The 71338-nt window shown below is 34.4% G+C and overlaps 6 protein-coding genes across 15 annotated transcripts in view; 2 read left to right on the forward strand and 4 right to left on the reverse strand.

The window, feature by feature from the left end:
• Positions 1 to 8076: 8076 nt before the first annotated feature.
• On the reverse strand, positions 8077 to 16856 carry LOC125870490 (uncharacterized). The gene is made up of 3 exons (XM_049550930.1): positions 15864 to 16856; positions 11621 to 11928; positions 8077 to 8748 (listed from the first exon to the last, which is right to left on the reverse strand). The coding sequence occupies exons 1-3, from the start codon at positions 16739 to 16741 to the stop codon at positions 8393 to 8395; spliced, it is 1542 nt and encodes a 513-aa protein (XP_049406887.1). The 5' UTR covers positions 16742 to 16856; the 3' UTR covers positions 8077 to 8392.
• Positions 16857 to 21316: 4460 nt separating this feature from the next.
• LOC125870808 (photosystem II D1 precursor processing protein PSB27-H2, chloroplastic) lies at positions 21317 to 24452 on the forward strand. Of its 2 annotated transcripts, none has more exons than XM_049551332.1 (4): positions 21317 to 21490; positions 21774 to 21890; positions 22986 to 23392; positions 24272 to 24452. In XM_049551332.1, the coding sequence occupies exons 2-4, from the start codon at positions 21812 to 21814 to the stop codon at positions 24407 to 24409; spliced, it is 624 nt and encodes a 207-aa protein (XP_049407289.1). In that variant the 5' UTR covers positions 21317 to 21490; positions 21774 to 21811; the 3' UTR covers positions 24410 to 24452. The 2 variants fall into 2 exon arrangements, with proteins under 2 accessions (XP_049407289.1, XP_049407290.1); XM_049551333.1 differs by having other exon boundaries at positions 21377 to 21444.
• Positions 24453 to 25157: 705 nt separating this feature from the next.
• Positions 25158 to 31569, reverse strand: LOC125870807 (imidazoleglycerol-phosphate dehydratase 1, chloroplastic-like). 2 transcript variants are annotated; one of them, XM_049551331.1, is made up of 9 exons: positions 31285 to 31569; positions 30856 to 30977; positions 29586 to 29690; positions 29244 to 29336; positions 28266 to 28340; positions 26556 to 26618; positions 26294 to 26403; positions 25789 to 25857; positions 25158 to 25676 (listed from the first exon to the last, which is right to left on the reverse strand). In XM_049551331.1, the coding sequence occupies exons 1-8, from the start codon at positions 31553 to 31555 to the stop codon at positions 25830 to 25832; spliced, it is 867 nt and encodes a 288-aa protein (XP_049407288.1). In that variant the 5' UTR covers positions 31556 to 31569; the 3' UTR covers positions 25158 to 25676; positions 25789 to 25829. The 2 variants fall into 2 exon arrangements, with proteins under 2 accessions (XP_049407288.1, XP_049407287.1); XM_049551330.1 differs by having other exon boundaries at positions 25158 to 25679.
• Positions 31570 to 33189: 1620 nt separating this feature from the next.
• Positions 33190 to 46453, reverse strand: LOC125870244 (increased DNA methylation 1-like). Of its 2 annotated transcripts, none has more exons than XM_049550627.1 (9): positions 46308 to 46453; positions 43939 to 46192; positions 42225 to 42354; positions 42055 to 42143; positions 38842 to 39080; positions 36721 to 36807; positions 36148 to 36247; positions 35134 to 35326; positions 33190 to 35017 (listed from the first exon to the last, which is right to left on the reverse strand). In XM_049550627.1, exons 2-9 carry the CDS (start codon positions 46081 to 46083, stop codon positions 33906 to 33908), a joined length of 4095 nt encoding a protein of 1364 aa, XP_049406584.1. In that variant the 5' UTR covers positions 46084 to 46192; positions 46308 to 46453; the 3' UTR covers positions 33190 to 33905. The 2 variants fall into 2 exon arrangements, with proteins under 2 accessions (XP_049406584.1, XP_049406585.1); XM_049550628.1 differs by having other exon boundaries at positions 46349 to 46445.
• A 5675-nt stretch (positions 46454 to 52128) lies between these two features.
• On the reverse strand, positions 52129 to 55935 carry LOC125870367 (probable serine/threonine-protein kinase WNK9). 2 transcript variants are annotated; one of them, XM_049550780.1, is made up of 7 exons: positions 55701 to 55935; positions 55530 to 55567; positions 55152 to 55379; positions 54490 to 54710; positions 54094 to 54251; positions 53568 to 54003; positions 52129 to 53481 (listed from the first exon to the last, which is right to left on the reverse strand). In XM_049550780.1, exons 1-7 carry the CDS (start codon positions 55773 to 55775, stop codon positions 52442 to 52444), a joined length of 2196 nt encoding a protein of 731 aa, XP_049406737.1. In that variant the 5' UTR covers positions 55776 to 55935; the 3' UTR covers positions 52129 to 52441. The 2 variants fall into 2 exon arrangements, with proteins under 2 accessions (XP_049406737.1, XP_049406738.1); XM_049550781.1 differs by lacking the exon at positions 55530 to 55567 and having other exon boundaries at positions 55701 to 55933.
• A 10818-nt stretch (positions 55936 to 66753) lies between these two features.
• The window catches only part of LOC125871428 (uncharacterized), a 7974-nt gene continuing 3389 nt past the window's right edge, over positions 66754 to 71338 (forward strand). For 5 of the 6 annotated variants that reach the window (XM_049552013.1, XM_049552011.1, XM_049552012.1 and 2 more), the window contains exons 1-7: positions 66754 to 66946; positions 67666 to 67760; positions 68393 to 68457; positions 68832 to 68875; positions 70134 to 70211; positions 70313 to 70466; positions 71140 to 71319. In XM_049552013.1, the coding sequence (XP_049407970.1) occupies positions 66804 to 66946; positions 67666 to 67760; positions 68393 to 68457; positions 68832 to 68875; positions 70134 to 70211; positions 70313 to 70466; positions 71140 to 71319 (759 nt within the window). In that variant the 5' untranslated portion in view covers positions 66754 to 66803. Of the gene's footprint in view, positions 66947 to 67665; positions 67761 to 68392; positions 68458 to 68831; positions 68876 to 70133; positions 70212 to 70312; positions 70467 to 71139 lie in introns of all 6 variants that reach the window. The other variant, XM_049552015.1, reaches the window with a different exon arrangement.

Below are 71338 nucleotides of genomic sequence, written 5' to 3' on the forward strand. Positions count from 1 at the left end.
ACCATCACTTCGTACCCTTACTTCCTCGTCACATTACTCAACCATGGTCACATAGTACACTACCTCAAACTTCCTTACCTGTAAGCCCAAACTTTTTTCCCAAGGTGAAGTCCACCTATGCATATTTCATCGCATACGCTACCTTTATTTCCCACCATTACGACACATGAACAATTCTTACTATCCATCTCTCGCCCCTTGAACACTTTACCCTTCCACTATACCCAACAAGTTCGCTTAACACACAAAACAATCAAATATAAGCCAATACAACAATATACCCTCTAAGTGCAACATATATAATTCAATACAACATTAAGATCATGCAAATAACGAACATATACAATATTGAATATCACATGCTTAGCAATATACATTTATGCAAATCATTGGTTCTCTCATGGAACCCAAACCCAAACACAAATAGTTAGCATACCGAAATGCGGTATCCGATCCAAGGTTTATGCCGGAACATGACAACCGATCCCATAATTATGCCGGAATGTGGCAATCGATCCAAGTTAGTGTAACGACCCAGAAAATGATAGAGTGAAACTAGAGCCTCACATGTGAGTTTGGAGTCGAGAACTTAATGAAATGATTATATTTGAATTTGACCCAAAAAGTTCTTAAAAATGTGCTTCGGAAGTTACCGGAAACTTGTTTAGCTGTATATAAAAAGATCCGTTTCGTTTTTCGAAAATCCGACTTCATATTCTTGTTTAGGGGGTCAAATTGAGTGGGAAATGGGTCTAACCCAAATTTTAGAGCAACCGTATCAAAATCCGAAATTTCAAAGTGAAGCCTTTTTCGAGGGTCTACTTTGGAGGGTCATATCTCCTAGCACACAAATTATTTGGGTGGCCAATAATATATCCATGGAAAGCCCTTTGAGTTAGCTACCTAACGCACTTCGTTTCATCTCATTCGGAGTTCGGACGAAGAAGTTATGCCCATTTTCGTAAAATCTGTCCGGCAGAAAAAGGCAATTTCCAGTAGCTAATTTTACTGTTCACCCGCCCCATTTTTTTTCTAAGTGTTGGACGAATTTTTTTCCAAAGGGCATATATTATTTCCTAGATACCATTAATTCAATTCCCATCCCTAAAACATTTCCCTCTCTACAATCCTCCATTAAGAAGAAGAAGAACTTGGAGCTAGGGCTTGGATTCAAGGCTTTCTTCATCAATTTTCTTGGGGAATCATAGCAAAGGTATGGTGACCCTTGATCCTTGATTATCTTTCCTTCAAGGAGTCCATTAAAAAGGGTTTCAAAAGTCTTCAAAGAACAAAATTTCTATTTTCTATTCTAGGTATGGGTTCATGGGTAAAATGTTTTCAAAGTCATTATATTGGTGAATTGAAGTTGTATTTATGATTTTAAGATGATTTTATATGAAACTTCTTCAAGAACCCATGATTTCTCTCTATTCCTAGTTTATGCCTTTATGAAGTGGGTTGCTTGATAATGAATGTATATGAATCAAACTTGTTTAAATGTCTTTAGATTGTTGGAGTATGTCATTACCCATGCTTATTTTATGGTGTATTGTTGGTATATGGATGAATTGAGGATTGTGGCCTTATGGGCAAGTTATGGATGAATTCTCTTGTGGTAAGAAAAATGGTTGGGACTTGAGTGTTGTTGATTATGGCTTTGGAGGATGGTAAGTTAGCTTAATCTCATATTATGGATAAAAATTGTTCTTGCTTGGTTTGATCCACTTATGGTGGAGGTGTTTAATTATGAAATGTATTGTGACCATGGCCTTAAAGGCATAGTATGAGAAATTGGAGTGTTATCATGACATTATATGAATGAGAATTCAATGAAGATAATGTGATCATGTTATGAACGTAAAGGTGTTGCTATTGAAAGATTATTTCTCAATTTGACACTCATGAATGTTGATGATAGAATATGAAGGATTCTTCAATATAAAGTATACCTTGAATTGGTAGGGCTTATGCATCATTTTCTTGTATAAATGATTATATTGTTGATTGTTGAATCCTCGGATCGGTAGGCTAGTGGCACCCTTCCACACGAGCTTATAATGAACCTTGGAATCGGTAGGCCTATGGCACCTTTCCATGAAGGTTAATGATGAGACTTGAACCGGTAGGCCCATGGCACCCTTTCAAGAGGAGTTAATGAGCTTTCCTAAATGAACCTTGAAACGGTAGGCTTAAAGCACCCTTTCACGTGTTAATAAATGTAATTTGGAGTTGGTAGGCCAATGGCACCTCTCATATGTGATAATGTCAATGTAACGAACTATTCTATGGGAATGTTGGCTAAGCACCGAGTGGATTTGGTTAGATGGAAACTCCCCCAATAGTTAGGCATGAGTTTCAATGATCGTCTACCTTATCCCATAAACTATGTGCCCGCATAGGTAGCTAGTGGATCCATTAAGCTATATACCGGTCTTCCTTAGGCAAGTAGACCACCTCTTTACGGTGTGGGGACTTATGACACCGGATTCCATGACAAGCTCTCATGGTCTATGTCGGTTAAACGCTTACTTCCCATCATGCGAGATTTCATTATGGTTTCTTGATAGGTTCTACAAAGTGTAGGTAGTAGTATGGGATGCTACCTATACATTGCACGAGTAGGCTTGGAGAGGGTCATAGTGAGTTTCTCTAAATCCTAATGTATGTGATACAATTGTGGCCTAAATGAGGTTATTAAAGAATGTTGGCTCTCAAATGCTTAATATGAGATGCATGCTATACTTGGGTTATATTACGAGTTATTTTCCCTTGTCATGTCTTAATTAATGATATACCTCTTATGTATGAATATGGTGCAAAGGTGAAAGAAAGGAATGATAAGTTACCTTAAGTGACCTTAATGTGGTGCCTTAGTATGGATGGTGGTATGGGACGCCATCCATACATTGCACGAGGTATAGCATAAGGGTTTCTTGAGGTGAAGGTCCAAGGTAAAGGTTTTCATGTTGAAATTGTTTAAAGGTAATATTATGACTTACTTGATGTTTATGCTTGTATTGTATGTCTTTTATGCAACTATTCATGGTACTTCAAAAAGTGGCATAATGCATGGTTTCTAACCAAAATGTCCCTTTTAAAGCATGTTTTGCATGGTCATCATACTTAGTACATTTTGTGTACTAACCCATATTCTTCATATTTTTACTATAAGTGTAGGTTCCGGCAAGTGATCCCTCCTAGCTAGTTTGAAGTGTTGGATTGCTTTCCTCCAAGACTTGGTATGTCCTCATGGATTCGAGGATAAGACTTTTAAGTTCTTTTGTTCATGTAATAGACTTAATAGACTTCTTTTGATTGTAAAGGGTCGTGTCCCTACTTATGTTTTGTGACTGTGTCTAAGATGGCCATGTGAGACTTAGACTTCCGCTGTGTGTTTTTAAAGTTGTTTTAATGAAGTTTAAATGTGTGGATGTAAATAAGTTTTTTTTTATTCCGCACTATTTTCATTATTGAATGCAATGAATGACTATGTGGCTCGTATAAGACCCCTTCGGGGTCGAATACGCCATGTTACGACTAGGGGGTACTCTCGGGTCGTGACAGTTAGTTATGCCGGAACGTGACAACCGATCCAAGTTAGTTATGCCGGAACGTGGCAACCAATCTATTCATCGCACCACAATCACAATCACAATCACAAGTATATTCTCAAGATCATACAATTAAGTCATGATTCATGGCATCCTCATTCCTCTATCTAATATTCAACAAGTGTGATCAATAATGCAACATTCATATACATGCAAGTATCATAATGAAGTAAGATCATACATCACATAATCTTATAATCACTACCATCTCCTATAATGGATTTACCCATCACGCACATCATGCAAACCCTAATTTGACCATACTCAGCCCTAAGTCATCGTCTAAGGCTTCTTTCTAGGGTTTGAATCATAGATCATTCGGTGCACGAAGTCCTATGCATAAACTCTACCATCGATTTACATATATTACGCATTGAGCACAAATTTAAACTACTCAATTCATAAAAACCTAGCCTACCTGGACTCCAAGCAGTTGAACGAAGTTATTGACTTTGACTCCTATTTTTCGGGCTTCGTGACGGTGATTTTGGCCAAGAATCCACAAGTTATCACCATCCTCACGCTAGAAATCTCTCTCTCCCTTTTTCCCAAGCTTCCAACAGCTTTCTGGGGTTTTCTAAGGTGTTTTACGACTAAATTAGGTATTTTAGGAAGAAGGAGAAAAATAAGATTTCGCGTTATTTAAGTTCTGTCACACCTATCCTGCTCTGGCGCCAACTTACCCCGCCTTGGCGCCGCCGCCCTAGCGGCATCGGCCCGCTATGGTGGGACAATGGCCCAGATTTTTGTTTCTCCTAAATAACGACGGTTCGGGTCATTACACTTTTAATAGCTAATTGGAACACAAAGGCGGAGCTAAGCGAACCCAATAGTTTTTTCGTAGATCCTGAATTTATATTAGAAAATTAAATAAATATATATGTATATTTAATTTATGAACCTCCTAATAAGGTAAGGAAGTGGCTGTGAAAATGCTTACATTATTTTAATCCTGGCTCCACCTTATATTTGGACAACGACAGTTATATCTTTATTTTAAAAGAGAAGTATTGAAAACCTTCTGAACTTGACACAAATTATTAGTTTCATTCCGAACTAGTGACAGTCTTAAAGACACCTCTCTACTTGACTAGTTAAGCTTAAATACATCTTTGGTCTACCACATGACTTGATAAATTGTCTTAAAATCTTGTACAAATATGAGACTCTTAATAAAAAATTGAAGAAAAGTGTTGAAAACACTCTTAAACTTGACGAAAATTTAGTGGTGTATTTTCATCCATGTTGCAAGATGTACGGTTTATTTAAGTCCAGTTATTCAAGTTAAAAAATGTTTTTAAGGTTGTCAATAGTTTAAGAACGGAATTAATAACTCACGCCAAATTTAGAGATATTTTCAATACTTCTCTCTTATTTATATGAAAGGATATAAATGTTGTTTATAGTTGTACCTTTGGTGGTTGTATTTGTACTGTTCATTCCACTCGGATTCTAACTTCTGCCCAACTAATTGTTTGTCTACCAATTTATTGCAAATCGTAAAGATAAGGTATTTAAAATATAAACAATCACTTCACGCATAAATGAGTGCTAGTGTGCTACTATTCCCATTTTTTATTTATTTATATAGGAAACAAAAAAGGGATAAAAAATGGTTATGGTTTGTTTTTTTGTGTTATAAATTACGCAAGACTTTGTTTTCTCAATATATATAAATTTGATAAAACTTGTGTTTATAAAAATTAAATAAATATATAATTTAAGTAAAATGTAAAATTAATTTAATTTGGTATCAATAAAATATGACAATTGAAGGTGATCATGATGATATATTGATGGTGGTTCTAGGTGCCACTCAAGATTGTGGTAAGTGATGGTGGTGGTTCTGGATTGTAGTTAATTATGATGCATAGTGATTGACAATAGTAATTAATGGTGATTCTTGATCGTAATAATTATTGATGATAATTAATAATTGTGAAAGATGATAATAATAGTTAATAATGATAATGAATGATGATGACGGTCGGTGATATATATTGGTAAGTGATTGTGGTGGTTTTGTTAGTAATTAGAGGTTGTAATCGTAGTTGATTAGTACTATTGATTACTGAAAAAATAATTAATAATTTAGGATATAACTATTTATGTATAGTCATTTCATATTCTAGCTTACATAAAATAACTACAATTATGTGAAATTACAAAATAATAATTAAACTCCATATTTAATATCGTGAATTTTAAAGAAGAATTTAATTCAATTATCCCATCACACCCTATGTACTTTAATTCAATGTTATAGAGTATCAACGTGGAGTGGAATGATATGAAATAAACAGAAGATAACAGAATGGAACAGGCATGCGCACTGCCTGCTGTCCTCTTGTCTTTTTCACTGTGTTAGTTTCCGCTCGATGTTTGATATCTATATTAAAACTCGATTTGATTATATTTAGATTCATGTATTACAAGATTATTATTTTTTTTGCTTAGAGAGACATTTGTTACTCAATTCCTTTTCATTTTTAAAGACATGAACTTGAGACCTCTGATTAAAAACGAAGGAATCTTAATTATTACGTCAATATTGTCCTCTTGGTCTACTTTACCTTTAGGATAACTCAATAAATAGTAAAAAGTTGATGGAATCTTAGGATGAAATGAGACCATATATTACTAATATTTTAATTTCAATATGTGGGTATTATTATTATGAGTGCATGTGATTAGCCTTAATTAATTATGCACTTTGCCTCGACTCTTTGTGGTTATTTAATAATTCTCATGGACAATAATGATATCCACTGCTCATCTACATTTAGCTGCCTAACCTATTTGTCAAATTTCAAAAAGCAATGTTTTTCTACTATTTTCTATAATAGTATTGATCATATCAAATTAAGCATATTTTGGCTAATTTTACAAAGCATATATTATTTCCTATCAACACAAATAAAAAAGAAAAAATTATCTAAAATTTTACTTCTTTTAAAATTTAAATCGATGACATCATGAAACTAGCTTGCCTTTATACTATTAGGGGGTTGTGTGGTATTGACATTTTATGTGGCTTATAAGTTAATAGGATTTCTTAAAGGGTAACTTATCAAAATTCCACTAATTTAGAAATTAATTACTTAAATATACGATAGTTTACAACATTATAAATCTTATCAAATTTAAGTACATCTAATTATGTTCAGATACATGTATCTCAAAATACAAATCTAAATATATTATATCCAAATGAATCCGCATGTTTTTGAAGTACATAGACAAATCTTGCTCACCTCCTTTCCATCTCGCTCGCCACTCTCTTAGCTCGCTCGCATTTCTTATATCCCAGATACACGCGAATCACACCACATGAATCTAATGTGGTTCACATGTATCACGAATACATAAACAAATCTCACTCACCTCCCTCCTGTTCCGACTCGCCTTTCTCCCAATTTCAGTGTATCTAGTAACAAAAAACTTGTATCTAAGTGTAACTAACTTGAATCTGATATGAAATTATTAATTAGTGAGATAAAATATAATTATTTCAAACTATATAAAAAATTAATATATAATATTTGTGTAATCAAGTAGTTTCTCCGTCTTGCGTAACAACATAGATGAGGTATCCTTTAGCTAACAAGTATAATTCCAATGAAAAAAAGATAAATGCAAGATCAATCTTAATTTCAAATTCAATCAGAGGTTACATATTACTATTGATTTGAGACAACACCAAAATGCAAATTCAATTTTCCCATAGTGATTAGTTAAGTATATATATTCCATATAGCTTTTCTAAAAATCAAATAAAAATAAACAAAATAAATATAACTCTGCCAAAAAACACCCACAGAGAATTGATTCCTTCTTGACCACTAAAGTTTAGAGAGAGAGAGATAAGGCACTTGAGACCTACTTTTGACTGAAAAATATTCCCCTCTCGAGACAAAATCCAAGGAGGAAAACAAAAACAAAAACTTCAAAGTGACATCAAATCTTAGTAACATTACATTTTACAAAAATTTCAAGCAACATCAATGAAATAGACTTGCACAAACTAGGATAATTAAAAAGGTGTTAGATTTAACTCAAGACAGTAATAATTCATAACCATATGTATCTTGAACAAGTGATATTGCTTGAATTATAGAACTTGCATTACATCAAATAAGGTTGGTGTTGTATCGATGGGCGATCGTTTCTTGATACATGTGAATGAGACTTACTTGGTCCTCTTCAAACCGGGATTATCTTTCACATTATAACATTCAAATATAAAGAAAATGATTTTATAAGGCAGAGCAAGATAGTTCTGCTTAACCTGAAGAGAAGCATATGATACTTTTGTCTAAACTTTGCACCAAAACTTGATGCTTCTGATTTCAATTCTAGTGAGACTAGTAGTGCTTAAGAAATTAACCTGCAATAATGAATTCCTTGTTTTCAGGTTGAACTTTTGAGGCATAGTTTTGTACTAATATCTGCAGGGGAACCATCCTAAATTAAACCTTGAAACAAATTTTTGAACCATGATCATTGGTACACCCAGCCTCAAATCGAGGAAGGACGAGAACAAACAGCAAGTCCATTGGACTTCAAAACCGCTAATCTTGTGCCAGAAATGTTTCACTACAAGAGAAGGGAAAAAAGACATGCATGGCATTAATAACTTGGTCCTACCGTCATACCAGAGAGCCCCAGCTCTCCAATTCCTAAGGGCAATACAAGTAACACGAAACCACAATATCTAGAGCAGGGAATTGAGTAATACTCTCAACTGAAGCACATCTTAACACAAATCTAATGACCTCGTTCTATTTAGATGGCATGTAATCCAATCGGCTAGCAATGGTTATCTTTTTTCGGAAGTCGAAATCAACCTTCTCTAAGTCGTTAACAGTGCCCAGGTAACCATACATGACCCTCTTCTTCTCTCCAGTCCTATGATCAAACTTGCAAAGGTCAGGATTGTTCTCATCATCCTTGCCTAGAGTCAAGGGCTGCAGTCGAGCCCAACCATTTCTCCCATGGTTATCTTTCTCAAAATATTCAGCTAACCGCATGGCTTCCGTCAAACCTGATTGGTCGCTTGCAAACTTAACCAGGGTAACACCTAGATGACCGTCTCTGCTATATAAGGCCTTTGCCTTGCCACCGTGAAATCCAATACCTGAAAGAAAAATTGGCAATTGCAGTAAAGAAGAGTCAAGAGATGCAGACATAGAGCTAAAAACAAGCCTGGACAAAGGATGACACTGGTGCCTTATAACCAGTTCCACATACATAAATTGGCGGCAATACACTGTCTAAAGTAAAATAGGAAAATGAAGCATAGGAGGTGTCAAGAAAGATATAATCCTAAAATCAACAACCATAGTTTCCAAATAAGTAAGAATCTTAGCGGAAGCTCTTCCTTTGCCAGCTATTCCTATGTCAGCTACTACTTTGTCAGAGGCTAAGTTCCCTCTATCTTCCGGGAAGGGAGTAGAAGAAGAAGCCCTCGTGACTCGGCTGCATAAATCAGCATATCATGCGAATAGATTTACAGAGAAATATTGTCAATCAAATCGACTTTTTTGTGTTAGCTTATCTTATTCTTCTTGAATTGTCTCGAATTACCTACGGAGTTTATAGAACAAGCACTAACTTAAGGTGTTTAAGGAAAACTTCTATGCATAATAGCTACTTAAGTGGCCATACCACAGCCCAAACTGATGTTTCGACTATTGCATGCAATAGTCTACCCCTTCTCTTGTTTATATAAAAGATATTCCTATTACCAAAAAAAGAACAAGCACTAGCTTACGATCAGTTCCACACACAAACACTAATGATAACAAATGTTAATAGGAAGTTTTAATCTGACGTTGTCCTCTCAGCTTTTCGTTTCAGAAAAGGTGAAAAATAATAAGACAAGGAAGGAGGAGGACTGATAATGAAACCATTGGCAAAGGCATTCATGTCATGAATCCTCGAACAGAATAACCCATGGTTAGCAAAGCTTAATGACCAGTATGGTGGTGGTAATAATAATAATAATAGCAACAATCAGTGGCGGAGCCACAAATACTTGAGGGGTGTAGACCAACACCCCTTTGTCGGAAAATTACACTGTGTAACAACAACAACAATTCCTAGAACACCAAAATACTTGAGCTAGCAAAGAAATGGTAAACATCAAAAGAACAAACTGATGCGTTAAAGCATCTTCAAAAAACGGATTCCAAATAAGTTAATCATTTTATATAGAACTCAAAGAAGTAGGCACTGCACCAGTTCTATGAACAAAGATTCCTCAATAGAAACAAGATGCGAACAAATCCTCATTACCCTAACTGTACACTGATGTTCTTGATGAATTTGAAGGCAAAACCACCAAGACTCTTTAACATCCCCAAAAGAACACATTAGTGAAACCCGGTTTAAGTAGACTAGAAAAGGAACACAAAACTACCTCTCCCTGTATCCACAACAAAGTTTAGCATGGACCAGGAAAGGAAACTACCCCTGCTGGAAAAAGGTTTATTGAACCCAAACCAAATGCATTTCAACAGTAGAGATATATAGAAGAACTTCAGGAAGCTGAGGTCCAACTCTTGAAGAGAGGAAAAAATCAAGTTGCAATCTCATACATGTTGACCATGTAGAAACAGACAACTAAAAATACAATCATATCACTGAGTTCCTCACAAAGAATTGCACAGGTTCTATTTCTGGGAAGATGTCAATTATAGTAATCGTCAAACATCTCACTGAAAGTAGAACAATGCCTGAAGTCACATTACAGATTCATTATACCAATCATCAGCAAAGATTTCAGCTTTTGGACATATTGTGAAACAATGAAGAACAGATATAGTGGTTACGCAAAATGCATGAAGAATAGAATTAGTCCAAGAGAACGCAATTAATGCTCTAAATACAAGTTAGCAACACAAATGGCAGGTTGCACTGAATCCCAGCAATCCACATTATTCTCCGAAAAATGCATTGACTGCTGACTAAAGATCCAGTATAGTGACATGACTGAAGATATACATTCTTAGGCATGAAAATGCATGAGCATATCAGCCTATAAACAATGCTTTTCGCTGCTTCTGATTCTTGTTAGCATTACAATTGGCATGCAATCCGCCAAGTTCATTTTTTCTCAAAGGTAACAGAACTAATATTGAGAAAATTTTAAGAAGAGCCAAGGGGCTTTTCTGAAAGAAGTCGATTGTGGTATCGTTCCAGACAGTAGCAACTAAAGAATGTTTTGATAAGTAAGACGATTCATTTCGTCTGAAGGGCACCACGAAGGTGCTGGAATATTTACAATGCAAAAACTCAGTGTCCCTCCATAAATGTACAGAACTAAGGAAACCTACAAGGGAGTCTATTTCATTTACATTTGAACTTGTACCGCAGAAAGACAACCTGAAGAGCGTTTGGAGCGCTTTTTCATAAAATAAAACTGCAATGCCTTTAGAAGTATTATCCCTAATATCAATTCGGATGTGATTTAACACCCTAAACATGATAGGATGTTCCCTCCCTCCCTCTGTGAGGCCTTTCATGTCAATTTCCTTGACAAATCATCTAATCAATAAAAAATACATAAATTCAAGTCTAAAATCCATTAACCTAATTGTACAAACCACCAAGTTTGCTTTTACAGTCCACTGCAAAACGTGATTAACAGATTTAAGATTCTAAACTGCCTCAGATCCTATGATTCTTGGCCTAAGAGACAACCCTCGCAGAACACTATCGAAGAGCACACTTGCAAGTAGACTAAAAAAATAATCAGAAACAGCTAGTGTGCAAGACGGCGGTGATTAAGTGAGACCACAGACCATCAGCCAAAGCGGCATTGTAAATCAATCAAATGGTCAGACAAATTACGCAAGTACTCGTCCTAAAAAAGTTAGACAGATATTGGGTGGAGATTTTTTAGATGTGGCAAGTAGCTATGACCGTTATACGTCTGCAAAAGGATAGCGCAGTGGAAACTCCCCTTGATGAAAGGGTGTGAAAAGAAACAGAGATGGATATCTTACCTTTAAGGTAACTATCCATTGCCTTGTTTCCCAAACCCTCCATGCGCCCATCATCGCGTTTTCCTGTGATAGTGTTATGGATTATAACCAAAGGCGGCCACAAAACTAGATCATCTCGGTTTGCAGTTGCTTCATCAGCAGATAACATCTGATATGACTTTGAGTGATCAGGAGGTGTCAAATAGTTCCATCCCATCAGAACACATAATGCTTTGTGAAAGGCCAAATGGTCCACAAGTGAATCAGCACTCTCCGAGTTGTAGGCGTGCATAATGAGAGAATGCATATCAGGAAAATCTTTTGAAGTCCTGTGTTGTTTTCATGTCAAAGTTACGAAGTACTTCAGAGTTATTCCTCAAAAATTCCAAGTTAAGATAAACTTAAGTCTAAACAAAAGCAAAAGCATTGAGCAATAAAAGGAAATTTGGGTAGTATTATTTCAAGGTGTGGAACTCCACAAGGTGCAATGATACTACTTTTGAGTTTTTGACAGTTTGCACATGAAGCACATTACAGCTAAAATTCACCCAAAAATGAGATGTAAATTGCCATCAGCCAACAAATTGTCTTTACACCTACTCTGAAGGGAAAGAAATCTCTTTAGAGGTTGCAAAGGGAAGTCAAACAAGTCAGTCTCAATTGAATGTAAACATTGAGATTTTCTCCACAGTGCGGTAGGATAAAAGAACATGTCGTACAAACTACCATCATAAACATACCACCTATTGCAAACTTACTATGAACTACATTACAATCAAATGAGTAACAAGTAGAAAGTAAAGCATAAAACAGCATACAGACCATGCACATAACTACTTTTTCTGTCCCATAACAAGATGGGGAGAAAACCACAGCTGAAGAAATTAAACAGGACATATTTAATGTTCCTCCTTCGCTAGTTTCCTACAAGCAGCCTTTGTCATACTATATTTTTTTTAAAATAAAAGGGTAAATGTATTGATTACCAGCACACACTGGAGAATGTGCAATTAGAATCAGTACAAGTTGTGTAAAGTGCTCAGAGATTCAATCATGGCTTCAACATCACCAAATAAGGCCAAACTGCACTAAAATGAAAGTGTTGAAATACATTTCTATTTGACTATCTAATGGGATTCTTTTTTTGCTCTCAAATATCTAGTTGTTACTTCCCTTTTAGGTGGACCACCATATGGAAAAAGCGGGGCCATTGTGTGCTGCAACAACCACAACCAAGATAATGGAAATGTTCAGCAATCACACAACAAGAATTCATAAACAAGAGGTCCATGATTTAGCACACATTGACCTGTTGAAACTCAGAGGTGAGGCCACACTAAAAAGTGGTAAATGTACTAAAAACTGCTCTGATTATCCACAATCACATACCATTTTCATCTCCCATGGAATGCAACAACCTGGTTCAACCAGCTTTATCCAAAAAAAAAAAAAAACAATGTGGTTCGACCAGTTCAGCCACATAGTGATAATACAGCATTGTGAAAGTGGAAGCTGCTACTCCACCAACAGGAACCCTTTTTAGTTCAAAATGCGATAAAATTCGAATTCTTGACAAAGTTCAGAACAAGGTACAGATAAAAGCTTTTCTATGGCCTAGTGATCTATAAAAGAGAACTATTCAAAGGACAGAAACTCCGAAAGAGTTATGCCTAGATAACATGAACACATTGGTGGGATTCTACCAAGGTTGACTGCCTTCAAATCATTTAGTCGATAATTGCATCACATGACTAAATCCCCATATGATAAATAGTCAAGTCATGTTCATCAATTTACATACATCTAAAACATGAGAAAGAAAAACTCAAGTCAAATACTGTTGTATTGCTGTGTATAGAGGACCACTAGTCGAGCATTTAAGCAGGTAGCTGCTCGAATCTCTGCATCATGTTCTACCTTCGGGAACTGAAAAGGCAACTCAACTCATCACAAACTAATGTGATCAAGCATCTAATTCATGGATAGAATATAGCTCATCCGAAAAATTCTTTAAAAGTTTCATGGTGATTCACACAGGAAGAGCAATAGCTCAAGTAACCAATCAATGAAGGAGTAGCTTCCGAGGTTTAAAATGCCTCACCACGAAGAATAAAGAATCAACACAATAAGCTCTGTATAGCTAAAAGCTAATCTCGAGAAACTAATGAATTACATTACACAGACAGCAACTAAGCTATAACTGTCTATCAACTATGCAAGTAAAGAAAGGCATGTAAAACAGGCTCTCCCTTCCTTTCTCTCTCTCTCCCCAAACGCGTATATGGATCATGGCTCCCTTGCTTCGTATATCTGTGACTATAGTCTATAACACTAGTATTATACTTTTTAAAAGCAATCATAGGATTAAGTAAAATACGTAAACAGGGACAATGATAGAAGATGAAAACAATACATAAATGAGGCCTCAACAGATACTCATAACTAATGGGGTGGGTCTCCTTACAATGCTTCAATTTACTTACATTTTCAGAACATAAGTTTGAGTGTTGAGAAAACATTGTTGTTGTTACTCATATTATTGTTCATCTCTGTCAAGTCAGAAATAAAATAAGATATACAACCAACATTTCCTGTACACTCAACATCCTTTCACTTCTTCTGAGCTATGTCACCTGCACCACCAACTACCCCCACCTCTACTTGTTATATTAGTCTTCTTTTGGGTTTCTTTTTCACTTAATAACTATTGTTCTTGTCCATCAGAACAGATTCCCACCTCGACCCATGCTCCTGGATCCTATGAACTAAACATGAGATATAGAGACATGTGTAGTATAACACCACTAAACCCTATATTGGGATTGCTCTATGTAAATTAAGTGTTGGAATTAATCAGATCAAATGTAGGACTAAGTTGACTTACAATCTTAATTGGGAATTGAAGCAGTCATTAGCAGCAAAATAAATGTAGCAGCAGAATACTCTCCACTAAAACCTACAGAATTCTTTACTAAAAAAAAACCTACAAAATTCCAAGTCAACTTAGTCCTACATTTGATCTGATTAATTCCAACACTTAATTTACATACCAAGCATAGATCATTTTGAAGAAATACAGCATTAGAAGTGCAAATAGAACAAGGAAAATTTTTACATGAAATATAAAGTATATAGTCTACTCACAGCACACCAATAAAATTAGATCAAGGAAATAAATATGGGAGTTAGTAACATAGGTTGCCATGGGGAAAACTTACCATGGGACTAGATACACTATCATTAGCTTGAGAATTAGATATGATTGTGGTAATAAAGGTAGCTTATCTAGCAAATGATATGGCTTTAAGAATGCCATCTCAAAAACAAGAGACAATGACTCACAATGATACCAACACATATGAATCATGGACCAACAACATCTCAATCCAAATTTAATTGAAAAACAACATTTAGTATATACTAGAGGTAAAACAAATGACCTTTTAAAAATAGCATACGACCACACATCTATTTTTTGTGACATTGCAATTACGCCTTCAAGGAGATGAAGACTGAAGAGAGAAAGTGTGCGCGAGTGAGAAGAGAGAGAGAGTTCAGCACATTTTCCAACATTCAAGGGCAAAGACAACTAAATTTGAACAGCTTATCAAAAAAAAATCTAAAATAAGAGCAGACCAGAAAACAAGCCATCCAACCTCTGCCCGAGGGAAATTTCTTGCAGACCTCAAAGTGTGGTGGGTAACGAGTTACATAACAAAGATAAATTTACAATGCAAAGCAGAGTCATTCATTTTCTAAATTGAAGCTCCCTAGCTATTTGCTGACAAGTCAAGACACAAGCTCAACCATTATTTGCCACATGTTTCAAATAAAACATGATCATGGCAGTACCTTAAGTCAGCATCTCTAACAACTAAAGTTAATTATATCAGTTCTCTAAGAATCAAACACTTTCTCCAATTAACTTGGAGCTAGCTAGTTCCTTATCTAGCTGCCAAAGGCCCTTAATCCCTACCTACAATATCTTCTGCTACAATAGTCCAAGTTTAACAGAAATGGTCTGAAAACCCATTCCTGAAATACACATGAAGCGCCCCAAAAGCATAGAATTTAACTTTTCTAGTAGATACTTTTAGTATGTGCATGAAAGTAGCATCTACTGAAGAAAAGCTGAACTAAAGGTCATTTTACTACTTATCCAAAGACAGTCTAACTAAAAACTGAACCAAAACAAGCATTCAATCAGCACATCAACAATCTAAAAACATTAGAAACGCAATATAATCCTAGTATATTCCCACACCTGTTACAAGCAAGACACTGCAAACGCCCCTGCTTTCCATCAGCCAAATAACTCCTTTTGACATTAGCAGTGTCAAAAATTAGCTTCACCATAAGCAAAAAAGACTTCTTTAATGCAATTTGATCCACCTCATTGTGCTTAGTCCTACTCGCACTCCCTTCAAAACCTCCACTTCTCATATATTTTGCAGGCCTATTCATTTCTTCTCCTCTACCCATATACAAACTACTTGACCCGGGCGGAACCGGACCAGCATTTCCATGTTCCAACACTTGTTGCCTTAACCTATCAAGCCCATCCTTTCCCTCGTCACCAAACTTCCTCTTCATTGCACCATCACCAACACGACCCCCCTCTACCCCTATTGGATTCCAATGATCCGGATTCCTATTCCTCATAAACCCATCATCTGGAAACTGCCTCTCAAATCCTAACCCCGGCGGCCCACGAAAATCCGGCCGGGTAAAAGCTGGAAAATCCTGATAATCATGGGGTAATGCGAAGTAAGACCGTACTGAACCATCAGCTAGAGCTATGGTTCTACGTTCAAGCATGTGAAATCCATATAAAGGGGGTGGAGGTGGGTCACGGAAAGGGAAAGGGGGTAAGCCAAAGTGAGCATTCGGGTCGGGTTTTGGTGATGGATTCTTAATGGGTTTCGGATTTGGAGTCGTAGGGTGATTGGGGTTTGTGGGTTTTGGAGAGGGCTTCGATTTGGGGTCGCCGGATCCGGATGCGGCGCCGGCGACTGAGGTTTTGGGATCGGAAGAAGGTTTTTTTCCGGTGGTGGATTCCCATCGAGATTTCCGGTGTGAAGCGGAGCCGGAAGAAGGAGCTGGCTTATTGGAGGAGGGTTTTGGAGGGTTACCTCCTGCCATCCTCTTTGAGTTTTTTGATGCGGCGACTGGAAGCTAGTATTTGGAAGAGTTGAGAGAGATCATCAGTTATATGTAGAAGGAGAAAAGAAGATTCCAGTACAGGGGAAGAAGGTAAAATATGAAAATTTATCAAAAGAATAATAATCAATTACTATTAAATAATTATTTGTCCCTAAAATGATATTGTCAAATTTATATTTGTGAATTAAATTGATTAGATAATGAAATTATAATGAGATAACTTGTGAAGATGTCACGCCCCGAGCCTACATCTTGGACGTGACCGGCACTCGAAGACCATTGCTGGCCTCAAACGAACCCTTGGCCTGACTTACTAACTCAGCGGAAGCCTTAACTCATCACATGCACATTTATGAAGTACCTAGAATGTTATAAAGGAACATTCAACTGTCCATTAAGGCAAACTCAAATCTTTAACATATGAAATGAAAAGTAAAGACAATTGAATTAACTAATTGACTGTTTGACTATCTATGAAGCCTCTAAACAACTGAGATGGATGTCGGAACAGGCCCACGACATCCTAATGAACTAATACTAAAACTGAAAGCAATGTAAATGAGCCCTCTGGATTGCAAAGAGGCTCACCAACATACTCTGAACTGCTCACTGGATCAACGAATGCATCGGATGCCGATCCTAGTTACCTGTGTCTGCATCATAATACGATGCAGGCCAACTGACATCAGTACATTGAATGTATGAGTATGCGAGTTGGAATGCTAAAATAACATAGGCTTGAAAGAGATTATGAAAGAAACACTTACTTTGGCTCTTCTCAACTCCTGAATACTTAAATAAACTAATTTCATTATAAAGCAGTTTAAAACAAGTGCAATATAAAGAAAAATTGTTGAAAACCTGTTGTCAATTCATAATCATAATATCATAAAAAGACAAACCATGCTCCCTCTCAAAGTCTACTTGTGCAATGTATGAATGAAGTCCCATACCCCCATTCACACTAAGCAGAACCCCTTGAGGAATCATGCTACTACTGCTGTGGGAGTTTCTCTAACCGACAACAATCACTTAAGAACTATAGTGATGATACAACGTTTTACCTCATGTTGCCGAGACCCATCCTATACCTTGCTGTGATATAGGAAGCTAACTCACTAAGTGGATCCACTAGTTTATGCGAAAATAATTCATCTAAAAAGTATGACCATTTTTTACCCATGATGACTACATGGTTTATGGAGACTTGAGTTAATATGAACTCGTATCCCCATATCGGTGCTTAATACTACTCCCAAAAATATACATAGTTCTTTATGTTTAAAAACATACTTCTTCTGTGATTTGAGATTAGTGCTTAAAAACTTAGCTCAAAGGTTATCTTGGAAATCTCAGTTTCCCTGCTTACTTCATTTAGAAAGCTATTTCTCTTTTCAGAAAACTAGCCCGAAGGCTCTTTGAAAATCTCAGTTTCCGTTCTTATTTAAATGTGAAAACATTTTAAATCTCTTTGGGAATACTTAGTCCCCATATACTTTTAAAGAAATGAACTTCAAACTTTACTCTTTACTCTTTACTCTTTACTCAACTTGAACTGTAAGTCTTAAAACAAAGTTAAAAGCATTTGCAAAAGACTTCTTGAAAAGACTCGAAGAACTTCCTAAACTTGGCTCTTAACTTTCCTTGAATTTGAATTTATGGATTCAAGGTTTTGATTTATGTTTTTGGATGATTTCTAGATGTTTAGAAGTCATTTAGAGTAGTTAGAATCAATTGAAAGTGTCAATACACTTTAGAAGGACTTAAATAGGCTAAACGACGAAAACTGGTGAAAAACGACGATTTGGGCGCATCCCGGGCGCGCCGCCCCAGTCTGCCTAGCGCTATGGGGGCGCGTCGCGCTAGACTCCCTTCAGGCAAAAATTCTGACGAGCTATTGATCTCGTTTTCTGATCCTAAATCGTTTTAATTCGATTCTTTTTCTCAAATTCACTTTAGATTCATGTACCCAAATCATATACACAAAATCTAACCCAACAACTTAAAGAAACAACACTTAATCATCAAAAAACTCCTTAATCCCAACTCATGTTCAAGAACGAAATCAATTCAAGAACAACTATCAAGAACATCAAATTCTTAATCTTTTTAGGACGAAAATATGTTGAATTAAACATGCTTGGCGCGTGGGTGAACTAACCCAACACTATGTGATCTCACATACCTTGTAGGGATCCCTCCGACGAAATCCACAAGCAAAGCTCCAAGAAATCGACGAATCTTGAATGTTCTTCTTCTTTCTCCTTTTCTTTTCTCTTCTCTTATCTCAAAACCCTAACCCTTTTTCCAAAAGCGTAAACTGATCTAATTCAACTTAGGCCCCTAATTAATTACACAAAAAGTGAATTAAAATAAAAGGGTAAGGAAAAGACTAAACTACCCTTTAAAAATCTGGATTGGACTTTCCTTATTCCAACAACCCAACTTCCAAAGGACATAACTCACCGATACGAACTCGGATTTGTGCAAACTTGGCGGCGTTGGAAAGATCCTTCCAAGATCTTTGCAACCATATCTGGAAGTACACCTAAATCATCCTGAGCTAGGAATTATTACCGTTTGAAGTTGACCAAAACTCAATTTTTCCTAACTTGAACAAATTTCCAGATTTTAATTCTTTCCAAAAATGACTATTTCCAATTATAAGCTTCTTTCTAGTTATTTCAAATTGCGAGATGTTACAGAAGATCCGGTAAAGAAATACGATGAGTGATTTAAATTAAGATACAAAAAAGATTTATCTTGAGCTTCGATCAGTTTGACCACCATTGTCGACTTTAGAACTTTCAATTATTTGAACTTACCAACTTTATGGATACATAATTAAATGAAATTCATATGTTCTCCTTTATTTATAGCTAAATATAACTAATAGACAAGATTCATAAATATATTTTTATAAAGTCTATTAATTATTTTTATTACTGTTGAATAACAGTCGATGATTATCTTAGAATCTTGTGTAACGTTGATTGTTCGAACAACTCTATTTTGATTTGTGCCTTGCACATGGCACCGCATCTTGGGAGCTAGATGGACTCTAGTCACAACACTCAGTTATTGTTGATAACACATTGAATTTTTCCTAAATGAAAATCGCTTTTCACCGATCTCTCCAATATTGTTGATTCCGCTGATTCATATCCGATCAGTAGCTTTTGCCAGGTGTCAACTTTCGACTCATTCACTGTCAAGCTCAGATTTCACTCCATACAACAAACTTAGCAAATAAGCAAATTGTAGTTCATAAATAAGGTATTGAAATATTCTAAGACTTCGCATAAATAAAATCACATATTTCATGTTCTTTTATAAATAATATTTGCAGTTACATGTTATTATAAACTTTGAAATACAAATGATTTTACAAAGAACTCGTTGATCCAAAAAAATAAAAAATAATAGCAATTAGTCATTCTTTAATAAAGCTTTCGCATTATACAAACAATCTATTCACATGAGTAAATGTCTTTTTTTTTTGTAAATTTTTAAATGATGGATCTATTTTTACAATATATAAACTTATAAGTCAAATTTAACATTTAAAAAAAATTAAAATCAAAACTTTTAATTTGAATTCCGAAAATTCTATGATCAAACACCTACATAATTTCTTAGGTCATTAGTACGAATATTTCTATTTTGGGTTGGTGGTTAATTTTTGCTCCTTAAATTCATTGTTTTCAATTTTTGCACATTTAACACTTTTAGGACCTAGCTACAACTCTTTATATGTTGTCTGTTCCTCTCGCTCAAACAAGGTTTCACGAAGTCGAGTTCAAGAAGCATCTTTATATGTATCGATAACAAGAAAATGGTGAAAAATACCATCAAACCGAAAAACAATAAAGATTGCAAGGTACACATATATATTTTTTGTATCACAATATAACATAAGTTATGTCTTATCATAACTAATTATGCTTCCCAAGCTTATGTCATTAAATACCACAAGTAACAAGAAAATGGTGAAAAGTACCAGCAAAACGAAAAACAATAAAGATTGCAAGGTATTCATATATATCTTTGTATCATAATATAACATAAGTTAAGCCTAACCATAACTAGTAATGCTTCCTACCGAGCTTATGTTGTTATAGGTAGAAGTTCAATTCAAAACTCACAAGTTATGTCTTATTTTCTACAAAAATTAATGCTGATAGAAACCTAAATTCAATTTCAGAACCCACAAACTTATTTCTACATAACTTGTGTCGGATAAGAGAACAATCCATATAACTTAAATTCTTATGAAATTATACCTCTACATGGAAAGAACGAAAGAAAATATGCAACACCAATCCATGTAAGATGATTGAGATTCTTTCACTCTTAATTAGTGTTTTTAGATACGAATTCTAGGTGTGAAAAAATATTATATTGGGAGCATTACCCCAAAAAGGAATCTTGCAGTGTACAAATTAAAACTAATCGAGTTGTAATTCAGATACCGGACACCAAATGAGAAAAAAAGGAAATGTGTAACAGAAACTATAGAAGGTACCAAAGTGCAACTGAAAAGTAATAGAAAGGTGCTTATAGTAAGTTGTGAAGTGTGAACCAAACAGAAAGCTATCTCATACATTTAGCTAAGAGCTACTGCCACTGCTACTCTTCTTCTCTGTCAATTTTCATCTCCAGATTTAATTTTCTCCACCAAAGTTGAAGTCTTTCAGCTTCTTGAGGGTTCTGTGTGTCTATTCTTTGGTGGGTATTCTATATTTTTGCTTTCTTGGAACTAATTTACCCAAAAAAAGCTCCTTTATGACTTTTGGGTCTACCCCAATTCCTCTTTTCTATGTTTAAGAAGAATTATATTTTGAAAGTGTCATTTGTACATTCTTGATTTTGGTGGTCTAACTTATATATGTGGATTAAGTTTGAGCTCATTAACTGAAAGGGACAGTGTGGTTAAAATCAGTTTGGATTAATTAGCTATGTTTTTCTTGTTGATGAGATAATTTAGCTAATGATTCTTATTTTGGTGAAGGTTTCTTCTGATGTGTATGGGGTAGCTTTTGAGTTAGGATGGCTTTCTTCATTCCAATGAATGTATGTCCATTTGCCATTTCTTGCTCTTGTCAGAAGATTCAAGGCACTTATGAATGTAAGATTTTTTCATGTTTGATGTATTTAAGTTCCAGTTATCTTTTTTTGTCTGTTTCGAAAAGAATGTCTTTTCCCTTTTGACAACTCTTTAATTCCAACTTTGACACGTAACATGTTTAAGGCCACAAGATTAAATGACATTTTGATACATTCTTTAGTTTTAAGACTACAAAATTTAGAAGTCGTTCTTTACTTTCTTAAACTCCATGCCATGTTAAAACCAGACAAACAATTTAAAACGTAATTTAGCACCAAAATGCACAACATTTTCTTCTTCTTGTGCTAAAGAGACTTAAGTTTTTATAATATGAACATAGATGGGCTTACGTCAAGCTACACGGATAGTGAAGATTTTTGTAGCCATAGTCCGTAGACATAGTTATTTTTGTTCTGACACACAATTTCTTGGACTGCAACAGTTCAATTGTTAACCTACAATTGGCTGGAGATAGGTACCTTGCCTAGAGGGACAAAGTACTAGGATCATTTTGCGAGTGAGGCACTGGAGAAACAAAGTTGACTTTGAGAGATATAGGATAAGAAAAATGAAGGAAGAGAACTTTGATACAATTACTAGGATTTCTGTTATGTGAACATGCTGAGAAGCTTTATGTAGATCATCTTGATACAAATGTTGTGAGAAAATGCTTTATGAAGTGACCGGATTGTTCAAAATTATTAACTTGTTATTGCCTACACCTTGAAAGTCAAAAGGCAGAGCTGATTGCCTGCCTAGGAGGGCAGCACGCTTTGGGATGCAGAGAGGATATTATCGTCCAGCTCCCTAACCTGAAGTGGCACCGAGTTTGGACCGCAGGGAACCGTAGCATGGGCCAGGGGATCTGTCCTCTTCCTTATTCTTATGTATCCAACAGAAAAGACCTAATTGCGTCTGAACTTCATTTTTGGGTTTACTTGTCCCTCCCGATTTCAATCATAACAAGGCAGTTTCAGTATCCAGTCTGATATTTTATGTCCTTGACATCTATAGACCTCTCATGAGTACGACATTATCCACACAGTATAGTGATTGAATTGTCACTAATTCCAGAGAGTTCTCTTTTCCTGATTGCTATTCTTTTTAACATAACAGATAAACTACAATCACGGAGTTCTGGTATATTATCATCTAAAGAAGAAGCAACTCGTCGCCAGCTTCTTGCAGTAGGTTTTGCCAGTCCTTTGGTTTCACTTTTAACATACAGCTGCAGCTTAACGGTGCCACCAGCTTGGGCAGAGGATCAAGAGATTCAAGACAAGGATGAAAGTGTGGTTGGGGCAATTAAGTCCTTGTTTGATCCAAATGAGACAACAAAGTCAGGAAAAGTCTTACCAAAGGCTTACTTGAACTCTGTAAGAGAGGTGGTGAAAACATTGCGCGAATCATTAAAGGAAGACCCAAACGACATGTCTAAGTTTAGACGAACAGCTGATGCAGCTAAGGAATCCATCAGGGAATACTTGGGTGGATGGAGAGGACAAAAATCAGTAGTCAATGAGGTAATCCTATTTTAACAAACAAAAAGTGGATGTTATTGCACTGTAGCTCATTGAAAAGTTCAGTACTTGCACAATGCAGTGGATTCATTGTTTCCAAATATGTGTAGCAAATTAGAAACATAATTGGCTAAGAAGGATGCTAACATGACATACTGACTTTAAATTTCAATTTTATTGAACCTCGACTTCTCAGGTGTTTATTATAATTAGATGACATTTCAAAGATCATTTCTGGTTTCTCAGCGCCTTTTAGGTACCCAGGCCCTATATGCACTTACCTTGCCTAGTTGCCTACTGTCAGTATAAATGAGGCTTCTTCTAGAATAGCTGGTTCATTTCGTCACTTTAGAGTCATATGTTTGAGGCGCCATAAAACATTCAAGTTGCACCATAAGTAGACTCTGCCAGTCCAATTATGCATTTGAGTTTTGCGCTGTTAGAGTACAGATTGCAGAAAAGAAGACAGAAGAAGCTTGCTGATGCATTTTTGCAGCAATTACTGTCTTCTTTCATTACTAACTCATTGCTTATAGTGGCTTTTGAGTTTGGGCAAACTACTATCTTGAAGAAGTTTTAGAAATCTTGTGATATAACCTGATCAATTAGTAAAAATCCCTTCCTTTGCTGGACCTAAGCCAGTCATTCTGAAGAACACTTACCCCCTTCTACCAAGGTTGTTAGCATGGAGTTAGACGGGGCTTCTTTCTCGAGTCCTGTCATTATTGCGTGTCTACACCCGTCTTCTATGTAATTATTGACATGCATTTATGCATCAATCTACACTAGCATGAAAACAAGAGTTGTATTTTAGGGCTTTTTTCCTGTAGTGGAAACAATGTTTCATCTGGTCATTATTTTGACTTAGTGCTATATTTGCAGGAATCATATGTTATGGTAGAGAAAGCTATTAGATCTCTGGCCAGTTTTTATTCAAAGGCAGGCCCATCTGCTGCACTTCCAGAAGAGGTAAAGTCAGAGATCTTAGATGATCTGAATAAAGCAGAAGAAGCATTGTAACAATGGGTGGAAGGTCAGTGGTACATGGTGGAATAGTCCAGGTGCACGCAAGTTGGCTCGGACACAACAATAGTAAAAAAGAGCCAAAAAGAATTGTATAATGGTTCTTGATACACATAACAAAAGAGGCCAGTGCAGTATATTATCTTCTGTTGCAGTATGCTCAATTAGATATAGTCTACTTGAAAAACGTACATTTGATCAAACTATCTTTTGTTGCATTGTTTTGTTCATTTGCCCGTCACAAGATCTATTTGTGTGAAGCCTACCTATGGAAAGAAAGAAAGATGCATGAAAGGAAAATGAAGAAAGAAATTCAAATTTGCTCTGGGAGTGTGACATAGGCAGACAGCTTTTCACAGTCAAAGTTAAAGGTTTGTTGGTGGCAAGATCAGCATGCCTTCTAGTTGTGCAACTGAACGACCGCTAAGGTTCCAGCCAGTGATAGCTGAAGTAATCAGATCGGTCACCCCAACGTAGAGCTGTCATTTAAGTGCGATATTATATGCAGTCTTATCTTGCGCTACTTAGACCTTGACTTCTTGATTACACGGTTGACAACCCTTACTGTTACGCCTAGCCGTGTAGGTACTCCTCCATAAAGTGACCCCTGGGATTTCACTATGTATGTTATTGTACTCCTCCTTGAAGTCCCTGTTCTCTAAGTCAGAATCGCACTGAAGCATCCAAGAGTCGAGACAACACAATCCACACCCCATTAACAGCATCCACTAAGAAAAACTCACTATGAAAGCTAAAAATTGAAATTATGAAAATACAGAACATATGAAGTTCAAAGTTTCATGTAACCACAAGATACATAAAAAATCGATTGGACTTGGCATAGCTTCAAGTTACATCTCATTTTTTGCTGGAACAGATTGCCAGAGGCATTACAAAGGCTTCATTTAGGGAGAGAGAGAAACTTCATTTTATTCATATATCCTCCTTAAATACCATCCTTGTAATAGGCAACGAACATAGGTCACAAAACATGGAAATGACCATTGTTTTTTTAAAAAAAGTTTACAACCAAATCAAAAACCAAATGCCCTTCATCACCAGTAAACCCTCCAATATCTCAAATATAAAAGCTGAAATACTGAAAGTAGCTGCCCGCAATTCCATTCATCTTGTAGCATTCGTGGATATCAAAATAATTTCTTGAAAGAGCCAGAGAAGCGTCTGATGTATTTCAATCCACCTTCTTCTACTGCAGGAGCTTCCAATAATTATGATATACCTTGTAGATTAGCAGTGTGGTAAACTACTGCAAGGGACAAATAGAAATAAGTAGAGATCATTCCCCACTGATGTTTTCAGAAGGATTAGCCATAAAAGTAACTCATTTGTTTATCACAAAATACTAAAGTACTGACCTTTTCTCAAAGAATCTGAATCTTTGCGGTAATAGATAATTTCACGATCGAGACAAAACCCCTTTTGAGCTGCACCAGTAAAAAGGAGGAAAATTGAGTTTCAGGAACTCCCTTTCATAAATAAAAATATTTGAGTTTCAGGAAAAAAGAAAGGAAAAAGAATATTTCATTCTTGCTCATGTTAGTTCCTATCAAGTTGTGCATCTGTTCTGACATCTATGTCTACTGGGTTCATATTTGGATATACAACCATGTTAGGGTGATGCAGAAATTTCTGGTGTGTTCGTTTAACGAAAGGAATTCCTTATGAATCAATGCGGTAAAGAATGGTAACATGAAGAAGAGAAGAAGACATTTACACAATTCAAGCCCAGATTTTGTTAGACAAGTAGTTCTACAAACTTACAGGGAAGACCAAACTTAGACACCCTAAACAATAACCTCCATGATTCAAACACATTATAAGTTGTGTTAAAAATATGAAGGGGAGGAAAAATAATCAAACCTGGGGACACTTCCACCACGACGCAAGTCATATTCAGTTGCTTGCCGAAGAGCTCTAGCAAACGCCTTGAAAGTTGCCTCAATGATGTGATGAGAATTTTTTCCGGCGAGCTGTGACCAGACAAACTCAAACATCTTATTATGTAAGCACATAAAACCAGAGTAAAAAAGGGAAGAAAAATTGGTAAGTGACCGAAAAAATGAACCCCCCGTCCCTTTCCACCGTCCCAATAACCCCCTAAAAAAGTCATATAAGCATTTACCTGCCGAATATGGAGCGTCATTCCAGACGTGTTGACCAAGGACTGAAAGAAGTGTTCCACCAGCTAAACATAAGAATGAGATTCAAATCAGCGGGATCCAAAGAGTAGCTATAGAAATGAGCGAAAACTTAGACAAAGCTTAAACAATTAATATTTTGTCGCCAGGAGAACATAAAATTGGTTTCTTTTCTTAACTATAATAACAATTAGGTGTAAAAGTTTTCGGCATGTACACCTGATGTTGGCACATGTTCTAAAGAGACCAAAGGCCTTAACCTGGTGCAACGGGACAGACTGCAACAGAGTAGAGAGCAAGGAGGAATGGGGATTAGAAACTTGAAACTACAGATTAACAGTTCACAAATGAGATGGTTATAGAGATACAATATGGAGATCAAGTTCTTTGGAAGAATGTGATCCAACAGAAGTATGGGAAGAATGTACAATGGTGTACTAATGAGGTCACAAACACCTTTGGAGTAGGGGTCTGGATAACTAGCAGGTCCTTTTGGACATCCCTGAGGTGGAATATAAGTTACTATATGGGCAATGGTAGAAAGATACTCTTCTGGAAGGAAAATTGGATCCGAAAGGAACTTTGCAAGAAACCTTCCCTGATCTGTTCTTTATATGCACCAATTCAGATACTAGTATACTACAATAGGAGAAATTTGGTCACCACAGGGATGGAATATAGTTTTCAGGAGATTACTGTATGATTGGGAAGTGGAAAGGGTGGCTGCACTGTTAGAAAGGGTGGGAAGTTTTACTGGGATGACTACTGATCCTGATATCATCAGATGGAGGCACAGTTCAGATGGGCAATTTTCAGCTAACAGAGTGTACAAGATTATATGAACTGGCAGGAAGTTTAAAGGGTCCTTGGAAAGCTATTTGGAAAAGCATGGCACCATCATAGGTGAAATGCTTTTCATGGCTGGTGGTGAAGAAAGCATGTCTCACTCTTGAAGCAGTTAAGAGGAGGAAAATTCAGATAGCATCTAGATGCCCTCTTTGTATGGAGGCAGAAGAAACTAATAGCCATTTGTTCCTACATAGTAAGGTAACATCACAAGTCAGGGATCTTTTCATCTGTTTGGCGAGACACACTGCAGATATACTGAGCTGCTGGACCAGACGGGGTGGAAACAAGAGTCAAAAAAAGTGGTGGAGAATAGTACCAGCTTGTGTTTGGTGAAACATATGGAAGTAGAGAAATGATAGGACCTTTGAAGGCAGATCCTGTTCCACACAAAAGAACAATTGTAACTGTATTACTTCTTTGTGTTTTTGGTGTAAAGAACAATGTATAGAAGAGGAAGTACAGATGGTGAACTTCTTAGAAGTTCTGTAATTAGTTTCTCCTTCTAAAATCAATTTTTGGAGGTGGCCAACATACCCTTAATGCTGAGGAATACAAGTTACCAGTTTCAAGAAAAAAATTTAAAAAATTACAGGGATTGATTACCTATCAAATTATACATAGTTAAATTAGACAACACAAAACTTCTTCTATCTTAACAACTTAAATTGGATTAACCAAATTCAAACAGATGATAGTCATGAAGACAACCTTTCTAATACTGGGGATATAGAAAATCACCCATCTACCTTACAAGAGACAACTGCTAATTCCCAAAAGAAGTCAAGTGACGAAGGAACTTGGAGATACTGAGTGTGTTCGTAGTAGAATGAGAATGTTAGACAAACCTGAGTGTCATATGTTCCAACTCTCTGAGTAGGTATTTGTACATCAAAATTCAAATGTGGCCTTCCTGATAAATCCTACAATAATTAGCTATCAAATAATTATTTTAAGTGCAGATTATGATCATAGATAGGTCAACATGATTTTATTTGATAAATCGTGACATTTTATTAATATATCACTAGGTTGGTGTGACTGTAACAAAATGAAACAATATAGTTATGCCTTTGTATCCCCAAAATTGTATCCAACAATTTACACAAACAAGAATTTCCTCTTTACACCATAAGACAGCTAAAACACCATAGAGTATTCAATTTTTGTCTAAATTCAATGTCCTGTAATTGCTTTCCCTCCACAAGAACCATAACACCATGGGACTGTTTCAAACTTCTTTTTTTAGCATCCAGTCTGCATAAAAAAATGAATACCTGAAACCAAAGAAATATTTGTTCCCATACCAGAGAAAATATTCATCTTGTCTAATCATTTCTTTTTTGATGACAAGGGAAACCCGCAGCCGAGCCCCCTTTGGGTGTGCACAGGGTAAAACCCCCGCTCCTATGCAATAACTCGCAAACCACACATGAGAGGTAACCTGCACTAGGCAAGCCAGGTGTGATGAGATCGACCCAGAAAGCAAATCCATTGCTTTCGCTGGCAGGGGGTTTTGAACTTGAGACCTCCAAAATGGAAGTCCCAGGATTAAACTAACTACTGGGTCACCCCTTGCTTGTCTAATCATTGAATGCAGAAGATTATATGAGGCTACGTTCCAAGTGAAAGAAAGAAGAATTTATAGATCTTGCTTTATGGAGGTATGTAAAAATTCTGCCATAGTGGTTACTTGAGATGTAATCTTATTTATAGTTGTAATTTTGCAGGAGGCTGATAGGGCAATATCCTTCAGACACAGAATATCTGACAAAATAAGTGACTGAGCTGAAACAATTTCAAGTTCCCAAAAGGTTATCCCTTACCAGTGAAACATGAACCAGAGCTTCATCTAATGGAGCTGAGAAGTCACCAAAGCGATTGATTCCCTTTCTATCGTCAAGTGCTTGCAACAATGCCTGGATAGCCCAAAAAATAAAAGCAGAAGTCACCAAAAGATAGAAGTCAAGGCTCTCAAGAGAAAGAAATAAGGAATGCAGCACACAATGCAGAGTGACTCAAGTAAATAAAAGAGCATCTCCATCAAAATGGATGTTGCACCCACTTGCGTACATATAAAATGAGTAAAGAGACCAACACATGGAAAGGACACAAGGAATTCTGAATATACTTCTAAATTACTGGTTTTAAGCTCCCTGAGAACTCACAGTTCCAATGGCAAGTGCGACATCTTCATTTGTGTGGTGATCATCAATGTGAATGTCCCCAGTAGCTTTTACATGCACGTCGAACAACCCATGTGAAGCGAGTTGCTAAGAAAACACAAACAAGTTTCAGTACTAGCACAATACCAGAAGTAATTCAGATGTAGTCAGCAACTGAGTTGAGAAGTAGAAATCAAATAGCTCCTTCTCCACATCCAGCAATGTAAATTACGTTGTAAACTTCACAAAACTTATATCATAAGAAAGTAGAAAATTAACATGTAATTGAAGGAGAGAACAAGAAATCTTCAACTATTGAATTGTGTCAGCTCTTGTCTTCCAGAAAGAAACAAGATAAGATCACAGCATACAAATGCAATCCTTCTCCTATTATTCCGCAGTTTTTTTTTTTTTTGAATGGTCTTCCTGAATAAGAACTGTTGAAACAAAAGGGATAAATGAACCTTTTTTTTCCTTTGAGGTAAATCTCTATAATTACTACTCCCTCTGTCCCAATTTATATGGCCCATTAAGTTTGATTGAGAATTTGATCATGGAATCTTCAAATTTTTAAAAATAAAATTTATATATTTGTAAACTATGCAAAAAGTAGTATAAGTCACAACAATTGATAATTCAAAATACTTAAAAGATATATGAAGAATTTACGGTCAAAGATAAACTTGTTTGAATCTCAAAATCCGAAATGTGTCCCATAAATTGGGACAGAGAGAGTATTTCTACAGCCTAGCAGGGGAACAGGATTTCAACAAAGTTCATATTTTGGCCCAAAAGAAAAGGAGCAGTCCAAACAATTCTTTATTGCTCAGGATGTTTAACCTTTTTCCGAGATATGTTCGAGTACAACACACCAGGATACAGGATCCAAGAAATTTAGCACGTTTTACCCTCTAAAAGCTTAGACTGTTAGGTATGGGACATTATTTACTAAATCTGCAACACACTCTCAAGTGTGGACCTGATTTTTTTCCCCAAGTCAAGTTCGTGTATTTTTTTCTATTGGAGGATGGAGAGACTTGAGCCAGATACCATGTTAAATGATGTGTCCCCCCATGGAACACTTCTGTTATTTATTTATCAACAACGGCAAAAACATACCAGTGTAATCTCACAACTGAGGTCTGGGGGAGGATGGTGTGTACACAGATCTTACCCCCTACCTTGTGGAGGTAGAGAGGCTATTTCCGAGTTATTTATCAATTAACTAACAGGTGAAAAAAATTGTCTTTTCATCAGAAGAAATATCACTTACATCCAACATGTGATCAAGAAATGGGATCCCAGAATTATTCTCCGCAACACCAGTTCCATCCAAGTTTAACTTCACATGCACATTCGTCTCTTTCGTAGTCCTCTTCACTTCCCCAATTCGACCTATCCAAAACCCAACAAATACATCAACCAACTTTTTATCAATCCCTAACTAGTTTAAGTCAGCTACACAAACTCCGTTCAGCACATTTCCTTACAATTCTATCAAAACCCATTACAGATTAAAAAAATAACATAAACCCAATTCCCAAAATACAAACCCAATAAAATACATCAATCGCTGCACCTCAATCCCAACTATTCAGTATTGTATGTATGAATTCACTATAAAGAAACCCATTTGATTAAAAAGGTGTAAAAATCCACCCAATTTCAAAAATCCATTATTGAGTTGAGAAAATGGAGTTACCTGTTTCCGAGGAAGTTATGGAAGACCCATTATCGAAAGCATGAGGAATCGTTGTTTGAGGTTCCATTGAAGTAGCTAGTTTGTGGTGTAAACCAGTGAAAAATTGTAACTTTTGGTGATGATTGTTTAAGGAGAAGAGATGGGTTTGTGAAAGCTTAATTCTTGAATTGAATAGCGAAGGTAGTGATGAAGAAGAGTTGAAGAGACGATGAGAAAGTGATAGCTCCATATGTGAGAGACGATTGTGAGCTCCGTTTCGACCAAAGGACATCGTTAGCTCATAATTATATCACTTATTAAAATTAATTACTATAATTTAAAAAAAAAAAAGTATTTACAATAATTTTGATAAACTACTATAATAATCTTTTATCTGATTTTTACTCGATTTACTACTTTTTTTTTAATCAATTACGCCTTCCACTCATTCACCAAAATTTTAGACAAATAAAAAGAATTCATCTAATTTTGTTTTTGATCAAATTCATACATTAGCTCTCAAGATCATTACAAGAGCAAAATATTGAGATACTATATAAGACTATAGTTATAGCGATCCTCCTATTTAACTATTTTGACCATTTTTAAATATCTCATTTCTTTTTTTTGATGTTTAAAGATTCGATCATTTTTGTATGATTTCTCTAGCGCGGCCACATTTCTTTCCACCACTAGGTCACTCTTGTTGGGGGATCACAATTTTGTTCTATTTTAAGTATAAATAATTTTATGTTCCTTTTCTTTTCCTACACAAACTTTGATGCTTTTCACTATAAAATTACACTCTTCCTTGATAATCAAATTGAGTTCAAGTCTTGGTTTGAAGTCTTTCGAGATGTTGGCTAAATCAATTTCGTTAAAACGTTACACGGAGTCGGGAAGTTACCTTTCAAAGATGAAACAAATATTAATACTAATAATTTATGTTATTCAAGTGTTTATCCGACCCACGAAGAATATACAAGAGAGATTTCCTTGAATTATAAAGAAACTAGCAACAAACAACTTTTGTTACTCAGTTGTGGAGACACATTTTAAAGATCCAAAGTAGCCTAAGAAAAAGAAATACTATACAAATTCTGATAGAAACATATCATAGGTTGTATTTATTGTTTTCAAGAACTACTACCATTTCCACAATCCACAACCTGGCATAACACTTCGTTGTTTCCTGTTCTTTGAAAGAATCAACTTATTATGTCTCCGTTCTTCCTCGGAAGTAGAGAGGGTTTTCCCTCTCTTGAGCCTTTGAAATCCTTGGAGATACGTCCTTCTCTTAACAACACCATGGAGATAAGGTATTAAACCTGTGTATGCATCCATCCCAGATCTCTTGTATGCCATGATTTGAATTTGCAGTTTTGACTACTGATCTAATAAGATAGATATGATCATTTATAGGGGTGGGGGGTGGGGCAACAGAACAAAGTAGACAAGCCTGCACGTCGTGTGTGTTTGTTGCCAATTTCTGAGTTACCACTTACCAGTAAAGAATATAGTAAACAAGTCAAAAGTACATGTATCCGTGTGCATAAAAGATGTCAAACTTCATCCACATCCATCCTTACCAGACAAGAATTTGGGACAGATTCCATCTTACAATTATTTGGTCAGTTGTTGTGACAACATATATATAAGCATAAATTTCCATTTTCCACATTCAAAGATTCTAGATATCTACCTTAAGTCTAATATATCGATAATAGATATAGATAACAAACGGAACGAAATACAAAAACTGGGTAAATCTGCTGAATTGAACACTACAAATAGTGGAAGTATCAACAGGAACTTAAAAACCATAAAATATGTGAAAAATATGTACCTTACAAGAATCTGTGTCGCTAGCAAGATCAGGCAGAGTCCTAATAAGAAGCAATTACGAGGGATCTCATCATGAAGAAGTTAACCAGAAACTTGGATATTTGGTGATATTATCATTTCAATTGATGAATTACAAGGATCTCTGAGGACCTTGGTAACAGAATATTAGATCTACACAAAACTACATATGTACATTCAAAATCTTTGTTGGTGTCTCTCACCAATGGAATCCACAAGGTTCACAAAATTTGCTGCCGTATCCATGAGGTACAATTCACATACCCTTTTGATAATGATACTACTAATAGGCAGGTGATTGTACCGCCAAACTACTACCAGACAGACACTCCATTATGCTGATAGATCGATAAAGACAATTTCCATTACACCAGCTCCTGAAGGGCTCTGAGTGTCTCAATTTCCACAGATGGTTTAGGACATTGGTTTCAGAGCATCCAATCAAAAGCTGCTATACATTTCTGAAATCCTCCACCTAGATGACAGCAGAGAAATTGCACAACTACTAGACCAATTCTTTTATAATTGCCTTCCTGAATAACTATTTCCTTCTTTCCCTTTACGACATAACCCACTGAAGAATCAAAATTGGTTTGATTGACAAAACACAAACAGCTTCAGGAACGTGAGATGACCTTGATTACCCAAAAGTAGTTCAGGTGAGGAAACAACTTCATAGGAGACCTTGTACAAAATCCTACATCAAGCTTACGTTGATTACCGTGATGTTTAAGTAAGCATAGTCAGTGTGATTAGCATCAATAGGCCTAGACCAGAGTCTAAATCTTTTCTTCAGCAACAAGTTCTGCAGAAACATCAGCAGAAGAATCAACAGTTCCACTGCAACTGCCCGCTACAGTTACTTCATGAGTTTCTGCCCGACCAGGATCAGAGTGAACTATCTTCTCATCAAGAGAAACTTTTGCTTCAGAACAGCCATCAGAAGGGTTCAAGCCACATGCTTGAGATCCAGGACAGAGAGAAAGTTGACAGTCCATGTTATTTTCTGGGGCAGCATTCAAAGAAGTTTCAACCGAGGAATCAATTGCAGGTTTAGAAGAAGAAACTTCAGCACCATTATTGTCATTAACTCCATCACCAATTGGAGAGGCATCCAAATTACCCTCCTCCAGGGAAACATCTCCGTCATCAAGACGTTTATTATCAGAAGTTTGCTTTAAAGCCACATTTCGCCCATTCTGCACGCCAGGTGTACTTGGTTGAGTAGAGTCTGAGAGGACATCTATGGGAGGCTTTGTACTCTCACAAGTTGCAGAGACACATACTGAAACTTTTGTCTTGACAGTTTCTTCTTCTGCACTTGGTGCAGCAGGTTCTTTAAAACAACTAGCTTTGGTATCTGCCGATAAACCTTTCGCATTGGCATCAATGGAAATATTATCTGAAACCTCCTCATTCTGTTTCTCTACCTCAATGTTTCTGGCAGAAGCTTCATCCAATGAAATGCACAATTTTTGATGGACCGGCTCAGATGACTGGTCATCAACTTCTGTGGAAGGACCCAATGAAACATCTCCCGAATCAGCGTTTCCTATACTTGCACTGGAAGGAGAGGAGGGCCTTGATTTTGTGGTCGATTCAGGCAGCTTCTTCTCCATATTGCATTGGACAGATGTAGCCTCCTTAGTGGAGATTTGAATATCTGATCCACAATCAGCACTTTCTGTTCTAACCAAAGCACTATCACTTAAATCGACAGGTGTAGATGGAGAATCAGAAGCACCAACACCGTCATCAACTTTTTCTATGCAGGCTTGATCATGCAAGTTCCCGTCGCACTTAGTAGGGGAGTCGGAGTCCTTATCAGCTTTTTCAACCAAAGCAGGCAACCGAGGAACACTATGTTTCGAATCACCAGCATTTATACCAGCTACAGAAAAATCCAGAAGTTCAAATCACAAACATGGACAGTAAAGATTAAAAGATTAAAAAAAATTCCTAAAAGGTCAGCAAAAAGTAAAAGCAGAAATTTAATTATTATATTACCCTCTAGGGTCTCTCCATTTAGTAACCTCTTTTGTAGCATATCTGTCCCAGGAAACACCAACATATTGATGGACTTCATCTCTAGCCTCTGAGATTCCTCAAGTGGATTAAATCCAAAAACTACGGTCCAAGTATGCATATGCTCAGATATAGCAGGAATAATCAACTTCTGAACTTTCAGTGTGGAGAGGACCTGAAAAGATGAGACCACAAATTAAACTGTTGGTCTGCAGTCCAATATTGACGACCAAAATACAAAGAACATAATCAACATGCAATCACATAATGCCTGACTAACCGAAAGCAGATGCATGTGACAGCTGGAAAAGGTATGACATGCATTTATTAACCATCCCGAAAAATCACTTGTACTGTTAGCAAGCATAAAGAAATTCAAGTCTTAAGATGTCCTACATATATATCCCCGTTAATGGGAGATGAAAGCAGCAACAGGAATGAACAGAATTTCAAAACGGATGAAGCCAGGTTCCTGTCCCTTCTTTCACAATGTCACCATTTTCTTTCGGTAAGAATACAGCTGTCCAATGCTACTTAGCTTCTTTGGAGACTAACTCTTGGGAACTTACGGACATTCTTATATATTCAAATATTAATTCAAGAAATAGATAGTATTACTTTTCTTCTAGAGCATCAGGTATTACAACATTTCCTTACGCATCATACATTTCCACACAACTATTTGCTTTTTCATGTTTCTTACATACACATCAAGTGATTGCAGTTGTAGCTGTCACTTTGATAAAGTGCTGAATTAAATTATCTGTTTGCTACTTCTGAAGACCAGCACTGCAACGGAAAAGAAATTAGGATGTCCTTTGCTCCAATAAATCCTTTGGCGTAAACAAAATGATGACTCTCAATAGCTCATTTTATAATTGCATAGCAATGAATGCACATGAAAGTACATGACATATCTCAATGATCTCTTATGTACACAACCATCTTCAAAACAATTAGATGAACAATGTGAGGAAGCAATAATTATTCTTATACCGTCTCAATAGCAGACAGCAACCGGCGGCACATCCCTTGGCGCCTATATATATTCCTGGTCCCAATGTACGGCATTTCTGCAAGTTGAGTTCCATGGATCCTAAATTACAGCCAAAACATGTTTATTGATTGGTAAGGCACGACGGAACAAACATGAGCAAAAAATAAGAAAAAAGTTAAACAAGAAATTATCTAACAGGACAATTTAATTTGAGAGAGTAATGAGTAGAGAGGTTCCTTTACATGGATTCTCCAAAAAAAAAAAATCTTTACATGAAAGTCAAAAAAAAAAAAATTGCTTCTGAGAGTAATTTGGAGCAGTAGCTGACATTGAGATACATTCAGTTAAATGCTGGCAAAAAGGATGGTCCACTATTGCAATAAATTCTAAGACGAATTGATAAGCATAATTACATTTCATTAAAGATCATAAATCCCAATGCAAGGAACACAATCGCAAGTTCTGAGACAGTTCAACTGTACAACATATCCACACTCATGCACCAACTCTATCATTATATGAAAAATAAACTTGAATTTTCAAATGCAAACAACTTGAGCAATCCAGTATACCTTATGGATGCAGCAGATATTATTTCATCGCCCCTTTCCAAGATTGCCGTATAGAAGCCATGAAAATTCAGCCGGGTAAAGTTTGAGCTTCATAGGAAAGAAAAACAGCATCAGATAACTGCTGAATAATACAGCCAAATTCAGAGAAAAGGAAAAAGGGAAAGAACTCTGAACACAACAACCAGGTAAAAGACGAATCTAAAAACACGCAAGCACATCCTGCAAAACCATAAAGAAAAAATAGGGAAATATTGTTCTCAGACATCAAAATAGAAATCGCATGGCTAAATTGGCAATTCGGCTTTTGATTTCCAAACAAGAGATAAGGGTTGACCCAATAAAATCAATATATTTCCCTCAATGGTGATTCAAAAACCCAATCCGCAAAAATAAAAGAAATCATTTGTTCTAACAGCAACAGGCAACAATATTATAAAGAATCACAAAGAAGGAATCGACACATTCCCATGAATATGGCTTTTAACATCACAGTGCCATTTGGGATTTCTTTGGTGACAGAGAAAAGGCGTGGGCATAATCTATTTGTAATTAGATTTCTAAGAAGATAATCTCTGTATTTCAAGGCAGAGTCTACGAGGAAGATAAAGAGTGGTGCATTTGCTAAAGAGTGCTGCAAGTTAAGGAGATAAGAAAAGGCAACAGAAAAAAGCATATTCAGTAATTTTCTACTATGTTGACAGTTTATTTTTATTTTTATTTTTTTTGATAAAGCTATGTTGACAGTTTATGAGCATCAGCCAAGGACAAAAGATGTAAAATAAGAAACATTATACTCCCTCCCCTCTCAAATTGAATTTCCTGCTTCACCTTTGGAAATCAATCAGACCAGTGTAATAGCCTTCCGTCTTCTGGGATATTAAAAGTGTTTTTTTTCTTTCTTAAATGCTTAACTGGGAGATTTATGATGTTTGCTTAAGCTTCTGGAAAAAAAAGTGCTTTTGAGTAGTAGCAGAAATGTTTTTTGAGGTGACGACAAAAGATGTAAAATAATAAACATTGTTCTCTCTCCCCTCTCAAACTGAATGCCCAGCTTCACCTTTTGGAAATAAATCAGACCAGTTTAAGTAATAATAGCCTTTTGTCTTCTGGTATATTAGAAGTGTTTTTTTTCAAATGCTTATCTGGAAGATTTATGATGTTTGGTCAAGCTTCTGAAAAAAAAAAGTGCTTTTGAGTAGTAGCAGAAATTTCATTTGTCGTGAGGATGAAGTTTGATGAAGGTAGCTTCTCCTCAGAAGCAGAAGTAGAAGTTGTTTTTAACTTTTACGAGACAGATATGTAGTTACAAAACATTCATATTTACCAAACTATCCTCAATGGGCAACAATGCACTTTCCACAGCACATTTATGACCAAAGTCTCATAGACTTTCTCCCTATGTATATTGTGATTTTAATTGTCAAATTATAATTCAATGAAATTTAAAAAAAAATGATAAAACACTCGCATAATAAGTAATTCAAATCCTCTATTTCATTCTCAAATTCGATCTTCATTCTAATACTAAGTATTTGGTCTTTTAAAACAAGTAATTTTCTAAAACTTTACATTCTAACATCACAAACTTACTGTTATATGGACATACAAGTCTTTAATAAGAATAAAAGTCCTCCTCACAAGCACCGGACGTAACTTGAGTAAGTGTATCAAAAACTAAAACTTACTATCAATTAGCTGGTATTTCCTATATAGATCCCGTGCTTCCAGTGTGTTCTTTGTTTGCTAAATCTGTACTGATCCTGAATTTTTTTTCTTTGATAGTGAATCCATTCCCTTTTGCCACATTCCATTACCTTAATTTTTCACACCTATGAACCTCTGCATCTAGAGGATATGTCTATTTTATCTCAAGTGACCTCCTCATGCTTTATCTTCTATGCATTACTTGCATCCTATATGTGATGTGATCATTTTTTATCGTATATGACCGTACATCCATCTTCAAATTAGTATATCTATGACATTTTACATTATTAGTAAATGCTGATATTAAATCATTCAGCCAGCTTAATGAAGTTAATCAAAATAACGGGTCTTCAGTATTTATCATAACATTTACAAAAGTACAACAGGGCATATAGAAGGTAAAGAGATTATTACCCGCAGTTATAAAGAACATTATGAATAATATTGATGCCACTTTTCCTATCCACAATCGGCAAAAAACATTCATCCATAACAGCCAGTGCAACAGCTAGTTTAGAATTGCACTCCACCCGTTGAGAAAAGGCATGATGAGAATGATCAGAGTCTAAATCCGTTCGTTGAATTAGGGACCATGAGAATCCAGCTTCAATCTCATGTTTGACACCAAGAATCTTCTGCAGATGATCATACAGCTGCAAAAATAGAGAAGAGAAATGAGTCAAACTATTTTAACTTATCCTGTGAGAGATGGCGACACAGACCATCTCAGCTCAATAAATAGTTTCACTACTTTCGAGCTTGCAAACAGTATCGGACTCTCAGAGAAAAAATTATAATTTCAGGACACACAATATTCACCATTTACTGCATGTTTCTCAGTAAAATAACAGAAGTCCAACTGAATTTGCTACCAAACTGGTAGTTTTGAAGATCATGCATTTGCATAATGGTAACTTTCTGAGAGAAAAATAAACTCCAGTTAAGGCTCTTGAGCAACCAGTAAGTAATCAAGGATAGGAGACAAGGAGAAGGGGGTCTAAATTCATCCATCTCATTCATGCCTCCCCACAGTATTAAACTGTTTGGTTTTGTCAATTCAAGCCTCAACAATCCAATTGCATTTTCCTCTCTACTCCGTTTCTAAGTTCCATATGGCAATTTCAGGTTCCTGTTCGGCTTTGATTGTACAGATCGCTACCATTACTTTCAGAAATTTATCTTCCAGGTCCAAGTTCAAGACTACAAGCTACAAAGAGAGGATTTAGCCCCATGTTCATGGTGGCTAGTTCAACAGATGCTAACCGTGCAATACTTGGTATGAGGCATTACATTTGTTTTTTGCAGCAGTTCTCATTAGCAGATCTGGAGCTTGTTCTTGAACCCTCTATAGGTGCAGCGGGCTACACGAAATACAGTGGAAGGTGTATTGGAAAGCTGGCAAGGGCAAATGTTAAAGAAGTCCTTGAAATACTTTATAGAGCAGTTCCTGCATGCACTCTATGGAACATTTGGATGGAATGCAACCATAGATCTTTTAAATTCTAGACATTCAACTCTTGGCGTAAAATGGTCAATGTAACTGATGTTGATCTTCTCATGAACTTTCATTAACTCCTTACTTTTAAAAAAAAGAGCAATTGTCCTCTGATTTTTGCGCATCTCTGCACTTTCTTGGTGCTACAAATTAATTAACATTTTCACGTCCAAAAAATGGTAACTGTATTAAAAGAGCAGGCACCAAGAAGGTGCTAAAATATATGCAGGTGAACAAAAAGCAAAAGAAGAATCCATCCCCAATCTTTTACTTTCAAAAAAAAAAAGAGGGGTGAGTGAACTTTCCAATTGAGTCATTTCTTGAGATTGTTCCTATTGGTACCAAGTCGTTAAAGCACCTTATAGAGGAGATGATTGGTTAGCTACAATTTTTCAGTTTGACAAGGCCAATAATAGATGGGCTAGGTTCTGTTACCTGGCGTATATAGTAGAGAGGGTCCTTTGCAGTCATGTTTAGGAGCTTATCAGGGAGAGAATTGGATAATGATACCATGTTGGTATGACAATGCCAAAAATGGAACATAGTTTTGGTTTCTTCAAATAAAATGGAGAAGAGAGAGTAAACCCCAATTCATGTGTAGAATCCACTATCCAGAGTGTATCCCCCTATGGTATACTATAATCAAAAGAGTGTTCCTCTTTATTCACTGTATATAACTGCTACATTCTCACTAAGTAATAAATTTACAAGCCTAGTGAAGTTAGGCTCTTCACATGTAGAATTGGTACCACGAGGTATCCTTGGCTCAAGCAAATTAGAAACTCAAGGTTTACATTCCGCAGCAATTAAAAGGACTTGGATGGCTAAACAAAAGAAGGTTACAGATACAGACTCCTTTAAGAGAGATCTACTAGGATTTACAATCCATGATATCAGACTTCAGAACACAAATATGCACATTACAGTGCTGTGGCCAATTGAAAGGATAGGTGGTTCGTTGAAAACAGTGTTTCAAGAAGAAATAAAGAAACAATTCAGACAAAACAAGCTGACTCTGGGATTCTTATATTATTTCAGGGTTGAAGTCCAAATTTTTGCCTTTTTTAGCTGTGTTTGCATCATATTTGGCTAGCAGATCTTTTAAAGACCACAGCCTTTCAGTTGGATCAGTTTTATAGTCCCTAAAGTTTTTTCAGTCCATTTCTTCCTTTACTCTTGTTTATTGTCTATGCAATTAGTTGCAGAGTTTTGATTCTCAGCTTCTTCGCTCTTCCAACAGCATGTCAAATCATTGTGCCGATTATATTAACGTTCATAGATCACAAGAAAGAACTTCCAGTCTGTGCTTCTTAATTTTAAAATCCTCACTTGATTTTTTTTCCCTCTTGATTTCCTTTATATGCTCTCAATTTTTCACTTGAAAGGTATTCTAATATCCAGAGAACTGAAAGATGCCACAGACATGACTTATGTCTATACCATCCAGCAGGCACTTAGGGGTCGTTTGGTAGGGTGTATAAAAGAATTGTTAAATAGAGTGTATTAGTAATGTTTGTATTAGTTATGCTTGCATTAATTATACATAGATTATTTCTTATGCATTGTTTGGTTTGGTGTATTAAAAATAGCATGTATTGCATAAAAATGTATATTTACAAAGATATCCTCCACAATTATGGTGGAAAAGATGTGAAAAGGGTTTTGAGGGATAATTGGGTCTTTAACCATGCTAATCCATGCATTAAATCCCCTTGCATTACTAATACCTAGAAATTCATGGTATTAGTAGTACACACCTTAATACACAATAGAGTGTATAACTAATCGCATAAAAAAGTGTACCAAACAAAGTATTGCTAATACACAGAGCTAATGCATGCATTATTTTTGCTAACCAAACGACCCCTTAATGCGGAAGAGCACATTTTTGCTTTTCAACTCAGCTTCTTTGGCAAGAGACTGAAAGCGAGACATGTAATGACAATGACCAATTTCAATTCTGAAGGTTCTAAAGCTTGGGTGATCATGATTGCATTTTTCAACACATGGATGGACTTTATGCCAAATGTTATTTGTTTGATATGAAGGTAAATGACAGTTAACTCCATTAGAATTTGTGACAGGACAACAATTGAAAAATAGTGAACAATGAAGGTTGATAAAAGAAATACCTCTTGGCATTTCTTCCCGCAAAACGATACAGATGGATTATTAGAACTAGAGGGTATAGCATTCATATCCAGACTGCATGATTTATGATCTGCAAAATGGAAGTTCAATAATTCAGCTCAGTTATAGAAGATGTAAAGCAACTAAACCTCCAAAAGCAAAACATCTTTACATTTTTTCTCACAGAGGCTGCACCAGCGAAGCTCATCTACAGCTCCCTCACCTTCCTCTGTGATAGTACTGCCGGTGTTACAAAATTTGCATGTGCAATTTGGACAGAGCCAATCGCCTGGAGGAAGCATCTGCAGAAAAAAGAAACATGTGAGCCTGATGCTTAGAGAGACTAGATCTCATCTTCTAGGCTGAATTCAAATAAGCACATAAATAATATTATAAAGTAACAGAAAATTTCAAAATCCCAGTCTGCATATGTTGCATCTTTTGGAGATGCCTAGGTAGAGTTTGATGTTCTAAGAAATAAATATCCTAATCAATGTTCATTTCCATATTACACAATCAGTTCTGGTGATATTTATGCACTTATCTTTCTTTCCATTCTTTTAACGATACAAACAACAAACTAAAACAGTCTTGCAGATGGAAGGGAAGAGGACGGAGTTATTTTTGGAATGATTTATACCGAACAGTTATGCTATAATGATGTCTGTTGACAGATGTTGAAGCAAGATCAAGAAACAAAATGGGCTAGATTGCATACTGTTGTTGATTGACTTCTGTCACATAGCTCCTTAATGGTTGCATTTATGCATGAGATTTAGGGGCATGTGCACTCAATAATTTCAGATAATCAAACAGCACATGGAGCTCAAGTCTGTTGACCAAGATGGTGGTAAAGAAATCATAAAAGGGAATAACTATTCCTAGAAACAACAAGGGAACAGATGCAGATAAAGTACTAAAGTACACTGATCTGTTCACAAAGAGCTACAAGACAGCCAAAAACATTATTGTTAATAAGTAGAGGAACTTTTTCAATTACAGGAGTGTCTTGGCCAACTTGCACGCAGCTTGTCTGATCCACCAAGTACCTGTTGCCTCCCACCAGCATAGGTACCGATAGTAACTCTGACCGTCGAGACTTAGTCAGAAGGTAAGAAATAACCTAGTGCTTTTTGCCTCTATGGGATTTGAACCTGAGACCTCATGGTTCTCCTCCTGCTTCATTGACCACTAGGCTATACACTTGGGTGCTTAAGTATAAGACTTTCATCATAACTTAAGTTCTTACAAGTGTCTTTTTCTTTTTGAACTTGGAGCAGAGCCATCGTCTTATCTTTTCTTTTTCAACTCAACAGGATTGTACTTTTTCCTTTCCATTTTAACCAGTTCGTTCTGTTCAGTTATTGTATAAATCACATGGATGTGATAAAAGTGAAACCATTTATTGGAAACTACATATCTTGTAGATCAGTTGTATATTGTTGCAAGATGATCTCAAAAGACATTGCTTCCTCCATTTCTGACTTTCTGTAACCTGGTTCTTTCTATAGTTCTATTTTATCATAGGACTATGGTGGTTTCTCAAATGGAAATGTTAGTATCAGTCTCTATCATTTTGACCTTCCCCACAACCAAGCTCTGTTCTTTATTGTTTGTCTTCCATCTCCTCAGTAGTTTTAAAAGTCGAATTTCCTAGGATAAAGGACACTTTAACATTCTTGCACAAAGGAAAACAAGAAATCCATACATTTAAAATGTGAGGAAACTACCCTTATTACCAAGTATAGACAAAAAGAAAAGATGACAATATATTTCATATTACCACCACAAAAAAAATAATTAAAAAAATAATAATGCAGGAAGGCACAGTACTAATTAAGAGGGGAAACATGCTAACAGTGAGCAAAAAAGCATATTCTACATACTTGTACACCCAGACAGCTTTGATGAAAAGTCGAAGGGCAGCCATCACAACAGATAAGGTCCCCACCATCACCACATCTACCACAAGTATCATCATCAGGGTCATCACTGTCGGCATTTACAGTGTGGAAATCTTCGCGATCAGATTCTCCTTGCTGATTCCATGCATCAACCAAGCACTCCAGCAAAGAAACACCAGACTCCAAGATTATGTTTTGATATGGTTGACGCAATGTACTTCCTGCATGCAGCTCAAATTTTGAAACTGGAAGAATTTTACTACAGCAACCACAGTGGATGCCATCTCGTGTTATCCAACCTTCTAGCTTTACTCTGGTCCTCCTACGATTCATATATTGAACCTTCTGACTTAACTTCGCTGTCCCAGAGTCGATCATCCAGGCCAATAAGGTTCTCTTTCCAGTATAAGGAACATAGCCATCGCTTTCAGAATCTTGCTCCTTATCAGACCTGCGAACCAACAATGTACATCGCCTAATTATCCTACTTTTTCTTCCCTGTATTTCACTGGAAGCAGCTCCAATAGATGATTTTCCGGACATATCTTGCCTAGATCTTCCTCCCTTTGAAGAATCGTCACTTGTATCACCATCAGTCTCCTGATCTGTTGCATGCGACTTGCATTTCAGAAACTTACCTTTCTTCTTTACATAGCTACTTAGTCTTTCCTCATGCTGATCATCATCTGTGTCCTCTGCAGACTCTTGCATAGTAGACTTCATGTAATCTCGGTTCTTGGCATCATCTTTTCTTTTCTTTTTCATTTCTTTCTCAATCTTCTTCCGTGTTTGCCTGGTTAACTTATTGATTAAATCATCAGCTAATGGAGCAAACGAAGTAGAGCCACCATCAAGTTTACTTTTTCCTGGATCTTCCTCTGACTGTTTTTGCAGTGCATCATAAGCCTTAATTATTGACCAGTATGCCGTTCCACTAGGATTAATATACACTGCATCCAAGTAATCTCTGTTCCTTCTTGGTCTATAGTCAATGGTCCATCCAGCTTCAATAAGCATTCCTCTGATCCTCTCACGCAGTTGCTGCTTCTCAGTACTCCCACCTCGTTTCAATTTTCCTTCTTTGCTTTTGGCAGGGGTAACATTTTCAGCTGCTATGGACCTGTTTTGTTCCTTAATCACCCTAGCATTTGAGCTAGCAAGCTGAAGCTGCTGCTTATCCATACTCCCACGACGTTTCAATTTTCCTTCTTTGTTCTTAGCAGGGCCAACATCTTCAGCTGCTACAGACCTGCTTTCTTCCTTAATCTTCCTCGTCTTTGAATTAGGTGGTGCCAACTTAAGTGATGTATCAGTTCCATCATTTTCAGAGTCTACAGACTTAATGCCTTTTGCCAAGAAAGATTTTTGTGATTTCAGCTCAGCCTGCTCCGTTTTAATGGACAGTGATCGTTTTTCAGGGCGTTTAGAATCCGAGTGCAAAGAAGCTCGGCGTAGCACATCCTTCTTGACACCATCGTCAGAACTGGAACCTTTCCTACTTTCAACATCATAATCCTTGTGTGATAAGTCTATCTTCTTCTTCTTATTCACCATTACCTTCAAGACTCCATTTTTCCCTTGAAATCTAATTGGTTCTTGAGACGATTCCCTACTCTTCAACCTAAGCAATGAAATTGGCATATGTGCTTCATCGTCATCATCAGAATCACTCCTTTCCTTAGAACTATCAATATTAGAGTGCTTCCTCTTCTCAATCATCATATTCCTACTAGAACTCCCAGTTCTTGCAGAATTCCACTTCATCTCCTCATTGAATTCATCGTATTCGTCGAAATCAAACAAATCTAACTTACTTCTCTTACTCTCACTTTCAATATTCCCATTCCTACCAAATTCTCTACTTTCCACACCACTTTTTATACTGCCAACTGACCCATTGTGAAATTTCTCTCCACCCTTTCTCCTAATTGGCTCCAATGACTCTTCACTCGACTCCGAATCACTCTCAACCATTCTAGGCCTCTTTTTCACCTTCTGTGAACCCCTTGAAGAACCCACACCCCCTCCTCCACCCATGCCTATTCTATCATCTTTCTTCTTAATTATCAAACACCCAGATGAATTTTTCTTCTTCACTACACCCCCTGATCTCACACTACCCTCCATACTCAAACCTTAATTCATAAAGAAAAAAGATTGCAAATTCACCCCAAAAGTTCTCGAACAAACTTTCAGAAATCCAAATTCTTCGTTCAGTTATCTAACATTCACAGATCTGAAACAGAAAAAAAAACACAACTTTTTCAATTACAAACAAAATTTAGGGGAATTTCGTTGGTGTTCAGTGAGTAAATTTGATTTGCATGAAAAGAATCGACGGCGATCTTTACCTTGCCGGAAAGTTTGGGAACTGAATCGACGGCAGAATTACCTTGTTGATCCGATCAGTGACGTAATTCTCCGGCGAAGCAAGCGAATCGCACAAGAAAGATAGAGAGCAATTGTATTGGTTCTGGGCTACTCTGTATATATATGAACAGAGCCCAGCTTCTTCTTTTTTTTTTTTTTTTGCTATATAATATTTTATCAAAAACACAAAAAGATAAATATAAAAATAAAAAATTACTGTAGTATACAATATTGTTATTTTTATATTAATTTTTATAGATATAGATGAAATAATTTTAGTATCTTAAAATTCTGATATTGATGCATAAGTAGTTCTAAACTGATACATTCTGTTTCTTGAACAGATAAAAGAGTTCAATTAATATGTTAATATTCTTATTTGATTCACTAATATTCATTTAGTCTCATACTCCTACTAGGTTTCCATATTACTAAAAATAATTACTCTAAATTTTTTATTAATTTACAAAATAAAAATAGAATTAATTCTTTTTAAAAAAATTACCCGATCATGATCTTTTTATCATCTTTGAGTTAATACTAGTAATCATAGATAAAGGATAAATTAGAAAAATTAAGGGAAAAGGCTCAAATATGCCACCAAACTTTTAGAAAAGGCTCATTTATTTCATCCGTTAAAAGTTTGGCTCATTTATGCCATTGCTGTTAAAGAAAAGGCTCATCCATGCCATTTTTTTTAACTCCAGTTTTGCAAAATCATTTTTTACACACCAAACATGGTTTAACACTTTTCTATTGGTGTTTTTGGATCAAATATACATTTTTTGCTTCTACATCCTTAAGAACACATAAAGAACATTAACAATTCCCAAATTTCAAACTTATTCAATTCTTCATGAATCGCCTCAAATTTCAAGAGTAGTTTCGCTCCGAGCTAGATACCAAAACTCAATTTCTTTTGAGCTCGAATTCAACCTAACTCAACAAGACCCAATTGAAATTTCTTCAAAGTTTCAAAACTTGAACATTCTTTAATGGTAGATTCTCCAAAACTTCAAATCATTTGAAATTTTGAACATAAACTCAAAAAACACTAGTCAACAAAGATCTAATGTTAAAAACAAGAATCAAAGCAAATTTTGAAATTTTGGGACTGATTTTCGTTTTTTGGAATATATTTTTTAAATATGGGTGAATTTTTTGAAGACAAATGATTTTAGAATTTTTGTTTTTTTTAAAAAAGAAATTAATGGTGTAGCCGAAATTTGAGATGATTTCGTGAAGAATTGAAGATGTTGAAAATTTTGGAGTTGTTTATGTTCTTCATGTGTTCTTGGTGTTTTTAAAGAAAAACAAGCAAAAAGTATACATTTGATCCAAAAATTCCAATTAAAAAGTGTTAAACCATGTTTGGGTATAAAGAAATTGTTTTGCAAAACTAGAGTTAAAAAAATGGCATGGATGAGCCTTTTCTTTAACAACAATGGCATATATGAGCCAAACTTTTAACGGATGACATAAATGAGTTTTTTCTAAAAGTTCGATGGCATATTTGAGCCTTTTCCCAAAAATTAATTATTTTATTTATGATTTCTTAAGAAGTGTGTAAAAAAATATAAAACTAATATGGAATGGAGTAAGTAGTTTCCTCACCACCCAAGATTGTAGTTGAGTGGTAATTAAGAGTTTTTGATTTTGAATTATCCTAGATACAAAATTGTTTTTATTAGAAAACGCACAATGTTTTTTTAACTTTTTAGAAAACACAACTTATCATGAAGCACACAGATTATAATTTACCAAATAAGAAAATTAAGTTTTGTGTTGGAATAAGAATCTTAAGTGATTAGAATTTATTATTTTTTATATTTATTTAATTATGTATATATTGTTAGAAAAGAATTTGTTTGTTTCAATTCATATAGAAATATAATTTTTTTTATTCAGATATAATTTTATTTTCAGTTAAGCCATAATTTTGAGGCAGCAATTGCAGGTAGTGAAAAGGGGTAAGCCGTAGAATCCAAGGGTTTCTAGATGTGGGGGCTCGGTGTCAGTTGAGCATACCGTTGTTCACCAGTTAACTCATTTTTTTTCTTCTGAATTTCACTATGAGACAAATTCTTTTCTTGTGATGTTTTTTTTTTGTTCGAGATATCTGTTTTGGAATCTAATTAATATGAATTTCACGTGTCGAAAGTTTTATTTTGATAACTAAGCATTTCTTTTATTAAAAAAGACGGTTTCATATTGAAAATTTCAACTTAAAGCTTTTGATTATAAATAAAGAAATACTTACTATATCACAATATTCGATGACTGTTGATAGTATTCATACGTAAGTAGGTTTAAAAAAATTAGTATTCCTTCTATTTTGAATTGAGTGACTTGATTCAAAGAAAGTTAAAGAAAAAATTGATCTTATGGTTTAAAATTAAAGATGTGTCGAAGATTTTTTTCATATCTAAGACTTGAACTCGAGATCTTTGATTAAGGGAGGAGCAACGCATCCACTATGTCTATCCTTGGGTGGTATTTTACCTTGATTTCACTGTTTGAGAAATTATTATTTTTTGTAGATTTTTCATTTGGTGTCGAAACATCTGTTTTGAAATTCAATTAATTTGAATTTATTCGATAAGTTTTATTTTTAGGAATTAAGCATTTTCTACTAAAGGCGACTTCATACTGAAAGTTTAAACTCAAAATTTTTGGTTAGAGATAGAAAAAATACTTATCACAATATTTTATAACCGTTTTTAGATGTGCAGTAGTTTTTCCAAAAATAAATAAATTAGTACTAATAATTTTGCTAGTAATTTTCTATGATCAGTTTTACTCATAAAAAGGTGGAATTTTTTTTTATAATTATTAAAATGTAAATATAAAAGTTTATATTTTTATCTTCACTTCATTAGTTAGTAGATCAAACCCAACAATGCTATACAAAGAATTATTGACATGCTTAAAACTTAAAAGTTAAAACTATTAAAGATTAACTAAACAAACAAGAACCAAATCTTAAAAAAATTCACTTGTATCTATATAAAAAAAATTATCTAATAGAAAAGACGTTCTTATTAATCTAACGTAAGAAAAATAGTATCTCTTTAAACATATATGAGAAAGGGACAAGAATAATTTTTTAATAAAACACTTGTAAGTTGTAACAATGTCAAACCAAATAAGGCCTTAATCAGTCCCGTAACTAATACAATTATCAATTTTTCAATTCACTTTTATCATCAACATTTTCAAGAAGTTGGTAAAAATGAAAAAAGAAAAGTTGCATAATTTTTATTTATTTATGGGAAAAGAATATGTTGGTCTAGTGGTTGACAAAACCAAATATATAGGGTGAAAATTGGAACAGTGATAGATGGGGGAAAAAGAGAAAAGGAAAAAAAAGGGATGTCTTGCAAGAACCAATGTGTTGGTTGCTTTTGCATGGTTTAATTAAGCATTTTTGGAGACAAAATAATGACACAAGCCAGGGTTATTGGTCCTTGGGAGACTTATATATATATCATTTGACCAATTACGGACTCGTTTCGTGGCTGATTAGAGTTGCATATATTAATAATGGAGAAATTAGTTATGTGTACGAGTCTGTTATTTTATGCAAATACTAGTTATGAAGGGATTAACTATATATGTATTAGTTATTTCATTATATTTTCTATCCTGCATATTATAATACATATGTTCCTTCATAACTTATACATATAATTGTTATACATGTTTCTAAATTGTCTATCAAACGTCGTATAATTTTATAAATGAATAATTTATTTCCTATCTACCTACTAAACATTGTATAAGTTAGATGTGAATTAATTTATGGATAACTTATTTCTTATCCAGCTCCCAAATGACTTATAATATGATTAAAGTATATACAACATATATATACATACTATATATATATAAACTTTGTATGTATTTTGTATACAAGATTTCTGACTATTCTGGTCGTTCAACTTTTTATTTATAAATGTAATAAATAATAAAAGAAGAAGATGTCTCTTCATTTCTTTAGACTTTTAACAAAGCTCTTTCACATTTATTTTTTCTCACTTTCAAGCATCTCATTCGACAGATACAAGTTCATGTTTACTATTCCAGTATAATCCAATAAGATTAGTTTGAGTTATATACATTATATATACACTAATATATAGTATTGTAAATAAGTTTTACGTCTTCTTTGAAGTTTTACATGCTACTACAAGATTTCATTTAGGTACCTTGTTTTGTAGGTTACTAATCAAATGTTGCCAGTATTAAAAAAAATGGAGTTTGACTTATATAAATCCATAACATTATAGGAGCATTCTAATTTCTATACTATAAAGTCATATTTATATAGATTGTAACAGATAATCGACCTTATTATAAAGAATGAAATTTATGATCTTTTTAACAAGATAGTGTGTCCAGAAATTCATCTTAATGAAGACTTTCCAAATATTTTATATGAGATTTGGGGTGTGTTGGATTGAAGGAAAATGTTTTCTTGAAAAATATATTTTAGGAAAATAAGTGAATTTTTTACTCTCTTTTTTTGTGTTGGATAACTAAGCAAAAAAATATGGGGAATACCCCCACAAAAATAAAATAATTACAAACATATACCCCTTATATTCATACCCACTAAATAATTACATTATATACCTCCAACTGATTTCGCTTAACTGATACAAATAATATATATATATATATATATATATATATATACTGATTTAGTATCAATTAAGTGAAATTATCAGCCTTAATGAATGGGGGGCATGTGCTGTATTTTTTTATTTTTTTTGAGAGAATGAGTATTTCTTGAATTACTTTGGATTGGGGTATGAACATGTAATTATTTTGGGTTTTATGACCCATTTATATAGTTTTTCCCAAAATATATCATCCTAAAAGTATTTGTTTATATTCTAGAAAGATACTATGAGAGGAGAGGGTAGCGGTAGGGCTAGGAACTAGGAAGTGGGGTGAAGATGAGTTGTGATGGAGGGTGGGTACGACACGCATAATCAATGTTGAGTGTCATTTGTGGAACTTATTCGTATTCCTCATTTTTAAGAAGCTTATTTTTTCAGAGAAAGTGTTTCCAAAATTTTTGACCAATCAAACATTGAAAACTCGAAAAACATTACCTAGCACACCCTTAGACATTTATCTTTGACATGTTTTATCTTTTCAAGAAAGCCAAATTGATATTTTTAATCTGGCAGGTAAGTGTTAGTTGGCACATGTAACAATTTGATTAACCAAAACACAGGAAGGTCGAAATCAAAGAACTTGAGTAGGGAAAAAAGGAAACATAAAGCAAAAGAATGTGTACGCGTATGCTTATTTATGTCACTTTTTACATAACCTAGTTCAAGTGGCATGTTAGAAAAGATGATGTACTTTTTTCACATTATGTATATGAGTTGAAACTCCAAGAAATGACACAAGATTGCTTTTTAACTTAACCTTTAGGAGTAGTTGTTTTGACTTTTGAGGAACATAGACCTTCAACCACCGTCAAAAAGGTTGTGGTGAGGTGGTAAGCAACCCTTATATTCATAATCAGATGTCTCATATACGAGCCCTGAAAATAGAATCGTCTTTGGTAGGTGGGAAGCTCTTTACTCACAGAGTAAACTTCACAATGGATATGTAAGAGGTTGAACAAGGTTGTGTAATGTGAGAAGAAAAATGGACATTGGGCTTAACTCAACCCGAGATGAAAGATTGCTCAATACCATAAACGGAGACGATTGACCAATATGGAACAATATAACAGATGGAAGAGAAAACTGTTCATGTCAAACAAGTTTTTGATTCTTGGTGAAGCACTCAAATAAATGTTTTATTATAATATCTAATAGTATATTCACTTATCGATACATGATTGTTGCATATAATCTATGTTTGAGATTACTGCAAGAAAGTTGATTTGGTGAGATCAGGATTTCTCTACCATGGTTATTTACATTCAATCGTTCCAAAAGAAGGTAATGTTCTCTTGGAGCTAAGAGTCTACAAGTTGAAAAAACTCTTTATGTGGAAAATACATGAATCATGCAGATGAACTGCCAGTCAGTGTTGCTTTGAGGTTCTGGATGAATGTCTGATTGAGTGAGTCGTGTAAAAGGGGCGAGTCTTAGAAATCTATGGCGTCAACAGGAAGAGAAGTGGCCCGGTGAAGTGAGTGGGGAAGCAATGACCCTGTATAGAAACTCTGTGCAGTGGCCATGTGCTCTGGGCTGCAAGAACCATATGCAAGTGGATATCTTCTAACCTTAGAAATAGAACTTTCGTTATCGATTTCTATGGGGAAGTCTGAGGAAAAGTGCTTGCCTGATGTAAATGATTGTAGTAGAAGCTGATCCTGTTCTACTGATGGAGTTGAATCTGACGATACCTTATCATTTCTTGGGATTTTGTTGCTGGACCTTTGAGTCGAATATTTTGGAACGACTCCTAATTGCTGATCTTTAAGCCCCCTTAGTTGCATTTGGTACTTGGCCTTAAGCCACCTCAACTCTCGCTGTATCTCATTTTCATGATCTTCTACTGGAGTTCTAGCTCCTGAAGAATTTGAAGAGGGGGAGTCTTGTAGTCTTGGATGAGACTTATCATCCTTGTCGACACTTGTAGCTTCCTCCTCACCACCATAGGTGGATTCATCTACCGTTTTGTCTTTAGCATCAGATTGATTGTCACCAGAATCTCGTGGGCGTGATTTTGTTTTGTCAACTTGTGCCCATATATCAGTAAAGTGTACACCATCAGATTCCAATGAGCCGTCAGGAGCACGGTCAGTGAGACATTGTTCAGAGCCATCAAAATGGTATGTTATCTCCTCAAAACGGCCATGCATAGCACCACATCCATGCTTGGTACAATGTAGCACTTGCAAGTTCCTAGCCGGTGCTGGAGTATTGGACGATAGGTAGTTCACAAGAGAACCATTAGAAGCACATTTGTGACAGCAACCACGGTTCATGTAGTCAGGGCTTTCCTCTATCCCAAACCCCTTATTCCACTCAGGCACTAAGGAAGCAATCTCACCATCTATCATGTCTGCTATCTTGGTAACATCTTGTTCTGTAATATCCAACTCAGCCACCATTTCAGTAGCGACAGTTAGTGCTGTGTCATCCTCAATGTCAAAAGGAAAATAAATGTTGCGGATACGACCTGTAAATGTAAATGTACAGCAATTTAGTTAACAGCAAGACTACTAAACACTACTTGATATATATGAAGCAATAATAAAGAAATACCTTCTTTATCTGCTATCCTGAGTCGTAAAAATATGCCATCGTCTTCTCTCCTCCTTCCCTTGATGCTGATATCAGCATTTTCCATATCATCCTCTTCGTTATCTGTGAATAGATCAATTTCATTTGCATCATACTCAAGTTGATGATAGTACGAATCATCCTCTGGTTCATATCCAAGATAACCAAGACAACCATTTACTAGAGAGTTGTTATCACATATGCTCGAGGGTCGATGCCCTAAGGTAAGGTCAAATTCATCAGAGTCTTGCAAATAATTTGGTGTCTCTGAGTCTGACACATAATCATCAACTTGGAGAAAAGGGTCATCAAGAAGCTCCCTTGCAGATAGTCTGTGAGATACTGTTGCCAAGCATTTCTCAACAAATCGACGAACCTCAGGATCTGTGACTTTATAAAGGGAATCTGGCTTTTTCCCCTACACAACAAAAAAATCTATGTTGATACCTTGATGTATATGCATTAAAGAGCAAAATCTAAAGCAAGTTGCAAGATGTTCGGTTCTTACAGATGTCACTTTTTTGTAGATCTGAGCAGGATGAGTACACTCACTGTATGGATATTCAAAGGTCACCATTTCTAAAATACACATTCCAAATGAATAGATGTCAACTAATTCATTGTACTCCTCCGCATACACCTCTGGAGCCATGAACTCTGGCGTTCCTGGTCAGGCAAGCAATTTTTCAGAAAAATTTAAGCTGGATAGTGTATGGAATTTGCACTACTAAGATATTTCGAATCACATCATTAATTTCAATTATTCATCAAGTTTTTCGTCTAGCATGATAGTATCAGAATAATCATAGTATGAATAAGCACCAGCAGATTTCTATTTTCTATCACATGATCAGTTCCAATTGTTATTCAAGATTTTCACCAAGAATGATAGCATTAGAATTACCTACACAACGCGCAGCATGGGATTTGCGGAGGATAGCAGCAAGGCCAAGATCACCAATTTTGACTTCGCCCTGGTTCCCGTTGATAAAAATGTTATCACACTTGAGGTCTCTATGTATAACTGGAGGATCATGGCTATGCAGGTAATGAAGCCCTTTCAGGATCTGTCTACACCAACGCTTTACTGCTCGAATGTTAACCCTCTTATGTTTTAGCCTATACCTGTCCAAGATTAACATATAGGTCCACATCACAACAAACTACAACAACAACATACTCCGTGTAGTCCCACAAAATGTGGTCAGGTAAGGGTAGAGTGCACGCAGACCTTACCCCTACCTCAGAGGTAGAAAGACTGTTTCCGATAAGACCCTTGGCTCAAGGAAAAGTAATCCAAAGCAGACCCAAAAAGAAGTAACAGAAGCACAAGAAACAATAGGTAATAACAGAAATCGAAGGACAAGAAACTACATGAGCAATGCTACGACTACTAATATCACCAGACAACAAGACATCACAACAGACTACTACTTATAGAAATACCATGATCAAGTAACCTCAAAATGTTCTAAAAAATGAGGAATTATGAACTAAACACATTACTTGGCTACACTACAAAAACTAAACAGAAGAACAAGATAAAGGATCTTCATTTGTACTTACTGTCTAAGAGTTCCAGAAGTGAACATCTCTGTAACAAAGTTAATGTTCCTATTGGCAACATCAACCCAAGAAGTATAAAACTTCATGATGTTTTTGTGCTTCAATGTCTTAAGCAGATGAATTTCACAATACAGCCTCTCAAGATCTTCAGGACTTTGCATAAAGTCATAAAGCTTCACCTGATTCCATGCTACTTCAATCCCTTCATACTCATCAAAAGCCTTATATCTGCAGCAAAAATTAACCCAAAAATGATCAAAAAAATGAAATTTTAAACATTAGGTAAATGCAAATGCCTGTTTCTTGAAATACCCATATGCCAAAAATGGAAAAAGATTCAATCTTTACAAAAACAAACTAAGAAAGAGAGGCACATACACTGTCTTTGAAGCCCCTTTACCAAGAATTTCATTGTACTGGACTCAAAAAAACAAAACAAAAACGCTCAAAATGATGAGAAAAAAATTGAAAAAAAGAGAGTAAAATAAACTAAGAAAAGTAGGCTCAATTCCCAAGAAATTGCAATTGGAATATACACAAGAACCATACCCTTCCATATCTTCCAGTAGGATCAACTTCAACAAACTCAGAATCATCTGATTCAAAGTCAATAACACCATCCATTCTTTGTAAAAAAAAAAAAAATTTAAAAATAATCTTTTTTCTTTTTATGAGAAAACACAGAGAAAGGGTAATGATTTGGCACTCAAACAAGATTAATAGAAGAAAATCTGGGGACTATGTTGTTTGTGAAAAACTTTATCTTATTTTTTGTGTTACTAATAAAAAAGAGGCTTTGGTTAGTCCATTGAATAGAAAAAGGCTTTTTTTAAAAAATATTTTATTTAGTTTAAACAACTCATAGACAGCCAACATGGCAAAGATTTCTCAAGGCTATGAACAAACCTCCCCCACCAAAGAAAATCAAACAGACATATCATGACAAAACACCTTTATTTTTAGCCTGCTTTTTTTTTAATTTTATTTCTATCTCATCACGAGCTGTAAATTCCAGAAAAAACACACCCCACGTTGTCCCTTACTATGTTCTCCGTACGTTATTTAGAAATTTACATAACTAATACATGTATAAGTTATGAGAGCTTTGACTCTTTATTGTTAGATGATGTTTTCGTTAGTTAAAAAGGATATGAGTTATGCAAGTACTAAATCTTGTATAAGTAACATCATATTTGGTATCTGATAATTAGGATGTAAGCTATTGATTTATAAAATTAATGTGACATTTAATTTGTAATTTTAAAACACGAATAACAAATATATGTATATGAGAAATTTATCATGTATTATTATATGTAAGATAACATATAGAATAACCAATACATAAATAACTTAACTTTGTATTACTAATCTTTACATAAAATTATACATAAATTTCTTCAGAATAAATCCATATATTATTAATATTTATATAACACTAAGCAGCTATCGAGCATCGCGCTAAAGAGACCCTAAGATTACAATCATATCCTTTTTAAATTTTCAACTTTAATCAGTGTCCATTTTCTGTGTAGATATGTCCAAGGGCGTAATTGGCCAATTTGCACCTACAGGCACCGAGTCACTGACAATCTTGCAACTTGTAGCCTTGTACAGGGACCAAACACGTATTATATATATATATATATATATATATAAAATAAGCCACAATGCAAAAAAATTTCATGGTCTTTAGTTATTGTAACTATCTTGTTAGTTTTCAACCAAAATGAGTACTTTTTTTAAATAATAAATATGTCATTGTATGAGCTATTTATTACTCATTCCTTTTGAATTTGTTAATTTGATTTTGATCTGACACATAGTTTACGAAAGTAAATTAGATTTTGAGAAAAAACATTAAGTGATACTTGAAGTTGTCCCAGATTTTCAAAAAGACACCTTAACTTAGTGTGCGTCCTATTACCCCACAAAACATTCAAAATCACAATAAATACACATTTTTTACACATATTTCCACTTTGGACAAAAATATCCTTCGAATGTGCAATTTCTTAAAAACAAAAAGTCGGACCCATTATTGATGTATTGAAGGATGCTTTGGTAATTTCCTATGATGAATTCGTTTTGTTTGTTTCTTTTAAATTTATTTTACTATACTAAATAATTGTATAAAATATTATGAATCACGATAATTAATTACTTAAATATTTAAAAGATATAAAAATATATAAAAGATCTGATTGACTCTTCAAATTTTACCGGTGACACATAAATTGGGACAAATGAAATAATATATATTATTTGAAAATTTCTTAGAAAGTACTATAAATTACAGTAATTAACAGCTAGAAATATTTCAAAGACAAAAAAAATTGATTGAATCTCAAATTTTTTTTAGTACTACATAAATTGAGAAAGAAGAAATGACCTCTATTATTTGAAAATGGCGTAAAAGTATTACAAATCATACAATAAGAATTAACAATTTAAAATTTTAAAAGACTTTAATGCTTTATACTTATTCTATTTCCACTTTGGACAAAAATATCCTCCCAATATGCATATTTTTTTAAACAAAAAGTGGGACCCATTATTGATGTATTCAAGGATGCTTTGGTAATTTTCCTATGATGAATTCGTTTTGTTTGTTGTTTAATTTTTTTTAAATAATTGTATAAAATATTATAAATCACAATAATTATTTACTTAAATATTCAAAAGATATAAAAATATGTAAAAGATCTGATTAACTCTTCAAATTTTATCGGTGACACATAAATTGGACAAATGAAATAATATATATTATTTGAAAATTACTTAGAAAATACAATAATTTACAGTAATTAACAATAGAATATTTTAAAGACAAAAAAAATTTGATTGAATCTCAAAATTTTATTAGTACCACATAAATTAAGAAAGAAGAAATAACCTTTATTATTTCAAAATTGCGTAAAAGATATTACAAATCATACAACAATAATTAGCAATTTAGAATGTTAAAAGACATAAAAAAACTTTTACCATAGTTAACAATAATTAAAAATTTCAACTATTTTAAATTAATATTAAAGTTTGATTAACTCTTTAATTTTGTCTTTGTCACATAAATTGAAAAAAAAATGATACATATTGGGCCCGTGCTAGCACGGGCTCCGATGTCTAGTATATATATATATATATATATATTTGGTTTTTCATTCGGTGTCTGGTACCTCACATTGAAACCTGACTAAATATGCATTCACGCTGAGAAATCCCACATTGGAGGTATAATACTCTTTGACAAAGGTAACTTCGTACCTAGGGAGACTCGAAGTCCCACATTGGAGGTAAAATACTCTTTGCCAAAGGTAACTCCGTATCCAGGGAGACTTGAACTCACAAACTCTAATTAAGAATAAAGAATTACTTACCACGACCCTTATCGGTATATATGCTATTTGTGCTTTGTTTGTTTATTTATTTATTTACTTGGGAATTGTTATAAGAGTGTGTGTACCTGGCACTAGTACAAGTTGTAGTCCTATAGAAATATAGAAGGCATATATAATCATGACCCTTAACTTGACGTCAGCTGATAACTATGACCTTTAACTTTGGATGTGCACAAGTAGACACTTAAATTTGTATCAAATTGAACAAATAGACACATCCGTCCTACATGACACCCTACATGGAAATTTTGTGTCCTACGTGGCGTCCTACATGTATTATGTCATGTAGGACATGTATGCCTACTTATTCAATTTTATATAAGTTTAAGTGTCTACTTGTGCATACTCAAAGTTGGAGGACATAGTTATCCGGTGAAACCAAGTTAAGGGTCATGTTTATGTATTATGTAAATATAGAATAAAGTTAAGATAATGTGTGTCATGGATATTTCTTGATTGGATGACATGGTTCTGGAGCATTGACTCCTCCTTGTGAGTCACATACGTATTTTTTATTTTTTTTTTGCTCCAACTGGATAACTACCTAGTTGTAGTATCCAATATCTAAAAGATATGAAGTATATATCAATCAATATTTAATAATATCATATTAAAAGTATGATTTATGACAAAATATTTCAGCAAAGTTACATTATATTTAATGGACTGATACAAGTTTACCAGGACAATGTATCACCTTCTATCGTACCTATTATTTAATTCTGCATAATTCAAAGGTAAATTTTAACTATTTATTTTGTAAAAAAGCTTTACGCAATGAAAAGCTTCTATCGTTACTGGATAAAGGTTTTTCCCTTAATTAAATGCACACTATAAACAAAACAAACTATTAATTTGAGAGGAATGGAGCACCAATAAAAAAAATCAATTTTAGCTACAACTAGAAAAGATTTTTATTGCTTCAATATTGAATTCAGATGTTCTCAAATTTTGTTTCTGGCTAAATTTAGATTTGCATATTGTAGGGTTCATTTCTGAAGACGATACTTTTAATAAAAAAAATTCTATTTTCAAGAACTAGAAATTGAATGTCTCTAATAATTATAATTTTGTTTTCTCTTGAAAGTCTTTAGGTCTATGTTTTAGGAATGGATATCCACTAAGTGATATTCAAATTTATATTACGAACCGATTGTAATTTAAAAAGCTACTCCATCTTATATAAGTCCTTTTTATCAATTCTATACTTTATATTATATTACCAATCAATTGGAAGCTTCTAATATGTGATTGTGTTCAATGGGAAAAGCAAACTAAAATGTAGTCAAAGGGTGAAGTTTTTTATTTTTATTATATAATAAGAAGAATCATTTAAATATATAGCTACACCAACCATGTAATAAATTCTTTCAAATAGTGATAATGCTAGCTGACTTTAATATAAGTTTGTAACCCCACAGACAATTTTTTATTGCTAAATTTCCTTTTACCTACCACAAGGGGAACCCAAAGGAGAAGCAAAAAAGGACAATTAAGGATGTGTTCGGTATGGAGAAAAATATATTTAAATTTTTTCATATTCAGTTGATTATTATTTGGAAAATTATGATTTTTTAGATGAAAGTAGGTAAAATAAGCTCTACTGGTAATATTCTATAATGTTTTAACCTTCATTATAATATTATATATTACTGTATCATAATATATATCAAGTTAACGAGGTGTAAAATTTTATGTTGTATCGTATATTTTTAATTTTGTTTCCTATTATTATGTATTGTTTTTAGTTTCTTTCTTTTAGGTTATTTGGAAAAATACCAGACTCAGTCATATATACTTTATAAATTGTCCTCGACGGCATGTTGACGGGAGGTTGACCTTGTTAACAATAATGGACAAAGGCCTAACAACAGATATTTTCGGGTGGAATATTCTAAGGACAGTTTATTCAAACGCTCAAAAATTACTTAAAAGTCATTTTAGCGTAAAAACACTTTAGAGTTATGCAAGTATAGATAATGTAGAGATTAGTTATGAGAAAATTTATGTACGGAGTATTATTTTATGTAGGTATTAGTTATAAAGAAATTAATTATACATGCATTAGTTGTTCCATTTTCTATCCTCCCTATTATAATATACATAGATTCCCTTATAACTTATACATGTATTAATTTTTTACCTGAATAGTTTATTTTTTATCTACCTATCGAATGTTGTATAAGTTATACAAAAATTAATATATAAATAACTTGTTTCTTATCTAGCCATCAAACACGCGTTGTGCGACTATGCTATCGTGATGCTTTGCGAAAGTATTGTAATGCGTATATATAAATAAAACCATGGGAATATTACCAAATATAACATCTTATTACGTTTCAAGCACCACTAGTTAGCTCAACTTGCAGGCTAGCTCACCCCACCTATTTTTTTTGTGGTGACAGATTTTTCTTCTAGTTGCTTTCAATTTTATAAATATTTCAAAAAATAAATAAAAATAGATTTGTGTTCTATATATTTAGAGGCTCATGATTTAGCTAGTGGGTAACGTTTGTTGGATAATTATTTCCGTATTAGTTCAATAAGTATTTATGAACAGATAATTAGGTTAAGGGTTAAGTGTGTCACTTAAATTAGAAAATTATAGTGAACATTAGGCAGCAACAAGATAATTACAATCTTTGTAGTAGGTTTTATATTTAATGTATTGTGACGAAATTTGAGAAGTGATTTCTTTCCGTTCATCTAAATTTTGGTGAGCAAGACAGCATTACATTTTCTATTGTCTTCATTTTAATACGTGTCCTCCACACCCTCCTATATAGGGTCATGTCCTCGGTTGTGTTCAGAGGTGAATCTAGAGTTTTTCGAACATGGGTGCACCAAGTAAAATGTATTGAAGTGAGAATTGATCCTTAATCCTCAAGGTCAAAAGCTCAACATTTAACCATGTGGACCATTTAGACTTCTTGTAGTACGGGTGCAAAAATATAATATTATACAAAATCTTAAAAAATTTACATATAGAATATCTAATTTTACGAAGAGACCACGGGTGCGGGTGCCCTATTTTTTGGCTGTAAATTCGCCATTGGTTGTGTCATATCCTATCTTATCACATTTCCCTAATTATACTTCTTCGGCCTACCTCTGTCTCTCCTCGTATCTTCTATTAACCAACCTATCGTCGCACCTTCTCACTAGTGCGTCAATGCACCTCCTCTTCACATGTCCAAACCATCTCAGTCCCGCTTTCCTTATCTTGTCCACCACCGACCATCTTATCCCGGATACCTTCATTTCTAATCTAGTATGACCACACATCCACCCCAACATACTCATCTCCGCAACATGAATCTCCTATACATGAAAGTTCTTAACTGACCAACACTCAATCGCATACAATAATGCCGGTCTAATTACCACCACTCGATAAATTTTTTAAATTTGGACGATACCTTTTTATCACAAAAAAACTCACTTTTTTAAAAAAAAACTTTTAAGTCATATATATAAGTTAACAATCTCAAACTTTTTTTACACGGACAATATATAGAAGTTAAATTCGTACGTATTTTTTTTTCTCAATTAGAAAAGCACCATCATGAATTTTGCACATATGAATAGTTGATATTGTCGTACGTTTTACTACAAATCGTCTTCATGAAAAACAGTTTCAAGTACTTGTCTTTGACTGTAAAATTCAAAGAAAAGTATGTGGGGTGCAAATGTCTAAAAAAATCAACAGAATGGTCTACCATCTTTCTGTACGTCTTTAATTTTATTTTTTTTAAAAAGTAGTGCATCTCAATACGGACAAGTACTTTTTTGCAATGGACACAACAAATTTATTGTTAATAGTAAAATAACTATTAATCAAACAAACCACCATACATATGTCAAATAAAAATAAATAATAAAACTAGAAAACAAATTGAAAGTGATACCTTTGGTTAGTGATGATTATTAAATGTTCATTTTAATTCATATCTCATATTGTGTGGTGGTTTGGGAGGTAGGATACATTGAACCCCATATAACACCAAGTTTGTTTTCTTGTTTGTTTATACAATTATTTGACCAAAAAAGAAGTTTGTGATTTTTGCTTTCTTAGGAGAGTTTGAATCCACATCTTGTAAGTGAAGTGACATGATATTTAAGTATATGTGTCCTAATTTTAGGGGTGTGTGAAATCCTATACAATTATGGTGATACAATAAATAGATTTATATATTATGTTAGATATTATGATTCTTATTAGTGGATAGATAGGTTAATCAAGTAGATATAAATTATTATTGATCGTGTGATTTTAACTATGTTAAAATACCTTTAAAAGTCGCAAAAAATGATAGTCCTTGATGCTTAAGATAGACCCTAAACACGTAACGACTTGAGGCAATGCATAAGGTTAGAGTTTTTTGTTCCAGAAAAAACTAGTCCTTCTAATTTATTTTTGTGTGAATCCGATAACAATTCCTAAACGTTTTTTAAATGGCTCATTCACACTGATGTCCTTATTTTGGAGTATTAATTTTTAATTTTTGCCCCTCAAAATTGTTGATCTTTAATTTTTATTCCCTCGATAACCATAAAAATTGTATTTCACTTCTTAAATTTAAATAATATCATATCAACTGAGATATTTGTAAAATATTGTCGGTTACATAATACCAATACCATCATGCCTATAAATTAGTAGACTATGGACAACCCTAATTCATCAAAATTAAAACAAACCTAACAAAATCCTTCAATAAATATCATACCTAATTTTAGGTACACAATTTATTATTTTTTCACCAAGAGCCACAAGGTACTTATAAGTACTTGAAAATAAAATTGCTACCTTTCGACTAAAAAAATGTACTTTATTTCTGGAAGCATTACACATGGGATTTAGCTTGTAGATATGGAGCAAATGTAACGAACATGACCCCATGTTTTTACCGAGTTAATATCTCAAAAGATCACCCAACTTTAAGAATTTATTTAATAAAGTCACTGAACTTTGTTTTGTATCAATAAAATCATTCAACTTATATCTTTGTATCAATAAAATCATTCAACTTTAATAATTTATTTAGTTAAGTCATTGAACTATGTTTTATAAAAATAAAATCATTCAATTTAGGCCTTTGTATCCATCAAATCACTCAACTAATTTTATTATTAAAAAAATTGACATAACAAAATAAATATGTAAATATTTAAGAATAAATTTAATTAGTGAAATAAATATTATAATATTATTATGCACTTAAAATTTAAAAGGTATCAGGATGAACGTTACCCTACCAATAAATATTACTGTTATTATTATAGGCTTAATGATTGTAACAAAAAAAATTATAAGACGTCAATTTTTTTTTATAATTCAATGACCGCAACAGATTAATTTGCAGATTTGCAGTTATTAAGCCAACGTCTATATCATTTTTTTTATACGATAAAAAATCACGTATCCCATAATTATTTGTCATGATAATTTTTTATGGGTTTTTTCTCTCTCCTTTTTTTTTTTGGAAAAAGTTCATCATAATACATTTTAATTATATAGTAATATCCTAATATAATTTTTAAGTTTATTCATAAAAAAACCTTAATGATTTTTTTAATTTTTATTTATTTATGGAGTTCATATTTACATGGCATAAAAATAATTTATTTATCTATGTTAATTTTTTAATGATAAATTGAGTTGAGTGATTTTATTGATACAAATGTCTACGTTGAGTGATTTTGTTGATATTAAACAAAGTTTAATGACTTTACAAGATAAATTCTTAAAGTTGAGTGACCTTTTGAGATATTAACTCTGTTTTTACATGACAATAATCAAGACAATCAACCAAAATATTGAAAAAAAAATTCAACAATAAATGACTTCCATGACGAAAGTATAAAAAAACAAGTGATGTGTTACGCTAATTATCTCCACCTCCCTATCATCTCATCGGCCGCTCTATCATTATCCATGTAAATTTTGTCTAAAAGTATTGCCAATATAATATAAAATAGAATTAAGAAGCATATCAATTACATTAGGTAATCTTTTCTTAATAATATTATCCGAATGTGATATCATTTATATGAGGGTTAAAAGGTAGTTGTAATAGTTTCAACATAATATCTACCTAAAACTATACCATAAAATATTATTATATATCCCATCAATTTTATGACTCATCAATTGAGTCTATTCGAAGCATATGATCTTGACTTATGAACGTAATTAACTAGGTGAAGAGAATGCACTATGTTCATTAATTAATCATTTTATGAATTAACATGTGACTTCTATTTGAACTTGAAGTTATTAATCATGAAAACTGAAAAAATACTCCTAAAGTACCTCCTTAAACTATTAAGATGGATGATATTTTTGTAAGCAGACGAATTCTTTTGAAAAATTATGTAATGTATGTTAATCTTAACACAACAAATCAAATAGAAAGAATCTCAATATAATTGCTATCAACATACCTTGTTTCACACCAAACTATAAGGTCTAAAAAATTTCCTTTTTGTTTAATTTGTTTGTCTTATTTTAACTTGATAAAAATTTAAGAAAATAAAATAAAAAAACTCTTAAATATCGCAATCTTAAATCAAACACTCTATATATATTAACAAGTAATTAATTAGTATAGATCTGGTCGATAATATACTTAGCATAGTAATATCTATAAAATTAATTTAATTTATTTTATTTCGATGAAGGGTAATTTTCAATAAACAACAAATAAAGTAATTTTGACAACATTAGGGAAAATTAATACAAGGAAACATGGATCCGTGACATATGTTATACTTAATCATGACACTTTGTGTGTGTTTATCTAGAACTTATCAAAGTGTTTTATATTATATGTATATGATTATATACTAATTAAGGTCAAATCCGTACTTAGTGTTCATCCGTACTACATCATTATCCGTTTAATTGTTTATTGTAATACTGGTAACCTGGTTAATCACATGCCAAGACAATATATATTTCTCATATCCTATTAGTTGTCCACTTTCCTATTTATATTCTCCAGGAATCTTAAATAGAAATGATAATTTTACTAATTTATCTTTTAAAAAACTTTTTTGGAACTTTACAAACTTATTTACACACTCAAAAAAGAATTAATTGCAAAAATAAAATGGATTTGTAAATTGACAAGTATTCCTTCCTCCCCAACTTTCATATTAGTTGTCCATCATACTATAAAAGATTATCCCAAATTATTTGTCAACTTACACTACCAAGATAGAATTTTGTTGTAATTTTTTTTTGTAATTAACTAATTTTCAACCATTAACTTTACTAATATCACCACTATTAGAGTATATAGGTTAAATTAGTATTAGATTAATTAATTAAACATTGCCATCTAAATTGAAAACGGCTAAAGTTGAATAAATTAGTACATGTTATTTTCTTTACCCCCCCTCCCCCAATTATTTCTTACATAATTTCTTCACTTCTTTATTTTTTTTTAATACTATTTTGGATATGCTCTACTTGAGTCGGTTAAAAAATAACAACATATCTATCCTCATAAGGTAGGGGCAAGACACATAATCCTCTCTAAAATCCACTCATGAGATTATACTGGATACGTTGTTGTTGTGGTATGAAAGTCGAAAAATATTAAAAGATGGAAAAGAAAGAAAATCCAAATTTCACTTTTGGGCCTTCCCCATCTTTGTTACATTGGGCCTTGGTTTCATTCAGAAACACAAAAGTAGTCTCTTCATGTAGATTGACATCAGATAGCCACTTTAGTGGTGATGTTTAAAACATAGCCTAAATTCGTAAACTATCTCAAAATGTTAAAATTGTTGCTTCAGATATAAATTTTCTATGATTGATTTGTGGAATATCTTCACATTGTATAACCGTTAAAAATCAATAGAATACTTGATGAGATCAACTTTCATCCTAATTCTGGAAAAAAGTCTAAGCGAAAAAAAAAAGAGATGAGAATTATTAAAAATGATGATAATCGTAGATTTAATAATAGTATTAGAGACATTTTGGAGCAATCAAACCAACTTTATCTCTCTTTTCTACCCTATTCTTCTTCTCTAGTGGGATAAGCTCAAATATAAATACATCTAATTAAGTAATTTTTACTAAACAATATATTTGTATTCCAAAATGGGCCAAAATATAATCATTATCCACAAGGGGCTATTTAAGTAAATCAGCCTTTTGCAGACTCTTACATAGAAGAGAAAAAAATAATTAAAAATTTGCATTCCAACTGAACCGAAAACTTCGGGGAGCGAAATGGAGGCTAGTTTCGTCGCCGGCGATCGGCCGACGGTGTTAGTGACGAACGACGATGGAATCGATGCGCCGGGATTGAGAGCTCTAGTTAGTCTGCTTGTTTCCACCAATCGCTTTTACGTCCTCGTTTGTGCTCCTGACTCGTATGATCTCTCTCTCACACACACTATCAGTCTTCTGCATCTAATTGCACCTTCTGAGGTTTGAAATATTGTGTTGAGCTTAAGTTTACTTTCTTAGTTCGATTGTCTCCCTAGTGCAACTTAGTCTCTATGATCAAGTCCTTTTTTCGGGCGGTATGGACAGTTATACTTGCTAAATTCTCAAATTTGCAATGAAAATTTTGAATTTTGTCTTGTATTAGGGAAATTCAAACTTATATTGGCGTTTAGGGAGTTGTACCACTCCATCCTAAATTTAGTGATTTAGCATGATGACAAATCGTGATATTAGAGGTACATAGAATTAGGTATGTATTGATCTGACTAGCTATGGCTGTGGTGCTTCCTTTTTTTATGATTAAAGGGTAGAGTGAACTTAAAGCTTAGTTTCTGTTGTCTAAAATTGCTCAATGTGGAATTGAGATGTATAATGGTTTTATTGATCGTAGTTTTGGAACATTCCTGAATTGAGAGACGGATATTGAAGTTATTATACTGTTAAGTTACAGAGATGAAGCATGGGATGCTTTATGTCCAGCTACACTGTTGGATAATCTTAAAGTTGGGAGTTAACTGGCTTTTAGTTGATTGCTTATGCTTATAGATTGTAGTTTGTTGCCAAATCTGTTGTTTGCACAGATACACTTTTGAATTAAGTAATTAAGACATGCTATTTCTTATGTGCTTATTACTACTTCCAGTGAAAAGTCAGCTGTTAGTCATAGCATTACTTGGCGTAATGCCCTTTCTGTTAAGCAAGTTGACATCAGCGGAGCAACAGCGTTTGCAGTTTCAGGTTGGTTGTTATCTTCAACAAATTACTAATTTAGATTTCTGGACTGACCCTGGACTTGGAGTGCTTGCCTTTAAGTTTATTGGATTATTAACTCTAATGTTCTAGTGCCACAGCCTTCTGTTTTATCTACTGCTATGGCATGTTGGTCCTCAGGATTGAACGAAACAAGTCAATCAAATGTACCTCTATACCAAACAATTATGGAAATTGAAGTGACAAATATATGAAGAGATCTTACTGGCTTTATATATGAATTATGAAAAACTCTTTTCTTTCTGGAATAGTTGAGGTTTTATGAGATTATGCCACATAATTTGGCATTCTATTTATTTTCTATTAGAATAGATGTTATACTGATGGACATAATCTTTTGACTTTAGACAGAGAAATCTAATTTAGGAAAGTTGTAATTTAGATTTTAGACAGTATAGCTTTCTTTGACAAGTCCTCTTAGAACCTTTCTTCAGCAGGAATCTGTCATGGGATACTGGACCAGAAATGGTCAGTCAAATTCAACTGAGAGCATGATATTGCTCAAGGTGTCATCCTTCAAGATCCCTGATTTGAAGTAATAGAAGAAGATGTGAATGTTGACCTCCCTTTCCTTTTCCTTTTTCTTTTCTTTCTTACAGGAACTCCAGCAGACTGTACTTCCCTGGGAATCTCTAAAGCTCTTTTCCCTTCAGTACCTGATCTGGTAGTTGAACTTTTCTTAACCAAGATAATCCTTCTACTCACAAGTCTTCTGATTATATTTCTCTTTGGAAAAAAGAAGAACATCAGTAATATGCATCCTGACTACACATAAAACTCTCTTTCCCTTAGCTTGTATCTTTAAAATGCCTTTTTAAGTTAGTGCTTCCCCTTTCCTCATCATGACATCTTAGAGTTCAGTTATTGGCACCTTACAGGGAGATTTTCCAAATTCCCAATACTTAAGTTTTCTATCTCCTTTATATCTTGATTACTAATTTATCCATGCAGGCTTTAGGTGTCAATTCCTTGGGACGTTGCATAATTAGAAGTTAATGGTTAGAACACTCTAGCAATAATCTTAATTTATGGTTTCAGGTTATCAGTGGTGTTAATATGGGTGACAACTGCGGCTATCACATGTTAGTAGATTTCCTTCACTAGATTCTCTTTTTGACCTATTATTTAGCTCTCACACTCTATAAAGAGAGTGAGACCACTCTTCATGCCACTTGCACTGCAGGGTTTTCTTAGATAAAAAATGTTAAAGTTCAGGAGGTAACAACAACACCCCATAGTTTAAGTATTAAAATAACAAAACGTGGATAGTTTAGGTTTTTCTTGAGGTATTAACTCTAAATAAGATGACTTTTATTATCCTATGTTCTCCAAGTTTGCGTTTTTCATCTTTGGTCTAATAACTCTTCTCATCCCTTTATAGTGTGCAACTACTATAATTCTTTCCAGCAATTATTTATGCATTGTCTGATTTCAACAATTTGAGCTGAGGGTCTCTCGGAAACAGCCTCTCTACCTCTACGAGGTAGTGGCAAGGTCTGCGTACACTCTACCCTCCCCAGACCCCACCTAGTGGGATTTCACTGGGTATGTTGTTGTTGTTGTATCCCTTTATTCACAAGAACTTTAACTTTGTATTGTACCAACCAACAATAATTATTTTAAAAATTGAGCACAATATATATATATATATATATATAGTCAAGTGGAATCCACAGTCAGCCTGCTTTATTTTGTTGCTTTTTAGATGATTCCTAAATGTAAAAATTGAAGAATAATGTTTTATTCAAGTTAATTTAGTTTTATGATTGAAACTCAAGCAAAGTCAAAATGTTAAATGTAAAGGAATTTTACAAATAAATATATTGATTGTCCTAGATGGCGAGGCTCCATCAGCTGAGTGAACTCGGTTTGATTACTTAAATGGCTCGTACCAAATAGTGTCATTTTCTTTCTTTTGCTCTTTTGGAGTTTTGGTACAGACCTGACTTCGGGACAGGAAGTTTAATACCTGAGGTGGAGCAGTGACTGGTCCAAAAATATAAATGCTGAATAAATTAGGGTATCTTGATCTAATAAAGTTGCTGTGAATTATAGCTTCTTAAACTTCATCTTAATTTTACAATCTGAGTCTTACCATGCAATGTTAAAACTTTGCCTTGAATAAATAGGGACAGAGCCATTTCCAATATAGAAGGTCAAAAAGCTAACCCCAGATCACATAGAATTGAAAAAGAACCATTATCATCAAAAGAAACTTTGAACATCAAGGACATATATTGGGATTCCCCACGGAATAGCAGCAACTATGGCTACTTTCCTAATATTACAACCATGTAACTTTGTAGTTGCTTATGTGTGAATTAGTTTGTGCCCTTTCAGAGTATACTCGGGTACAGTGGCTGGCGCTAGGGAGGCTTTCTTCTGTGGTATTCCTGCTGTGTCTGTATCATATAATTGGTACGCATTGGTGAACACTCCAGAAATTCTACAATTGTTTGGTGCATCATTGTTTTGTTCTTTGTTCCTTGTTCCTTATTCCTTTGGATTGCTAAATTCAGGATTCGTGGAAAAAGCAATGTTAATGACTTCACACTGGCTGCTAAAGCTTGCTTACCCATCATCAGTGCTATATTGGCTGCAATCAAGACAAAACACTATCCCAAGAATTGCTTTCTCAATATTGATGTGCCAACAGATGTTGTCAATCACAAGGTAAATTTTATGCTAGCTTGATTTTGTTGTTTAGGATAGACAATCACCTAGAAAAGGGAACTTTAATGTAAATGTAGATCTTGGGATTTACTCGTCTTCATAATTGTCAAAAGTATCATGTAAAAGTTGGTCTTCACCTTGATGTTCTTTTCATGTATGCAATCTCTTTGTGGCCCTGTCAGCAGTCAGGTTTTTTTGCTTCATTCACTCACTGTTGGACTCTTGTTTCATTGAGATTTCTACTGACAGCTGAAGCTTGGCTAGATGAGTCATTTCAAGTCACTGAAGCGTGTCTCTGTATAATGAAGTAGTTAAGGATGGACAAGGTAGTTTTGAACAAACTGCACCAAATGTCTCCTCTGTATAAACAAAAATGGAATAGTAGTCTCTTCATTGTTGTCTTTATATGCTATACATTTCTATTAAATTGTACTTATAAATAAATAGCTTCCCTAGGGTTGTGGTTTTCCTTGTTCGATGTACAAGTTATAAGACAAACTTTTTCAAGCCATCATAATGTGCTTGGCTCGACTTACTTTTGAACACTTGTCTATTTTTACTTTGAGTTTTCCTTTGATGAAAGGTGGATCATCAAACTTGAATTCTTTAATGTACAAATTGTTATCAGTGACCCTTAACTATTTGATCAAAAGGTTTATGTTGGTTTTCGTAGGGATACCGTCTAACCCGACAAGGAAAAAGTTTTGTGAAAATGGGATGGAGGCAAGTTACTTCTGAAAGCGAAGGAGGAAACGTTTTGTCCACAATGACTATGGAGACGAATTCATCAGAAAGTACACATGCTAGAGCCTTAAAAAATGCACCATTGGATCATCTACTGTTTAAGAGACGAGTATGATCCCTTTCACTAT

This window comes from Solanum stenotomum, chromosome 7 (genome assembly GCF_019186545.1).
Source record: "Solanum stenotomum isolate F172 chromosome 7, ASM1918654v1, whole genome shotgun sequence".
NCBI classification, from domain to species: domain Eukaryota; kingdom Viridiplantae; phylum Streptophyta; class Magnoliopsida; order Solanales; family Solanaceae; genus Solanum; species Solanum stenotomum.

Coding starts and splice junctions, on each gene's coding strand:
- LOC125870490 (XM_049550930.1), bottom strand. CDS start 16,741: ATGGCAGGAGGTAACCCTCCAAAACCCTCCTCCAATAAGCCAGCTCCT. Junction 11,929..15,863: donor CAGTGTCTTGCTTGTAACAG/GTGTGGGAATAT, acceptor AAAACAACACAG/GACTTCAAAAGATTTTCCTG. Junction 8,749..11,620: donor AATGGATAGTTACCTTAAAG/GTAAGATATCCA, acceptor TTTTTCTTTCAG/GTATTGGATTTCACGGTGGC.
- LOC125870244 (XM_049550627.1), bottom strand. CDS start 46,083: ATGGAGGGTAGTGTGAGATCAGGGGGTGTAGTGAAGAAGAAAAATTCA. Junction 39,081..42,054: donor GCGGGAAGAAATGCCAAGAG/GTATTTCTTTTA, acceptor CTATTTTTGCAG/CTGTATGATCATCTGCAGAA. Junction 36,808..38,841: donor AATGTTCTTTATAACTGCGG/GTAATAATCTCT, acceptor TTTCCTATGAAG/CTCAAACTTTACCCGGCTGA.
- LOC125870808 (XM_049551332.1), top strand. CDS start 21,812: ATGGCTTTCTTCATTCCAATGAATGTATGTCCATTTGCCATTTCTTGC. Junction 21,891..22,985: donor GATTCAAGGCACTTATGAAT/GTAAGATTTTTT, acceptor TTAACATAACAG/ATAAACTACAATCACGGAGT. Junction 23,393..24,271: donor AAAAATCAGTAGTCAATGAG/GTAATCCTATTT, acceptor CTATATTTGCAG/GAATCATATGTTATGGTAGA.
- LOC125870367 (XM_049550780.1), bottom strand. CDS start 55,775: ATGGATGGTGTTATTGACTTTGAATCAGATGATTCTGAGTTTGTTGAA. Junction 55,380..55,529: donor AAAGGGGCTTCAAAGACAGT/GTATGTGCCTCT, acceptor TTTTTGCTGCAG/ATATAAGGCTTTTGATGAGT. Junction 53,482..53,567: donor CAGGATAGCAGATAAAGAAG/GTATTTCTTTAT, acceptor TTACATTTACAG/GTCGTATCCGCAACATTTAT.
- LOC125870807 (XM_049551331.1), bottom strand. CDS start 31,555: ATGTCCTTTGGTCGAAACGGAGCTCACAATCGTCTCTCACATATGGAG. Junction 29,337..29,585: donor TCGCACTTGCCATTGGAACT/GTGAGTTCTCAG, acceptor TGGGCTATCCAG/GCATTGTTGCAAGCACTTGA. Junction 26,619..28,265: donor TTGGAACATATGACACTCAG/GTTTGTCTAACA, acceptor TCTTATGTTTAG/CTGGTGGAACACTTCTTTCA.